At 41.6% G+C, this 72,089-nt stretch overlaps 1 protein-coding gene across 1 annotated transcript; it reads right to left on the bottom strand.

The window, feature by feature from the left end:
• Nucleotides 1–29,691: 29,691 nt before the first annotated feature.
• Nucleotides 29,692–63,299, bottom strand: LOC121286854 (ELAV-like protein 1). Its single transcript, XM_041203995.1, has 6 exons — nucleotides 63,137–63,299; nucleotides 51,760–51,986; nucleotides 35,592–35,695; nucleotides 34,524–34,677; nucleotides 33,489–33,714; nucleotides 29,692–31,141 (listed from the first exon to the last, which is right to left on the bottom strand). The coding sequence occupies exons 2-6, from the start codon at nucleotides 51,968–51,970 to the stop codon at nucleotides 30,814–30,816; spliced, it is 1,023 nt and encodes a 340-aa protein (XP_041059929.1). The 5' UTR covers nucleotides 51,971–51,986; nucleotides 63,137–63,299; the 3' UTR covers nucleotides 29,692–30,813.
• Between the last annotated feature and the right edge of the window lie 8,790 nt (nucleotides 63,300–72,089).

Raw genomic sequence — 72,089 nt, 5'->3', positions numbered from 1 at the left:
TAATGATGACCACGAAACCATTATCGATTTTTGTAAAATCCCACCTAGTTCGCTAATGTCCTTTCGGAGATCTGCCGTCCTTACCTGGTCTGGCTACATGACCCACAGCGGTTTGGCTGACTCTTAAATACCCCTGAAATGGCCTAGCAAGCCACTCAGTTGTATCAACCCACTACAAATTCACAAAAAAGGAATGAAACCGGACGGACCACCCGGCATTGACCTAGGCACCGGAAAAGACAATGGCAATCTCAACCCTGTTGACCCTGCAAAGTCCTCCTTACTAACATATGGAGATGAGTGGTAAAATTGGGAGAGCTGTCTCATAGACTACTCAAACAACAGTCTGGCACTGTCATCCTCACAGAATCGTATTTTACAGACAATGTCCCAGACACCACCATCACCATTCCTGGGTATGTCCTGTCCCACCAGCAGGACAGACCTAGCAGAGATGGTGACACAGTGGTACACAGTTGGGAGGGAATTGCCCTGGAAGTTTTCAACATCGACTCTGGACTCCATGAAGTCTCTTGGCATCAGGTCAAATATGGGCAAGGAAACAAGGATTACCATGTACCACCTTCCTTCAGCTGATGTATCAGTACTCCTCCATGTTGAACAACAGTTTGAGGAAGCACTGAGGGTGGAAAGGGTGCAGAATATACTCTGGGTGGGGGACTTCAATGTGTATCACCAAGAGTAGCTCGGTATCACCACTACTGACTGAGCTGGTTGACTGCTAAATGACATAGCTGCTAGGGTTTGTGACAGGTGGCGAGGGAACCAACAAAAGGGAAAAACATGCTTGAACTTGTCCTCACCAGCCTACCTGCCTCAGATGCATCAGTCCATGACAGTATCAGTAGGAGTGACCACCGCAAGGTTGTTGTGAGGACGAAATCTCGCCTTCACATTGAGGACACATTCCATTGTGTTGTGTGGCACTACCAATGTGCTAAGTTGGATAAATTTTGAACAGATCTAGCAACTCAAGACTAGCCATCCATGAGGCACAGTGGGCCATCAGCAGCAGCAGAATTGTACTCGAACACAACCTGTAACCTCATGGTCCGCATATCCCCCACTCTACCATTGGTTCAACCCTGGTTCAATGAAGAGTGTGGGAGGGCATGCCAGAAGCAGCACCAGGGATACCTAAAAATGAGGTGCCAACCTGGTGAAGCTATAACATAGGACTACTTGCGTGCCAAACAGCATAAGCAGCAAGTGATAGACAGAGCTAAGCGATCCCACAACCAACAGATCAGATCTAAGCTCTGCAGTCCTGCCACTTCCAGTTGTGAATGGTGGTGGACAATTAAACAAATCACTGGAGGGGGAGGCTCCACAAGTATCTCCATCCTCAATGGAGGAGCCCAGCATATCAGTTCAAAAGCTAAGGCTGAAGCATTTGCTACAATCTTAAGCCAGAAGTGACAAATGGATGATCCATCTCGGCCTCCTCCAGAGGTCCCCAGCATCACAGATGCTAGTCTTCAGCTAATTTGATTCACTCCACGGGATATCAAGAAAAGGCTGAAGGCACTGGATAGTGCTACGGCTATGGACCCTGACAATATTCCGGCAATAGTACTGAAGACATGTGCTCCAGAACTTGCCACGACCCTAGCCAAGCTGTTCCAGTACAGCTACAACACTGGCATCTACCCGGCTATGTGGAAAATTGCCCAGGTATGTCCTGTACATAAAAAGTAGGACAAATCCAACCCATTATTAATGAAGCAGCTGAAGATGGTTGGGCCGAGGACACTATCTTAAGTGACACCTGCAGTGATGCCCTGGAACTGAGATGACTGACCTCCAACAACCACAACCATCTTCCTTTGTGCTAGGTATGATTCCAGCCAGTGGAGAGTTTACCCCCTGATTCCCATTGACTTTAGTTTTGCTAGGGCACCTTGATGCCACACTTGGTCAATTACGGTCTTGATGTCAAGGACAGTCACTCTCACCTCACATCGGGAGTTCAAGTCCTTTGCCCATGTTTGAACCAACCCAAATCCAACCCAGCCAATTACTGCATCATCAGTCTATGCTTGATCAGTAAAATAATGGAAGGGGTCATCAACAGTGCTTTCAAGCAGCACTTGCTTAGCAATAACCTGCTCACTGATGCCCAGCTTGGGTTCTGCCAGGGCTACTCAGCTCTTGACCTCATTACAGCTTTGGTTCAAACATGGGCAAAGGAGCTGAACTCCTGAGGTGAGGTGAGAGTGACTGTCCTTGACATCAAGGCCGCAATTGACCGAGTGTGGCATCAAGGTGCCCTAGCAAAACTAAAGTCAATGGGAATCAGGGGGTAAACTCTCCACTGGCTGGAATCATACCTAGCGCAAAGGAAGATGGTTGTGGTTGTTGGAGGTCAGTCATCTCAGTTCCAGGGCATCACTGCAGGTGTCACTTAAGATAGTGTTCTCGGCCCAACCATCTTCAGCTGCTTCATTAATAACCTTCCTTCCTTCATAAGGTCAGAAGTGGAGATGTTCGCTGATGATTGCACAATGTTCAGCACATTCACAACTTCTCAGGTACTGAAGTAGTCCATGTCCAAATGCAACAAGACCTGGACAATACCCAGGCTTGGGCTGACAAGTAACATTCATGCCACACAAATGTCAGGCAATGACCATCTCCAACAAGAGAGGATCCAACCATCACCCCTTGATGTTCAATGGCATTATCATCACTGATCCCCCGACTGTCAACATCCTGGGGGGCTTACCATTGACCAGAAACTGAACTGGACTGGCCATATAAATACTGTGGCTACAAAAGGAGGTCAGAGGCTAGGAATTGTACGATGAGTAACTCACCGTCAGACTCCCCAAAGCCTGTTCACCATCTACAAGACACAAATCAGGAATTAGATGGAATACTTCTCACTTGCCCGGATGAGTACAACTCCCACAACACTGAAGAAGCTTGATACCGTCCAGGACAAAGCAGCCAGCTTGATTGATACCACATTCACAAACGTTCACTCCCTCCACCACCGATGCACAGTAGCAGCAGTGTGTACCATCTACCAGATGCACTGCAGGAAGTCGCCACGGCTCCTTTCAAAGCACCTTCAAAACCCATGACCACTACCATCTAGGGGGACAAAGGCAGCAGATACATGGGAACGCCACCACCTGGAACCTCCCCTCCAAGTCACTCACCATCCTGACTTGGAAATATTTCGCTGTTCCTTCACTGTCACTGAGTCAAAATCCTGAAATCCCTTCCTAACAGCACTGTGGGTGTACCTGCACTACATGGACTGCAGCGGTTAAAGAAGGCAGCTCACCACCACCTTCTCAAGGGCAACTAGGGATGGGAATTAAATACTGGCCTAGACAGAGAAGCCAACATTCCGTGAATGAATAAAAAAAATATATTTTACAACCCCATTTGGGGTGCACTGCACTCTGGCAGATGTGTAACTTACAAGAACAAATTGCAAGTTACTTCCAGCATTCTAGCAGGTTCACTTCTACAACAGGTTGAAACCTCTGGTGCCCTTTGGAAATTATTTCACTCAGCCTGCATATTTCAGCCCTAACTTTCACCAGCAAAGCCAACCACAGCTACTCCTGTTTCCTTAAATCTCAAAGTCTATCGGTCTGTCCCCCTCATTTCAAACAGTAAACCAACTCTTACAAGTATTCTAAATGGTTACTCACATAAAGCACTGCTTCTCTGCTCCTCATAGCAGCAACTGCTTTGTTCCTCCACACTACAGGAATTACGTTATCTCCCTGTATCTTACAAAGCAGCTGTCCTTTTACTGCGAGTTACTCTGAAAAAGTTTGGAAAATGTCACCTGATATTTCAATAGGGTTCTGTTCAAGGTTCTTGCTCATGGTAGTCAGATCACATGGGCCAGTCTCCAGGCAGAGATTTTTAGTATGACCTCACCACCCCCCCGAATCCAAAACATTGTTTCACCTTCAGTTAAAGAAGCCATTTTAAAACAAAACCATCTTGTAAATTTCAATATTCATAACACTAAATATCAATAGTTGACTGCAGAAAGATAATTTGTGAAACCATGAGTAGAATTGGAAGATTATGGAGATGAAGAACATGCCAATGGCAGGGATTTTTTTCCCCCAAAATCCTTGTTCATTTATAATATGGAGGGGTGGGAGTTTGATTGAGTCATCTTACCCAGACAGAGCTCTACTATATCATGTCTCCTTACTTCTATACCAAGGATTCACAAACTTTTTATTTGAGGCTCCCTTCCATGATATAAAAATTCCAATGTAATTGTTCCCCCGTAATAAGTATTTTTCTCTACAAAAAGTTTATAATTAAATGTATATATTTGTTATTTTTGATTTGCTTACCACTTGAACGCTACCTTCCAATCCCTTCTTGAGATTCTCTTTTCTCCACACTCCAATTTACCAGACATCTCATAATTCTCCTTCCAATTTGAAACTTCTTTGTACCTTGGGCAAGCACCTTAAAAAAAATGTATGTATTGTATAAATATGGTAGTGGAGACAATTATAACTCCCTATGGTATAGCAGGCAGGAATTCTTTAGGGAGTGAAATTACATGCATGGGGTGGAACTAAGGAGAAATCAAAAGCATGAAGAAAACATGGACACTCAGAGAATTTTGCCAATGTATTTGATGCACAAAGTTTTAGGTTATGCTCTCTCTCTGGCATTGAGTCTCAGTGTTGTTTTCCAGGCAAAGGCACAGTCCTTGTGCTGCCAATTCCTTCTGGGGTCTCCTTCTGCTCGCTGGTCCAAACACCAACCAGCACTGCTGCCTCAAACATGGGACAATTTGCTTTTTCTCTCACTCTCTCCACATTTCAACTTGTCTGAACAGAGGCCCCACCTCTGATTCACTCTCATTGGATAACATACATTGATTTACAAAACATCAACACCACACACCCACCCCTTCAAACTCTTGCTTATCCTGACTCATATTTGGGTTATTACCTTTTATTTCATAAGTATTCTTATCTGCAAATACTTTGTCCTTTTTTATGGCAGATTCCTCCAAACCTTCTCATGGGCCCCAAGAGGGCCACAACCCCCGATTGAGAGCTACTGCTCTAAACCGCTCCAATAATGTGGCAAGATGTTTGAATGTCATAGAGGTGTACCGCACAGAAAAAGGCCCTTCGGCCCATCAAGTCTGCGCCGGTCAAAAAAGTACCTAACTATTCTAATCCCATTTTCCAGCACTAGGCATCACAAGTGCACATCCAAATACTTCTTAAATGTCATGAGGGTTTCTGCCTCTATCACCCTTTCAGGCAGTGAGTTCCAGATTCATACTCTGGGTGAAAAAATTCTTCCTCACATCCCCTCTAAACCTCTTGCCCTTACCTTAAATCTATGACCCCTCGTTATTGGTCCCTCCACCAAGGGGAAAAGTTCCTTCCTGTCTACCCGATCTATGCCCCTCATAATTTTATACCCCTCAATCATGTCCCTCCTCAATCTCCTCTGCTCCAGGGAAAATAACCTCAGTCTATCCAATCTCTCCTCATAACTAAAAATCTGCAGCCCAGGCAATGTCCTGGTAAATCTCCTCTGCACTCTAGTGCAATCACATCCTTCCTATAATGCGGATTCCAGAACTGCACGCAATACTCCAGCTGTGGCTTAACCAGCGTTTTATACAGTTCCAGCATAACCTCCCTGCTCTTATATTCTATGCCTTGGCTAATAAATGCAAGTATCCCATATGCCTTCTTAACTACATTACCTACCTGTCTCGCTACCTTAAGGGACCGGTGGACATGTACACCAAGGTCCCTCTGATCCTCGATACTTCCCAGGGTCCTACCATTTATCGTGTATTCCCGTGCCTTGTTTGTCCTGCCCAAGTGCATCAGCTCACACTTATCCAGATTAAATTCCATTTGCCACTGATCAGCCCATCTGACCAGCCCATCTATATCCTCCTGTAATCTAAGGCTATCCTCCTCACTAATTACTGTCCCACCAATGTTCATATCTTCCATGAACTGACTGATCAACCCTCCTACATTTGAGTCTAAACCATTTATATATACCAGAAACAGCAAGGGACCCAACACCAATCCCTGTGGAACACCACCGGACACAGGCATCCAGTCACAAAAACACCCCTGGTCCTTCACTTTCTGTTTCCTGTCACTCAGCCAATTCTGGATTCAATTTGCCAAATTGCCTTGGATCCCATGGGTCTTACCTTTGTTATCAGTCTCCCATGCGGGACCTTATCAAAAGCCTTGCTGAAATCCAAGTAGACTACATCAAATGCATTGCCCTCATCTACACACCTGGTCACCTCTTTGAAAAATTAAATTAAATTGGTCAAACATGACCTCCCCTTAACAAAACCATGCTGACTGTCCTTGATTAATCCCTGTATTTCCAAGTGTAGATTAATTCTCTCCCTCAGAGTTGCTTCCAAAAGTTTCCCCACCACTGAGGTTAGACAGGCCTGTAGTTCCTTGATTTATCCTTTCCTCCCTTCTTGAATAACGCTACCACATTGGATGTCCTCCGGTCCTCTGGCACCTCTCCTGTGGCCAGAGAGGTATTGAAAATTATTGCCAGCACTCAGCCTTGCGGATGCACCTCAATGCCTCCAGCTCTAAAACTTGGAGCTCAAGTAGCTGCAGCTGGCAGCACTTCCTGCACATGTGGTCGGTCAGTGCTCAAGGAGCATCCAGGACTTCCCACATGTTGCAGGCGGTACATAACACGGGACTGAGCTGCCCTACCATACTTCTAGTTGAAAAAACCCTTACTTTAAGTTAAATACAGAAAAAAAACTTTAAATTATTTGTGTACTTTAAATAAAAACTAGAACTCTTACCTTTCCTTAGCCTAATCTATTTTAAACTGGAGAAAAACATTTGCCCACTACTCACCAATCAGCTCTCGTCTTTGTGCTGACATCACTTTTTGAAGTTTCCCCACACTCGCACAGGTTCTGATCTCTCCTCCACTCTCTCGTGCTGTCTTGTGATGTCATTTTTGTTATTTTCAACAAGAACTTACTGCAGGGCGCTCTTCCCAGGAATGTAAATCAATAGTTGTGACTTGCATCTAACTGGGGGCTGATCTGGAGTCACAACACCCCAGGGAAATACTCTAATGGCTGAGTATGCTGCATGCCCAGCTAGTGATGTGATCCATGTGAAATAGTTTGGGGTCTTCAGTTTCAGACCTTCATGGGATAAGGGAGCTTCTCCACATCTGTAACGTAACTGGAGGGATCTACAGATGAGGAGATCCAACACTGTATACATGGAACAACATGAAAAGCATCTAAAAAAGCACTTGATCACATATTTTAAGGGTAGGTAGGACTTCATTCCTTCTAATCAGCAATTTATTTCACATGTTATTCTATTGAATAGATCACCTCTTAGTTCAGTGAGTACTGACACATTTGGTGTACTCAAAGAAGGAAATTGATTCCTGGTTGCTGCAGTAGGTTGGGAGAGTGCTCATTCACCTCTGGAAACTGGGTTTGAATCTAATTTGAGCTGATGCAATAAATAGGAGCTCTCTTGTGACAAGAGGTCCTCAAAGTCATGAGTTTGGACCAGTTTCTTGAAGCAGCTTCACAAGTTTCTTAATTTGTATAGATTCTCAGGTAATGGTAGATTTCAGAATATACATTCATTGGTTGGTTCCAGGCTCCCTTCGGCTATGGAAAAGAGTGGAGTGGACTGTACCCACAAAAATGGAACAAACACATCCTAGGTGATTCCAATTCAAAGTGCTGCCTTTGTTTTGCCGTAACCTTTGACAAGAGACCTGGAACCAAAGGACAGGATACTGAGGTTGAAGAGAGTAGGAGATGAATAAGATAAACAGTGGCTGGGTAACACCATGATTAGAGGGGAAGTAGAAACTCAAATTTTGAGTTACCTGAGAAGAACGAATTAGTTGGAGGTGGTGTGATCAATCTTGATTACAATGTATTGAGAATAAAGGGGGCAGGAGTCTATAAAAGGACCTACAATTTGGTTAGCTGAAGTTCAAATATACCTGGGCTCCAAATCAGACAAATGGCACAGTGGATTATGCGAGCCTCAGCGCAAGGATGAAAAAAATAACAACTTATTCCCATGAAATGGCCTAAAGCATTTAACTATAGAATTCACTGTCAGTTAAAATAATCTGAGGCATTTTGGAGAGTAAATAGGGCAAAACTGTTTCCATTGGCAGGATGGTTATAACCAGAGTACAAAGATTTAACATAATTGGCAGCGAATCACAGTCGTTTTGTATGGCAAGTTATGATCAAGAAAACACTGTGTGATTGGGTGGTGGAAGCAGATTCAATAGTACCTTTCAAAGGAGAATTGGATATACTCTTGAATAGGAAAAATTAAGAGCCATTGGAAAAGAGCAATGTGGCATAGGCATAATGGGCTGAATAACCACTTTCTGTGCTGGATGATTCTAGTTGATGAAAACTCATCATCCTAGAATTGGATAATTTGGCTATTGGGTGAGTTTTTCACATAAATAGTTAAAAATGTATCATGAAAAATTTTCAGCTGAGAATTCCTTCTCTGCCATTTTTTGACCTAAAGTATTGCCCAAAATATGTGCTTTCATGAAATGCTGTATATTTCACAACATAAATAAATTTACCTAATGAATTGCCCTTGCATTTTGTCATGCCTTTATCAAAGACTTTGTCGGACGCTCTCAACATCTCCCAATAATCTGGGCCTGGCCTTTTGCTCAAATTGTGAGCTAATGAGCTAAATTTGTTTTCTTCTGAAATGTTCTTAAACAAAGAGGCTGTGTGTGCATCTGTGAGGAAAGAAATACACATTGTATTGATGATGCATTTTTATAGCTTTTATTTATCTATAAATATCAGAACTTATACTAAGTTGGAGGAGAGAAAGAGTGCCTTCTCTTCATGTTAATGTAGTTAAAATCAAAACAACTTGAATTTTGAGAATAATCATTTATTTTTGCTGACACGAATTTATTATGTGAGACAGGTATATAAAGTATATCTTCCTTATTTTAATTTGATCTAAAGAGTTAAATTCTGAAAGAAAACAAAGCTTGAGAGAAGCAGAATAGAAGAGAGAGGACAAAGAAACCACCTTGAGAGTGAGGAGACCCGAGATGAGTGGCCAGCTCAAAAGGACAAGAGTGAGGGTATCGTGGTAGACAGGAAGGAGAGATGGTAGTGGGAAGGTGAATAAATGTGCAATGTAATGGAAGTGACAGGGTGAGAAGAGTATGTATGATGTGGAAGTGAGCTGCTGAGGGAAACATTTTTTCAACAATTCCACCCTATCATGCCAGACAATCATTACATACCACCCAGAAGGAACCAAGAAAAATGCAAGCAGAGGAAAAGAGAGAATTAGGAAGAGAGAAGCATAGCAAGGGAAAAGCATGAGAAGAGCCAAAGAAAGAGGCAGAACAGAAGGGGAGAAAAAAGCAATGCAAAAATTACAGACACAGCTAAGAGATAATTCATATTCTCTAATTTATCATGTACAATGATGTCAGCGATCACATGATGAAGCAATAATTTCACAAAACAATGCTGCAAATTCCAAGAGTGAAACTCTAGTACTATATTAATACAGCAGTTGTAGAGATTGAAGTACTGCATTAACCTCACCATGAATAAGCTTTGAGGTTTGTTTGATTGGTTAGTGGACAGTGCAATGGTACAGTGTAGGTGCAAAATCAAGAAACCAACTGCTATCACGTGCAAATCATCCAGTGGCTCCAAACATCACAAGAAAGAAACGTAGTTTGAACAATGGCTGAGGTTAGAAGCCACATCCAAAGCTGGATGCTGATACTGGTGATCCAAATTTGTCTTGCTTAGTTGGGACACTTGTAAGCTATTAGGGAAGTGGATGGCAGGAAATGTATTGCAGATTGTAACATAAATTCACAATGTAAATGTGTTTTATTATGTCGTCACCATGTTTCCTCTGGTCTCAATTGCAGCTCAGCAACTCCCTGTTTCTTCAATAAGCTACTTCGGTTTTCAGCAGATATCCACTAAAGGAGCCAGCACACATAAGTTTGCCTGGCCAGCAAATTGCCCGTGGGCTTGGTTGGAGTCAGCTGGACAGTCACTGGGAGTTCATGAGCAGTGAGGTCCCATCCAATGAAGTGTTGTGGTACAGTTTCAGCAGCCACCTGGCGGTCTCAGCAGACTGGAACAGTGGGAAGGTATACTTTTGTACAGTTCAGCAAGGAACAGTTTTGAAAACAACCGCAACACTCACATAATCCGATTAAGATTAAAGTTTCACAAGTTTGTACTGTCTGATTTGTGACAATAATGAGACACTGCACAACTGGAGCTTACAGCAGGAAATGTTCATTTAAAGATCTAAAGTAGAGTTCTTCAAACTTATTTATTCTGTGTTTTTCATTATTTCTATGGCCTTCTTTAATGCCTTGGAATATTTAGTGGCTCCAAAATGGCAGGGGTTAAAAAAAATTAAGCTTTTCAGCAGACTGCTTCTTATTTTTCAGGCAAGTCTTCAGTTATGGAATAGTGACATTTGGGTGCCATCTTTGGTCTCTTGTGCCCCTCATTTAGGAAGGGCGGGGATGCCGAACTCACCCAGCGCTCTTGCTCCAGATGGCTAATGGAAAGGCAGGATGAGGACAAGATCAGGCTCTGTAGGGATGGGCAAAGAGCCTGCTAATATTCACGCTCTGTCTCACACATAAATAGATAGCACTTGGCTAAAGTATTGCAACTGGCACATGTGTAAGTCAGCAGGCTTGAGGAGAGGACAGGAGGAAAAGGAAGACATTGTTTAAAAAAACACAACCATATTTAAAAACAAAAGTGGATATTAAATACACTGCATGAAAAGGTGGTGGGAGCAGATTCAACTGGAACTCTAAAAAGGAAAGTGAATACTTGAAAAGAAGAATCTCAGGGGGGTGTGGCTAATTGCTTTGCCTTTCAAAGAGCCAAAACAGATGGATTGAATGGCCTCCTATGTATGTTTCTATTATCTGCAAAAGAGTATCAAAATGCAAGTTGTAAAGAGAATATCATTCTTTCCAATATTACTGTGGAGGCTGTGTGTGTGTTGAGTGTGCGTGACTAATTTAATTAAACTGAAGACAGACTTCAAGGTCTAAATCATCAAAGGGATAAGGTGTAAAAGCTGGTATTTTGAAAAGGAGAGAGACGAGCTGAGGTCCCAGTAGATACAGTATGAATAGGAATTTGCATTATGAGATAAGTGAGAAGTGATTTGTTATCTATCTATTGAATTTCAAAGAGGCATAACAGGAAGTTTTACAACTGACAAAGATTGTAATTAAATAAGGCAAAGTTTTGTTTTTCCTGAAAGTACTGACCACATGAAAAATTTTTATATTCTGGGAAAAAGAGAGTTAAAATAATGGGTTTAAAGATCGAAAGGAAGAAAATATCTTTAAGGAAAGATTGAAAGCTGTGTTGTAGGTGGCCATGTGAGATCTTGAGGAGTGGACGGTGTGAAGACTGGCCTGTAATAAGCACCTCAGAGAGGTGCTTGTATGTTCCAGAAAGCAATGTTTTGTTACAAGCCTTGGATTTCCATTCTCAAGTGAGGGGGAAGCTTGTGAAATACCTCTTGTAGCAACAGTGGGTGCCTCATGGTAATATTACTGGATGTTTTATAAATTAAGAATCTATTTGGAGTCTAATTAACTAGAAGTCTTTTGGGAAATGTTGCAAAGCAAAACTTAACTGTGTAACTGTAATCTTGTGTGTTTTAAGTTTTCTTTTGTTTTATTAATAAAGGTTTTAGTTTAATATTCAAAATCTCCAAATATGGTAGTGGAGTCTTTACTTCTGACTTCAATGCACATACCTTCTCGTAATAAAATACAAATTTGCAAATCGTTTTGATAGCTCGGTCAAATTTCCCTTTGGGATTTGGTCAGCTCGGCAATTACGACCTGCCATATCATTAACAATGTGTTCAAATGGAATGTGCAACTATGAGAAAGTTTGAAACCCAGAATTTCTTATCTCTGCTCTGGTGTCAGGTGAGACACCAAGTGAATTGCCAAAGGATAGGAAAACCAAATGGGCTGAGTTAACACAGGATACTATCCTACATTGCCTGGTGCGTGGTCTTGCAACAGGCCCATCTGCACAGCCTATCCGTGGAGTTAGGAAGAGGGTGGACCTGAGAAAGGTAGCACTACTGACTCAGTTGATAAATGCAACATATAGATCAGAAGATGCGAAGTTTACCGATTGATCCATGTTGAGTTAACTTATCACGGCCAAATTTATAAGTGGCTGCAACGTCCACAGAATAGGGGGAGAAATCACTGGGGATTTTGCTCTAATGGCAATCTACTGACCCCTACTGAAAAATGTGTTTACAGATCTTAGGTGAAGCAGCTTTGATGGTGTGCACAGTAGGTTTGTTCAGCCTACCATGCCTAAGCCAGCTTCTTGAAAAAAGCTATCCAAATAGTCCCCTCATTCCCCTGATCTTTCCCCTTAGCCCTGCAACTGTTTTCCTTTGAATTATTTATCCCTTTCTCTTTTGAATCTGCTTCCACCAACCTTTCAGGTAGCCCATTAGCTGCTTAAATGAAATCTCCCCACAGTTCTTATGCAAATTGTGTTATGTGTTCTCTAGTTACCAACAACCTCCTTCCTACCACCCCCACCAGTAAAAACAAACAGTTTCTCCCTATTAAATCCCCCCATTAACAATCTCATTGGGATGGGATGAAAAGTCTCAGTGCCCATTTTGTAAGCTCACATTTGAGCAGTGTGCAGTCAGACAAGGCACCAGAGGGCTGCTTTTAACACTGACACCACACCCACCTTTCATGGTTTAGACAGGTCAAGAATGGCTACTTGGACAAGTTGCTTGATAACATCCTTGGCTAGTAATCAACATGAGTGAATGTGGTCAGAAGTTCAAGAGGGGCAAAAATTATGTAACAACTTTGGTCTAAATACCAAAGGTGCTTCATGGACTGCTGGGGTTATGGATGAACGATCTATATGATGCAACTGGATTTCCAATGTACACTTATCGTTAACCAAATTCAAAGGATTTGGGGATGGACGTGAGACTGTTGTAATACCAAGATTGCTAATGCCAAAGCTTTTAGTTTGTAATGCTATATCCTCCCAACCTGAATTAATTAAATGACATTTTTACTATTTCGAACTACATGTGACAGCTATCATGAATGCTACAATCATCCTTAGTAGATTTGAGAACAGGAAGAAAAAAAAATGAACCAGGATTCCTCCTCCTGCTGACCTTCGTTGGCCGATTGCATGTAAAAGGGATATCAAAGGAGCACTTTAGTTCAGCTGTGATTTCTACAACCGTAGAATATCCTGGTGCTATTCACTATCTAGCTCAAAATAATAGACAGAATGATGCTCTTGTTCTCTCCTCTAGTGTCTGAGGCCTGTTAAAAAATTGCAGGATGGAGAAAAAGCTATATTTCAATTTCAAGTTAGGGAGACATCTGTGAATGGGGTCCTAGTGATCAACTAGTTGCAAATTTCTTAACACAGCAGGAAAGCCCAAGTTATCGGAACTGGATCTAGCAATGTAAACATTGTAATTTTAACCAAAAAAGGTATGAAAACATTACAACCATGATAGGTAATGCCGTAGCAGCATAGGGCAATCTTTTTCGAAAGACTGGATCCTGTCCAGTTGAAAACAGAATTACCTGGAAAAACTCAGCAGGTCTGGCAGCATCGGCGGAGAAGAAAAAAAGTTGACATTTTGAGTCCTCATGACCCTTCAACAGAACTGAGTGAAATTAGGAAAGGGGTGAAATATAAACTGGTTTAAGGTTGTTGAAGGGAGGGGGGGGGGGGGGGGTTGTAGGGACAAGCAAGCAGTGATAGGAGCAGATAAACAAAATATGTCACAGACAAAAGAACAAAGAGGTGTTGAAGGTGGTGATATTATCTAAACGAATGTGCTAATTAAGAATGGATGGCAGGACCCACAAGGTACAGCTCTAGTGGGGGTGGGGTGGAATAAGACTAACCGGGCATAAAAGGTATAGATTTAAAATAATGGAAATAGGTGGGAAAAGAAAAATCTATATAAATTATTGGAAAAAACAAAAGGGAGGGGGAAGAAACAGAAAGGGGGTGGGGATGGAGGAGGGAGTTCAAGATCTAAAGCTGTTGAATTCAATATTCGGTCCAGAAGGCTGTAAAGTGCCTAGTCGGAAGAGAAGGTGCTGTTCCTCCAGTTTGCGTTGGGCTTCACTGGAACAATGCAACGAGCAAAGGACAGACATATTGGCAAGAGAGCAGGGTGGAGTGTTAAAATGGCAAGTGACAGGGAGGTTTGGGTCTTTCTTGCGGACAGATCGCAGGTGTTCTGCAAAGTGGTCACCCAGTTTGCATTTGGTCTCTCCAATGTAGAGGAGACTGCATTGGGAGCAACAAATCAGTAGACTAAGTTGGGGGAAATGGACTAAGTTGGGGGAAATGCAAGTGAAAGGCTGCTTCACTTGAAAGGAGCGTTTGAGCCCTTGGATGGTGAGGAGAGAGGAAAGGGCAGGTGTTGTATCTTTTGCATTTGCATGGGGAGGTGCTGTAGGTGGGGGTTGAGGAGTAGGGGGTGATGGAAGTGTGGACCAAGGTGTCCTGGAGGGAACGATCCCTACGGAATGCCACCGGTGGGGGGGCAGGGGGTGGTGTGAAGGGAAGATGTGTTTGATGCTGTTATCATGCTGGAGGTGGCGGAGGATGATCCTTTGAATACGGAGGCTGGTGGGATGGTAAGTAAGGACATGGGGGACCCTATCATGTTTCTGGGAGGGAGGAGAACTCGAGGGCAGATGCGCGGGAGATGGGCCTGACACGGTTGAGGGCCCTGTCAACGACAGGAAAACCTTGGTTAAGGAAGGAGGAGGACATGTCAGAGGAACTGTTTTTGAAGGTAGCATCATCAGAACAGATGCGACGGAGGCGAAGGAACTGAGAGAACGGGATGTAGTCCTTACAGGAACGGGCTGTGAGGAGCTGTAGTCGAGGTAGCTGTGGGAGTCAGTAGGTTTGTAATGGATATTGGTGGACAGTCTATCACCAGAAATTGAGACAGAGAGGTCAAGGAAGGGAAGGGAAGTGTCAGAGATGGACCATGTGAAAATGATGGAAATTGGAAACAAAATTAATAAATTTTTCCAGGTCCTGACAATAGCATGAAGCAGCGCCGAAGTAACCATCAAAGTACTGGAGAAAGAGTTGTGGGAGGGGGCTGGAGTAGGACTGGAACAAAGAATGTTCCACATACCCCATAAAGAGACAGGCATAGCTGGGGCCCATGCAGGTACCCATAGCCACACCTTTTATTTGGAGGAAATGAGGAGTTAAAGGAGAAATTGTTCAGTGTGAGAACAAGTGTAGCCAGACTGAGGATAGTGGTGGATGGGGATTGTTTGGGCCTCTGTTCGAGGAAGAAGCTAAGGGCCCTTGGACCATCCTTGGGGGGGGGGGGGGGGGGGGGGTGGTGGTGGTGGTGGAGGTGTAGAGGGATTGGACGTCCAAGGTGAAGAGGAAGTGGTTGGGGCCAGGAAACTGTAAATTGTTGATGTGACATAAGGTGTCAGAGGAATCATGGATGTAGTTGGGAAGGGACTGGACAAGGGGAGAGAGAAGGGAGTCAAGATAACGAGAAATGAGTTCCATGGGGCAGGAACAGGCTGACACGATTTGTCTGCCGGGACAGTCCTGTTTGTGGATTTTGGGTAGGAGGTAGAAGTGGGCCGTCCGAGGTTGGGCGACTATCAGGTTGGAAGCTGTGGGAGGAAGATCTCCAGAGGAGGTGAGGTCAGCGACAGTCCTGGAAACAATGGCTTGATGTTTAGTGGTGGGATCATGGTCCAGGGAGAGGTAGGAGGAAGCGTCTGCGAGTTGACACTCAGCCTCCGCGAGGTAGAGGTCAGTGTGCCACACAACAACAGCACCACCCTTGTCAGCGGGTTTGATGACAATGTTGGGGTTGGACCTGAGAATGGAGTGCAGTAAGTTCAGAGAGAGACAGATTAGAATGGGCGAGAGGAGCAGAGAAAATGAGACGACTAATATCACACCAACAGTTCTCAATGAAAAGGTCAAGAGAAGGTAAGAATCCAGAGGGTCCAGGTGGATGGAGGATACTGGAGGTGGGTAAAAGGATCCATTGAACGGGGAGAGGACTCCTGCCCAAAGAAATGAGCCCGGAGATGAAGACAGCGGAAGAAGAGTTCAGCATTGTGCCGGGCTGGGATTGGAAGATGGGGTGGGGACGGAGGGACAGGCAGGGGTGGAGGGTCCTAGATGGGTGTTGGTGTCGATGAGTACTGTCCAGTTGGGTAGATACTTGAGATGGATAGGATGTTAAGCATAGGAAAAATGCAAAAATCAAACCTTAAGCAGAGTTAGGAAGTGTTTGTTTTAATGAATTTTGGCAAATATCGATTCCCTACAGTCTTTCAAAAAGGAGTTGGGTTTCTGGAAAAGGTGGCAGCATTTTATGAACCTATGCTGAAGGAGGGTCCCTGCCCAGCTGTTGGCAGTGCACATTACAAGACTGAGTGGAACCTAATCTGTCAGCAGCATAAACCTCAACACTTTTAAAGCAGCATTAACAGCATCCTGAATCATGTTACCAGAACTAACAAGTGACTAAAAACTTTGCTAAAAAGACAGGTTTTGAGAGGATTTTTTATTAAGTAGTTAGGTGAACAGACAGGTTTGGACAAAAATCTCCAGTAAATACAGCAAGCTTAAAGCAGCTGAAATTTGTGCCACCAATTACGGGACAATAGGAAAAGGAAATGCATAAAAATAGGCCAAAGTCAGAGGACAGAAGCATGAGGGAGGAGCAGGCACATCTGGAGATCATGGAGACAGGAATGGAGTTTGGCCAGAAAAGGATTTAAAGACAAGGTCAAAAATTTTAAATTTAACGTTTTGGAAATAAGGGCTCAGTGTAGTAATTGTAAGACTTCTGACAAGTTGACCAGAAGTTAGGATCCAGCATGGTTAAGGAATGTAATTTGTCTGCTCTGCCCAAAGCTCAACTATCATGCTTCTAAATGTCACATTCTCTTGACAACTTTATATTCCAGACTGGGATATGAATGCAATATGACCAATGTTTTGTTCCCACACTTTTCAATGCGTATTTTGTGTACCAGTTAAAAATTAGTCTAGTGTTGAGAGGCCTTTTGCAGATATGAGTTACAATATCTACTGTAGAACTTCTTTGGTTAAAGCTTAATCTATTAGTTTCCCCAAAGGTGCAACTGCGTGCAACACTTTTAAGTCTCCAACATGATCCTGACAGTGAAATGACGCAGCCAGGTCATGAACGGGTACCACAGTGCATGAAAGGAAAGCAGGTGACCAGGAAGCCATCCTATCCTAATTAGGCTAGGCCCCATCTGGAGTAAAATTTCAGTGTTCCATGAAATGGATTTTCAAAGTGCTTAGCACAATTGTCAAACCTGGGTGCAGAACAAAGACACTCAAAACGGAAAACACTGGCTAAGTAAAGGTCATTAAAAAAAGAGCCTAAACATTATTTCAAAGAGTATTTATTCCAGTCTACATACTTCAGGCCTGCTGTTTTTTTTCCACTGGACTGTACAGCAATTTTGTGAAAACTGGACATAAAAACAGTAACTTCTTATAAAAATCTGTACAGCAAAGTTCCTAAATACCCTAATACAAATTACTCCTATACAGATGACATACAATACAGAGCGATGATTTTTTAAAATAAAATCATTTTTCTATTATGTTTCATTTCATATTTTTGTTAAAATATAAAAACACATGACGTGTTATTCCTCTTTTGGGCACATTTTTGGTACAGGTCATCCAGATAGATGTGATTTGTCCACCATGTCTGGTCTGGCTTCTTGATATTATGCCATTACTGGAAAGTGTAAATGCCAAGAAGCGGAACAATGTTGAACTTGGTTTAAAACAAAAGCTAATTTTAAAAACTCTATTATTCATTAGGAGCCAGAGTTGCCAGATCCAATCATTCCTGTCATAGTTAAGAATAAACGAGCCAAGTTTCAGATTATTGAGATCAGAGCCTGCAGTCAGCCCATTGGCAAAGGCTCATATGTAACCCAGCAGCACAGATGAAAAGGACAAAACAAAAGAACTGTATTTACCAGCAATTTTGAACTGTATTTACCTACTTCAACTTACAGGGGAATGCACTTCTCCAAATTATGACCCATAGAATGTAACATTAAATATCACACTAGCCACCTTGTTTCCTTCAATAATAACATTCACACTCGGCTTCCAGGCCATTTAAGATACGAATCTACAGGGCCACACAGTTTCATTTAAAAGTTCTCATGTATCCATTAATGAAGCAGCAGCTGCGATAACCACCCTTTATGAACTTTCAGGGCCTCGATATCAAACTGGTCTAGCCATAAAAGTATAAGTATGCACCCAAAGAGCACAAAGCCAAAATGTCAAATGTCTGATCTTTCCACACATCCAGGCTTACTGGTTCTATGCTTCCAGTGTTTTCTGTTTTAGTTTCAAATACAATCCAGTTCCCTAAACTTCATGGGCCAGTTTCCAGATGTGGCCCACAAGCCACACTTTTAATACCCCGAATTGGATCCAAATTAATATAGAAAACTTAAGATTTTGGTTGGGCTGTTTTGGTTTTATTTAAGTGCTATATCTTATCTTTTCTAATCCAATTATTCAGGAGTACCATCTTGGGAAACTGTTCAAATAACAGCCTATAGGTCAAATGCAACCCCAAGCCCCATCAAATTGAGCCAACTCAGCCTTAGTTTCTGTTGATTGGCTGGCATCCTGGAGTAGCCCTGGAGATTTGTAAAGGGCTTTTTAAACACTGTTGTCACAATATTAGATAAATATTAATCTGAACACCAAGATCTATTACTCTCAGCAACTTCAGATTTACAAAGGTTAACAGAAAGATGGGTTTAAACATTATATTTGGCCTCCCTAAGATTTGCTGTAACTCAAAAATTAAATGATGAACATCACAGACTATTTTTATTTAAGGCAAAAAAAAAACTTATTACAGCCTGACTTTTATCATGTCATCCTTACTCAAAGATTAGGAACAGGATTTTTAACTGTTCTTTTAGCTGCAAGTTTGCGAGTTGGGGGGGGGGGGGGGGCTGGTGGTGGATGCAGTTGGGGGGCTGGTAGCGGCCAATAAAACATTTGTTCCCACAAATTCAACTAATTTGATTGCCTAAACACTGGCACAAAATAATGACTGAAGACAACAAAGAGTACTCACTGATTTTTGACCCAGTACAAAATACATTTGCATTAGTCAGGGGTTAGCCTTCTGCCTGCTTTGACACCTGATTTCAAAATTCTAGGCTTCAAAGTTCCATTTGTGGTGCAAATGGCTGACAAGTGGCTCCAGCAGCTGTCTAAACGAATACACTATAACTTGCAGTATTATTCCAGTGTCACTCATTGAGGTGCTATTTTCCCACTGACTGAAATAAAGATACTGTTTCAGCATGCTTGCCTCTGGGTCAGAAGTTAGTGAGCTAAGCAGTTAACTCTAGGGCAAGATTTCAGTGCTGTAGTGGCAAAAGTGTTGCATTGTCTGAAATGTCATCTTTTGGATATGTTTCACCAATGTTTCTCCATGTCTGATGAGTTATGGATGTAAAAATCCCATGGCAGTACTTGAAGAGGAGAGAGCTCTCCATTGTCCTGGCCAACATTTATCTTTCAACCATCATCACCAAAAATAGATGATTTTATCATTTGTTCATTTGTGCATCCTTGCTTTGCACAAGCTGGCTGTGTGTCCATCTATAACATGAGTATATTTCAGAAAGATTCATTGCTTATAAAGCGCTGATATAGCGCCAGATAAATACAAATACATTTGTTTACCCGTTTTGAGGCAGATTGCCACGAGCAGAGAATTCTGTACCATTTGGAGACTCCTGCATATTAAACAGTAGTAGATATCACATCACCAGCTCTTGGTACCAATTCAGTTTTTTGTAATTTCAATTTGTATTTTTTTTTAAATAAATAAATCACAAAAAAACTACCACTCTGATTAATTCAGTTAAATATTGTGTGCTGCAATACAAAACTAAATTGGTACTAAGAACTAGACATTGCAGTATATCTCTCTGAACTACTGTAAGATAGGTACACAGAAAATTAATATACAAGTGTAACATAATATAAATCTGCTTGAATAATGGTAATTGTCACCTCCTAATTATTACCCAATGTTTGATCTTGATCTTTTCAAAATCCACAATGGCCAAACTGTAATCATTGTACACAGCAGGCACCATGCAATACCTAATTATTTAGATAAGTAATTGAACGAAGTGGAAAGGGGCAAAAATGGCATCCAGATATAGAGGATTAATTTCCTAAAATTGATAAGCAAAGACACAACCAATTATACAACCTGAATAAGATGTAATTGTAATCTTTGGTTGCTTATTGGTCAGTACCGAAAGGCCCTCTAGTGGTGGAAGTGATGCACAATGTTAGAAGACACAAGATATCTTCATTGAATTAGTCAATTTGCAAGATTAATTTAACCAAGTAGTCCATGCAGCTCTCCTGATGGTAAATACAAATTGCAGTGCTTTGTAAAAACAAAGTTTTGTTCTTGGAGAATCTCACTTTTATCAGCTGCTAGAGAGAAGGCACAGAGCAGTAGGAACCAGGTGAACACCTCATATGTAACTCAACACTGGCACTTTTGAACCAGGCACAAGGACATTGAAGGTTGTTCCTTCAACAAACTCAAACACGATATCAGTGTCAATGTAGATTGCTGGATGGAGATCCTCCTCAAATTCAGTAAGGACTCTCGTCATCATCTGGCTGAGAAGTCTATTCCAGGAACACACTTTCCAATAGCTGTAAAATGATCAGGAGCTAAATACTTATTGTACATTAATGACCCATGAAGCAAAATAATCTGTACCTGATGTCTTAGAGCCACACTAAACTGGTACCTCCTCTTCTGAGTTGCCTCTCACTCCCAATCACCAAAAACTTTAGCAGCACTGATATAATCAATGAAGGTTCACACTTAGTGCACAGGGGACAGTAGCAAAATTACAATTCTCATTTCAAAGACTTCTTGTCCTATGCAACAGGAAATAGAACTAAAGGTCAACATTTAGTTGAGTAAGGTTAATTACTCCTAATGTATAGTCATAAATCTGAGGTGACTGAAGTCCGGTATTGTCCATTGCTCTTCAAACTGTGGCATGAGTGTTCTGATCAGTACAAAATGGTCAAGGCACTGATCATCGCCAGTGAGGTTTCATACCATATTCAAGGCAGAACTAAATAAATTTCCTACAAATACTAATAGAGCTCAAACAAAATACAAATCCATACATTGAAATCACTAGGAAGAATGGAATTTTAAAAATGCTGCGTTAAGTTCCACAGGAAACTATGGACGAGTTATTTTGAAGCAATAGTTTACGGGAAAGAGAACATTGCACTGTTGTTCTAGGTGAGTTCAAATTCTCCAGCACAAATCTGTAAAGGGGTAAGTACATATTCTGCAATGAAGTGGATCCATACACTGTAGCCTCAAATGGTCTTGAGAAGTTAGAAATGCTGGCGGCATTTCTCTGAAATGGAAAGACACACCTGACAAGAGTTAGACAGGGTTACTGTAAACCATGTAAATCATGTCACTGTAGTGACATGAACTATCAATGAAACAATGGCTGAAAGCGCTGCATTGCTTAAAGCATCTGCTACTGCAGTTGGACCTGTGCTTGGTCACCTCAATTTAAATTTATAATTTGTATTATGCATAATTGAATAGCTTGCTCTCAATGGGACTGAAAGCAATCTTAAATGTTCAATTTCAAGAAGAAAACATTTTGCAGATACAGAATAGCAGCGCCCTTCAAAGCAACTGAAGTTTAGCAGTTCTCCTGGTGATTGGGGTTCAGTGAAATCATACAATATGAACTTAATTCCCAGAATAATTTTTTCAGATTTCACTGCACTTAAACTAGACATACTAACAAGAATATTTAGACACAAGCATGTGTTATGACGGACCACAAGCACAAGGCCCATAACTGAACCAATAAAATCTGATTTGAACCACCGGCAACATCATGACGTCAGTGCAAATATGGTCAACTGATGAGGCCATTCTTCGACACTTCACTCCACCAATCTGGTACTGGAGTGAAGCTCACAATGATAGAGAAGAAAAATCAAGAACATTTAGAAATGCTTTCTATTTTAAACCCTTGAGTTTAATGCTTTTAGACAACTCAAGGCAGTCATGTGATACATAATTTAGTTCCATCTTTAAAACCTGAAAGAAAAAAAACCATGAATACTATTTTCCTTCAGACTGTGTGGAAAAGCAAATCAAGAGTTCAGTCAGACTCATCTTTTAAAACAGAATCAAACATAATTTAATATTGGTGAGAAAATAAATTAAGTACAAAAATGTTTAATAACTTAAAACAGCCTTCTGGCTTTGTAGCAAACTAAAATAAAGCAACAGTATTTAAACATTTACATCCACCAACTCACAGTACACATCAAGCCCAGGCACATCTACCTTGCCGGGAACTATACCTTGTACTGCATTAATGAAAAATAACTCCTATTAGCTGCCATGCATTACTTAACTCTTCAAAAAAAAAGTAACATACAACTTTAAAATACATTACACCCGCCCCTTCCTTTTGGCTAGCTCTCAGAACTGATGACAATTTCCCTGGGTACTCCGGACAAATATCCAATCTCTGTTTTATACAACTTTTCCAATCCCATGGAATATTCCCAGTGCTTCTTGCAATCTCACTTGAATGACTTCATTTTTCAGTACTTGTGGTGCTTAATATTCAAGTTATTAGCATTATTAAATAAAAGGTAGTTTAACTTGCAGTGGCTGTCATATGATCTCATCATGTATATTTAGAGTACTAAATTATGGAATGTCCTAACATGCTTGTATTGTCAAGCTCCAGAGCTTTTGTTCAAACTGTACTAAGGAACAGGAAATTCAGCATGAATACTTGTTCCAGCATAAAAAACTTTAGAAGATTTGAAGTAATCCTTTCAGATTTTAGTCTCATTTACTTTACAGCCTTTTCAGTTTATAACTTGGCTCAAGTACAAAAAAACCATCTCAACAGTGCAAATTTATCCCCATGTCCATTGGGTATAAAACACTTGGAGCCAATTTAAAAACTGTCTCAGGTGTACATGCATCTGAATCAGGCTATAAACAGCAAGATTCAAATCCCTATTTGTTTCCTTGCCCTGTTGCACATGCCAGTGTATTCGTGAGAATTTGTGGTATGGTACCACACAACACGTACTGTTTAAGGCAAAGCATAAAATTAGTGTAATTAATTTAGACTAGACCAATACATTCAGAATTCAAGGCGAAACTATAAAATGGACTAGATGTTTTCTTTTGCAACTTCAATGTAATTGTTCAGTTAATTCCATCATAAGCATAAAAGAGAGAATTTGAGCACTCAATGTGCTGCTTCTACAAGAAAATTAAATAGTTGTCTGTAAGCATAGCTACAATTTAGAAATAAAAATATTAGTGCAACTCAAAAACTAATAGTTGGACCATAATATGCATTTTACAGAAGTTTGGCAGTTGACTAAAATTCAAATTTGAATAAAAATTCAATTGAAAAATCCACTACCTCTCAAATTCTAATATACTCTCTCATCCAATTAGTTACACTATACTGCATCTCCATCATTCTTCAATGTCAATAATTTCATAAAACACAGTAGCAAAGTAAAACAAAAAGCAGCCCTGAAATTAACACATTCCCCAGATGAGATAGCTGCTACAATTGTCAAGAATTTAAAGCGGCTGGGATAATGCAATTACAAGTCAGCTTTACCTAACTGTAACATCACATGGTTGGCCATTTGTATATAATTGTGCACAGCAAAAGGGGGAACACAGACAGTCAAAGTTGTTACAGGGCTACTCTTATAAAGTGCTATTCATTTCCTCTATATAAAAAAGTATGTTTGAAATTTAAGTGGTCCTTCACACTAAATGTCAAAATTAAATTACAAACTACTACTACTACTACACTGAATTTAAAGCATTTCAAACTTGTTGGAGATACAAGGATTGGATAAGCATCAATTTTTGTAGCATTTATCACCTTGCATCTTCAGCAGATTATGGAGTTAGAACTGTCACTTAGTCTGAATTTTGACTTCAATAAGTTGTGCGCAGACAAATTACACACACAGGAATAAAAAGGCCTTGAACAAAAAGGCTGCAGCATGTCTGTTGACTTGAGGTGTTGGGGTTCCATTAAGTGCATGAAGCCTACTGAATTTTACCAATATATTAACCTATGGCTCCCATTAACAGCTATACAAGCATGACCCAGGGAACAGAACCTAGTTGAGGCAACATCAAATCTAAAAGTATTCTGTAGATGACACTACGGCTAAATATATTTCACACTTTTAATCACAGTAATATTCAATATATAAAATTAAAATAAATGAGGCAACCAAAATAAATGAAAGGCCCAGCACTGCTGCTAATCTAACAAGTTGGTTAGGAAACTCCATACATCACCTAATATCGTGTCTCTGATTTGGCATGTTGGTTCTTGAGATGGTGCTAATAATTATCACTTGGTCCATTTTCATTCTTGATGTTATTTAGGTTGGCATGTGAAGCCTTTACTGCTCTCTCTTGGGGTGTGGGAGGGAAGATGGGAGTAGGAGGGTGGGGGAGTGGCTATAAAGAACTACTATTACTGTTTCCACTTCAGCTACTGAAGGCTTTTAATATCCACTGGTCCTGTCTCCATTCCACCTGCTTAGTTTGGGATGGAGGGATCTAACATTCACTAGTATTACTCTTTTCAAAGAAGTAGCTGTTAAAATTTACAGGTCTGGGACTTGATGTCCTCTCCTGTGTTCTCTCCCTTTGTTAAACATTTGTCACATTAAAAAGCAAATAATGCAGACCTAGTTATTTCATCCAGGGATCAAGAAAAGTTTCTCAATGTACATGAGCCAGATGCTCTCTTCCCAAGCCTTCAAATGAATACTTTCAATTACCATTTTTCATAATCTTAGTTAGCCCTTTGATAGCAACTCACAGGATAAATAAAGTCCATCCAATGTTGATTGGTGCAAAGCAGTGACCAAATGTGTTTTAACGGACACCTAGGTATCAAAGTGAAAATCCAACACCACCTGTTCCTCAGGAACAGTGGAAACAAATCTCAATGCTTTTCCTTGTTTGTTTCCAACCAAAATGTCAAACTTCACAGAATAAGTATATTTACTAGTTAAGATGAAGGATGATAAAAAATAAAGTGTATTGTAAACTCAACTTACTTTTAATATAAATTCACATTCTTTAGCACTTCAAGTAAATAAGTTCCCAAATGGGTGGCTAAATTCTTCAGGATGATAAAGATAGTTCATACTAATATATAACAATAGCATTGAGCAATACGTAACTTCTCCAATATAAGTACTGGGTCATAAGCAACCCCTTTTTGTCAGTTTCTTGCTCCTTTATTTCTGAAGAAAATGAAGCATTGCTGGTGCGGCGCCATATGTCCTCCAATAACTTGCCTATGTAGCCATTACTTATGTGAGCCTCATCAGTGGGAGGGGGGGGGGAAGAAAGGGAAATGCAGAAAAGGGATCATCATACCCAAATGCAATCCTGTCTTCATCCAGCAAGGGCTTTTGTATTGGGATCAGGAGTGGGATCAGTGACTAATTTTCCCTAACCCAAGAGCACAAGGCCAATTGCTACACACCCACAAATGGCTTGGCTGAGACCAGCTAACTTAGCACAGGCCATAATTCAAGTCAGTGGCCTTCCTCATTTCTAATCCTAGCTACTCATTGCAAAAATTCAGAGTTGCTGACAAGTTCCCAAATGCGAAGAACTTAATAACTATTTCCCCCAAATTGCTGAAAGTAACAAGCATAACCTAGTTTAGGTCTCGAATTGGGCGAGGAAACTAGAAAACTATCCCACATTGGACAAACTGCAGATGTAATTAAACCTGAAGGACTGTTTACTGGAATTGAGACATCTGGGAGACAATACACAAACTGATGCCACCCAAGGATAATTTGTTACTTTGCCTGCACCTTTCCCGGTTAAAATGCAGACAACTGGAAACAGATTTATTTCCCTGCCTGCAGTGAACTAAAAAAATTGCATGTTACCTCAATGTCCAAGCGGAGTTTTAATTTTGAGATTTGCATGGTTTTCAATGTGCCCTTTTCTAAAATAAATTCAAAATATATCACAAAACTGCACAAATAGTTTTCAAATATATTTTTGTAAGACATGAATAATATTAACATTACCTACACATTCTTTTTTTGGGGGTAGCAGGAGGCAGGTTCCACTAAGAGTTGAAAATCTGTGGAAGCGTGTGCCTTTCTGGTGATCTGCCTAATAGTGAAAAGGGAAATCTGGAAGGACTGAACTCCAGAATGATGCATATGATCAGCAATATATATCCAATCTGCAGCATGCTTTTACCAGAATTCCTCATCTTTGGTGCAGTTCTTTTGCACCAGATTACAAACTAGAAGTAACCATACAAAATCCAGCTATTTGAAGCTATGTTTTCAAAGATTCTGTCAAGGCAGCTTGGTCACCACTAGTCAAACCTGTTAATTTACAAGTGGTAACATTTAATTGTCGCTAACCCAACTTTACTGGTACAGTTTAATTGATTAACATTTGAAAGACCCAAGCCTGGGTGTTTGAACATAAATTACTGATGCCTAATTATAAATTGTTGGGAAAAAGAACCTTTCTTTATAGAGGGGCTCAGCAGTCATTTGCAGCAGTGTACAAGCACAAAATAGAGGAATATTGACTATGAATTGGGCCTCTTCAAGATGTATCTTACAGCTCTACTTTAGGAATCAATAATAGCACAAAACAGTTTGGTGAGAACCAATGAATAGAAAAAGAAATTATTTAAATGTAATTTTCAAAAACTGGGCAAGCTATTTCAGACATTACCCCTGTCCTTCTGATGTCACTAAGAGCAAGAAACCATCAACCCTCATGTTACAGGTTTTACAGCTGAAAATTAAATTATGTTCACACTGGAAGCATGCTTATTTCTTTGGTGGTGGGCAGCAGCAGAGATTGGAAGGTGGGAAGAAGAGAAGGCAAAGAAATACATGGTAGGGGATTTTATTTTTGCAGTATTAAGTAGGAAGAAAGCGTATCCTGAAATCTTAATTTAAGTAGATGTAGAAATGGGAGATGGGGGAGGGGAAAGAATATGGTATTAATTGCAACCACCTTGTTGATAAACTAACCTCAAGTGCACAACTGTCCAGTCATCTTAGGAATGTTCAGAATTCATGCAATTACAGGTGAAGTTTTTTTAAATAACTAAAAAGATTCTAAGCTGGAGAGAATCCCTTTACAGCTACACTTACACTCCGAATACAGGATAACAAAGTGCTTTACAGCAGGAGCCAAGTTTGGAATAACCAATTAGGACATCAATAAATTAGAAATGCTAATACACAGATATCCGTGCAATCCAGGAATCAATGTGATTTGCAAACAAAATTATAATCATGACTCATACCTTTTTATGAAATACAACTGATCTGTTGTAAACCACTATCAGGAGATGCAACCCTGGTTCATCAATTTTCTGAAAAATAATGCTTTCCCAACACCCCACCAAATTGTGGGCACAAAACAGTGCAGCCTGAGGATGACAAGTAGCAGCTCTGTCTAATATCTGCAGTGAGAGCTCCATTTCAGTTTGCATTTTTGAAAAAGTGCAGCTGAATTGTTTTTTTATACACATTACACTGTGTAAGCCTACGCAGTATTAGACAGAATCCAATTCATATTAACTAGATGCTGTGCTGTAAATAAGCAGAGTGCAAGTAAAAATTATGGATGAAGACAGGCGCAAGTTAAGTCCACTTAGTTTAACCGTCAGGCTGTGCAGTGTTCTAAAGTGTGCCGAATGGGAGAACAAAAGAGCAATGGTTATGGCATGTGTCCAACCAGTATTTGCACAATACCTTTAGTTGGAAAAATACACCAAGAGTTCTCAGGTTACAAAATAAATTGATAGTTGACCATTCACTTGTTAGTGAGTAGAATTATTGGCTTGTCATGACAGACAAATTGGCCTAGAAATTAACCAAAAAAATTCAGGTATCAAAAGCTTTATCATTTCAATCACACGAAATACCAAGAGCAACTTTTGTCACATATCATATTTGTGGCAAAGAAATATACTGTCGTGTGTTACAAAGTCCTAACAAAAATCATTCTTCAAACATACCAAACCTGATTTTACCAGAAAATGTAAGCTCTCAAACAAATGCACAAGCCGTCAGCCAGATTCTCTTTTCACAACAGAGTTTCCTCACATGCAAGTTCTGAATATGGTTGCATAACTGAAGGCATTTAATTAGCTGAATAATAAATCAGTTTATAATAGTGAATAATTAGCTCTGAACCAAATTAAAAAAAACTGATTGTGATGAAAATCTACACACACACACACACACAGATAATCCAATTGTTTTGATATTCTCCTGTAGCAGGCTATTCCTAATTATTTCAGATACAAATTACATCTCAAATATTATTTCTTGCATAGAAAACTTCCATTTTCCACCAGAATGTAACTGATATTCAAACAATAGCATTAAAGTAAATTCTGAAACATCACTATAATCGGATTTGTTCTCCGAGTAAGACTGAACTGCATCTAGCACTGGAAACTACAATGTGCCAGGCAAAGTTAGGAGAAAAAGGGCCTTAGAATGAGAAAGGTGAAACCTAGATTTAGTCTGCACTAATCTGATGGCCATTCTGCTTTCAGCTCCCAGAAACTGCAATAACTTTCCGACAATTTTTCAAAGTTCAAAATGTATTTGTATATGAAAAATTAAGTATGTTTTCCTCCAGCTTCTTCCCTTAGGAGTTTTGAAGTACTAGGGAACTGGGGAATGAGAAAAGGAGGTCAACTGAAAGTCCACTTTGCTTAACTATTCATATTTTGAGATACTCTAATAACATTCACAAATTATATTCTGGTGTTTAAACATAGTGCATTTGGCACAAAAAAAATAGGTCCAAAGAAATGGTATATTTGCTGTCAGCTCCCTTTGCCATACATTTAAGTCTAAATTTGACTGTGCGTTTAACATGGGTTTAAGTAGTTTAGCTTCTCCTACCACTATTCGTAATCAGGTGCTAAACAGAAACAATACTTCACTTTCTTCATTGTAACCTGCACTAATTCAAACAGGACCAGTGGATTTGTGTCTGCATTTAATTCTGACAAAGATTTAAAAGCCGCTACAGCTGTCTACTGAAGGTTCAAGTCTGGTTAATTTATTTAAAAGCTCACCAGTGGCATACAAAACTTTCCACTCAAAATCCCTTGCTAGCACTCCTGTAAAAAGTTTGTTTATAAAAATAGATGCTCTGTGAAGCCCACTTCAGCATAAGGTGTAAAACTCTTTGGCAGGGTACCTAAAGATCAGGTGCCTGTTTGCACACTGGCCCCTCAATCCCTACCCTTAATTCTAAAACAAAATTTTGAAGCGCTAAACAGCAAATGAACTTTAAAACAAAAAATAACAAAAACAAAACAAAATTGGAGCAAAACAAAACAAATTTAATGATCATAAATGCAAAAGTAAAATCAATAGTCAAACAAAACAAAGGAAACAAAATGAAAAGAAATTATATAACAGAACATTAACTAAGTTCAAAGGCAGTTTGTAAAAACTTTTAGATTAGTCTTCTTTAAATCTATTTTAACAAAGCTTTGTGTTGACAGCTAACCTGCATGAAAAAAACATTAAGTACTTTCTATTCTGACGCATTATCCCAACTTAGCATGTCAATTATGCAAAAAACAAAAACGTTTTTTAAAAAAGAAATGGAGTTCACTAGATGGGGTGCAACAAACCTACAAATGTTCAAAGTTTTGAACTTCCAGGATAATATTACAAGCAAAATTAATCCTGTATTACATGAACCTTCCCAAACAAAATGTTCCTTTCACCCAGAAATTTGGCAAATTTGCTTGTCACCTGCTCCATTTTTGTACTGTACACTGTAAATCTCATTAATATGATTAGCTCATGGTTGTACTTGTCAGGAATTAAAATTTAATTGGTTTGCACCTACCTCCATATTTCATGAGACAAGGAGGACATTGAAGGTGCCATTTACACTTATCTTCAGAAAACTGTAAATTACAGCCATGGCTCAGAAGTCTGGATGAACTTAATACTAAACATATTAATATCACAGGCACAAATCAACATTTTAATTCAAAAAGATTTACTAATGCGTGAAGCCTATGCTAGCAAGTAGTGCATTTATGAAACTGCTTTCCCAAATGCAAGCAGGAATCAACTAGGAGCTGCTAGCTACACAACTGATTATATTAAAATGGAATGAATATTGCAATTTAATGTGATATTATTTCAAATCCATGAACTATACAGTTCAGTATTTTACCCTCCTTTTTTGGGTGGGTAGGAAGAAAGGAGGGGAATATGGAAGGAAATGTATCAAACTTTTGAACATTTCATGTTAGTTGCATCCCAGAGTACTAATATAAAAAAATCCTTTTCACTTATTCTTCTAGAATGGTAGACAAAACACTTCTGTCACAACAGTAAGAGTTGCTTTACACTAGTGGACTTATTCACCTTTCAGCAGTGTATTTCTAATCAAATGCTTACAAATGAGCACAAGCTTTAAATTACACCTTGTGTGACTTGCTGGTTTTGAAGGAGACCTGGAGGATTTTGTCTCCGAGGCGATAGCCATTCAGGCTAGCAATGGCCATGGCAGCCTCTTCATAGTTTGTCATGGTTACAAAGCCAAACCCTTTGCATTTGTTGGTGTTGAAATCACGTATAACTTTGACATTGGTCACAGCTCCGAATGGGCCAAACATCTGCCACAGGATCCCCTCATCTGCGTCTTGGCCCAGGTTGTAGATGAAGATGCACCAGCCAGATGGATTGTGACCACCAACGTTCACACCTGACAAACTACTCATATTGTCAACACTCATCGGCGAAAACCTAACAAACAAACAAAGAAAATTAACTTTAAGTTGGTGGCAAAGGCTTCAAAAGTGATGAAAGCAAATGAAAATTAGTAAAAATTCTCATAACCTTCCAAAAAATAAAAAGACAATAAAAATTTCATGACAGGGGATTGGGAAGACTGTTGGCATTAAGCCACTGGTTTAATCTTAGCGGAACTGATCCATCTAGACAAACGTAGGAATTAACACTTCATCCAGAGTAAAAACCCTCCACTTAAAACTGCTATAAAACATTTTATGGTATTGCAAACACCTATACTGCAGTCCAACACAGCTCTATTGTGCATTTTTACACAAGTACAGTCAAAGGGTTACCAAGTTCTCTTCTGTCAGATTCATTCCACACACAAACAAGCATAGCTTCCTTACCACTGCAGCTTTTTAGATCCATTGGAACAAAAGAGCAGCTTTATCAACATAGGGTTGGCTCATTGGCTTCACTTTCCTGCAATCTGAACTACAGAATCACCAAACATGAAAGTATTCAAACTGCTACCTTATTCCAGTCAAAAACTGAAGCTACACAATATTGGTATAAGTGTCTTACTACTAAATCCTGCAATTTTCTTAGACTTCTTTGCAAAGGTAGCATCTGAACAAACCCAAAGTTACTGGCCAGATTTGTAGCACATGGAAATAGCTGATGCTAGACATTTTTGACAAGACAAATAAGAAAGCATTTTCAAATGTCAAATGCAAATCAAAAATTACATCAATTTTGAATATGCAATGCATCTAAATTATATGGTGACGTGGTCCTGTATCACGGGAGACCTGAACTATCAGACAGTGGGTGCCAGCATTTACAATAGGCAGACACACATCTCTCACCAGTTATCTTCTGCCATCCAGTTTTATTTAACGAATGCAGCCCCCCAAAGACAAGCGATAGCCTCCTCATTTGCTGAGCTTATGGTGATTAGTCCGCTACTTAGTCTGTAGCAGGGACACTCCTCGATAATGTGCAGTATTGTTTGCGTCTCTCCACTAGTGTACTGCGGCCCAGCGGTGAAGGCTGGCCGCAAAGGTGCCTTGGCCTGTTCTGAACTTGTTTAGCAAGGACCACTCTTGCTGTGGTAGTTCAAAGCCTGCCATTCAACAGATGACATTTGTCACAAGCAACTTGTTAGTCCATCCAGTCTGACATGCAGTACCGTAAATTTTTGAGGCATGTCTTCACTTAATGGGTAAAGCAACAATGGGGGCAATAGGCATGTTAATCTGTTGCATCCCCGCCGTGTCTGCTTAATATTTTTATTTCCTCACTGGAAGATTAACTGTTTACATCAGTTGCTTTATCCCTTCAAGCAAGTCCTTTGCATTCACTTGCCCTTAATCACATGTAACTAGAAGTGGGAGGAAGGGTTGCTGTTGGGGCTTGGCCAATCTACTTAGCATTACCCAAAATAGCTGTTAGGAAGTCATGGAGCCCAAGGATTGTCATCTAATAATTCCTCATCACCATAATTAAGTTACTTTCAGTCTGTCATTCCCTCAAAGATACAGCGCCAAGTCTTCCCCAAGTCCCAGACTTATTAGCAATGATGCTGTCACCGCATCTCTTCCCCACTGTAGCAGAGACAAGCAAAACAAACAGGGAAAAATTAGAAAAATAATGGGGAAAAAAACGGAGAAAAAAAATGGAGCTGAAGATACAGAGATGGTATGGGTTCAAAACTCCAAAGAGCATAATATATATTGGGGATTGCCATGGTGTTGAATGATGATTCCACCTATATCAGAATGGACAAAACGGATTTAATCATTTGTATATCATTTGATAGTTGCAAAGAATGGATCTGGCCCACTACTACAAATATTTGAATACCCATTCCCTCATAAGATTTATGATAGTGAGTGACCCTCGATGAATAAGTCTTTCTGGACAAGCCCATCAACTTTCCAGCATTCACTTTCAAAGCAAACAATGAGCTAATGACAAATCCATTTATAATATGAAAAGAAATTCAATTTAAGTTAATCAGGGTCCAAATTGGTGCTTATTGAGCAGCAGATTAATTAATGAATGGCCAAACACATCTGCTACCCCAGTTGCAAAGTTCTGTACTATATCTGAAAGAATCCACAATAAATTCTAACAGGGAAACAGTGGCAAAACAATGCGTCAGCATCAAGAGTCCAAGACGATTGAAGTCATTTTTTTTGGTACTGAATGAATCAGTACATGAAGTAATCTTGAAGCAAAAGGTGGTTGAAATCCATAAAAAGGTCAAGTAGTCTTTCATGTTACTTCTTGCTTCCTCCCCTTCGACACAAAAAAGCAATTCAGAATTAGCACCAGTGAGAGTGACAGAACACACCTGAATCTCTGTGCCTGATGGTGCAATGGTCCTGGAAAGCGCCTTGCTGGTGAATGGTAGAGCTGTGCCAGCAGTGATGCATTTGTTTTCTGGTTAGGATTGGCTGCAAGTTTTACCGTAATTGGTTCAACAGCACCAGGTGGTTTGTGCCCATTCAGATTGTTAATAGCTTCATCTGCTTCAGATTTCCTGTCAAACCGAATAAAAGCCACTCCCCTGGACATACCTGAAAACAAATGAGATTTACTAAAACGATTTGCTACCAAGAGGGGAACAATTGAAGAAAGTAGACTAGTGTGCGAGCAATCCATTTAAGATTAATTTATAAAATGTGGCTTGTTGATTTGCTCTGGTATATATTAAGTTAATTATTTTAATGCTTAAAAAAAAACCAAAAAATGTGTATTAAAATTGACTGCAAATGTAATTACTGGAAAAAGTGCCATTCAAGTACTAGTGCATAAAAGTTGTCAATATATGTCCTACAAAGGCAAGGTTCATGGATATAATATTGCCACTTCAGTTTAATGCAACATATACAAACAGTCTCAATTGTGATTTCATACATGAATGGAATATAGAATTTAACCAGTTTAGTGAACCTTGGGGGAAACAACTGTGAAACCATAACCCAGCAGGTAGACAAAGCTACCTTCAGAAATGTTGTCAAAGAATTTGAAAAATGAAAGCCAGAACATTTGTAGGTGACTGGGCTGCTGGCACTATTGAATAATGTTTGAATGGTTTTAAGCAAAAAGGAAACTGACCTTCACTCAGGAGAAACCATGGTATCAGCAGAACCGCTTCTGGACCAGAGGGATAAGGGGAATGAAATATGGGGAAAAGAGGCAAGTTCCCAGAGATGTTTCAACAAGATTAAGTAAATAAATGTGCACACTAGAGTGGGTTAGTTAGGTCCACTTTAATGCAGTCAGCCAAAAGCTCAGAGACAATATTCCAAAGTTACAAATATCATCTTTATGCATATTTACAAATATTCCTTTTATTGTTGATAAAAACGTAAAAGTTACCCACCTGTAACTTGGTCAACGAGGACACGAGATGTGATGATGCGGCCATAACGTCCAAAAAGCTGTTCTAAATCCTTTTGAGTCATTGTCTTTGGCAGCCCACTCACATACAGGTTTGCATCCTTAATGCTGTCGGAACTCGGCCGGGCATATGAAACCTTTCAAATAATATGTTCAATGCTGGCATTAGCAGTATACTAAATATAGCATTGGATATGTAAAGCCCTATAACTATTTTAATTGTGAAGAACAGATTTCAACCTGACGATAGGCTGTATCTGAATAACACATTTTGAGGAGCTTATTTAAGAGCATGGCAAGAAGGAACACTGAAGTACATTAGCTTCAAATTTTCCTAAACATTTCTGGTGCCAATACTTTACCTGATCCTAGTAACAAACTGACTGCTGGAGACTTTGCAGGTATGCTCACAGATTTAACTGTCAATGTTAACACATTTACTGCAGCGTTTCTTTTTGAAGAACAACGTCTATGGATAACTTCAGTGACATTTAATTTATTTTGAGGATACACAGTACTTTTCTCCTTAAATGCTCAGGTCTCATTTGCTGAGTCTGCAGAGACAGTACCTTTTAAGGAGCTGCACAGAATTCAAACTGAAGATAGCATCCAGCTTTTCAAGGAAAGACCTCATCTCCAATCAAAAACTCATCTGCATGACTGCAGGGAAACATGTCGCTGGACCTTAAAGCTTCAACACCCACTAAAAATTTCAATTTATAAATGACAATATCACCATGAGATTTGAACATTATCAGCGTGAAAGTTTGTACAGCACATTTATAGCCTAATATTTAAGCACCATAACAGATCAGTTAATGAACATTGCCCAGCATGGAATTAAGCCAAATAAGGTACCATTTTTGGCCAAGTTATTGATCTCAGTGAGATCAGCAGCAGCTTGCCATTACTACCTTCACCTTTGGTTTAAGGAAGAGGGCAAAATACCCATGAATAGCACAAGTCAATAACTTTAAGGCGGGTAGCGAGAAAAGATTGAATGTCTACATACTGTGAAACACGTACAAAGTTAAGGTAGCAGGACTCTTACCTTTATAGTTTTTGACTGCAGTCTCAGACCATTAAGTGTGTTAATAGCTCTCTCAGCATCTTTGGCGGCCACATAATTTACAAACCCATATCCGAGGCTGTGTCCTATTTAAAAGTAAGTGTTTGGTCAGCAACATCCCAGTTAAATTCCATGGAAGGAAAAGCTCTCATTTTATCATATGCTATCTCCATTTAAACTGTAATCTGCATAGGCACCCAAAGTTCTGTTGGCTGTATTAAGCAAAAGCAACTCCTTATACAAACAAGTCAGAGTTACCGATAGTTACAGGTTTTCTAAAACCCTCCAATCCCACTCCATGTTATATTGCCAGAGTGTACGCTGCACATAAGATCCCCAGCTAACCCTTAGTTTAACTTAGCCCAAAAGCTAAGTCATGAACCAAAATCATTAACAGAAAGAAGGTCTTTCATGTAATGCCAGAACTTCTATAAAAAGCCAGTATTGCCATAAATCAGCAATTGAATGACAACACACCACCTGCTCCATCAAGATTTCCTATGCAAATTTTTATCTTACCAACATATACTGCACTGCTATCAAAACCAGCAATAAATATTTAACCCTTGCAGCAAATTCATTATGATTGAATAAGGCAAATCTGATTAGTAGTCGCCCAGCCTCATACCAAAAAAAACTGCAGAATAAATCCAGCGAAGGATAAAAGCAGCTATAGACAGTCTACCCATTGTACATTTATTAGAAAGGAAGTGACAGTGGCATAAAAATACACCATATTTTCCTGAAATTTACAATAATTTATGTAATAATTAACATTCCCACATGATCTTTACAAAAGTAGAACTTTTACAGGAAGCAGCTTTAATAAAAGTTGCATTTCAGGCAAGATGTGCTATCCAAATGAGGTACTATGCATATACATGTACAGGCTTGACTTGCTGAATATTTCAGCACTTTTGGTTTTTATTTCAGATTTTCAGCATCTGCAGCATTTTGTTTTTTTGATGGACATGCAGTGGCTGAGCATTATTACTGAACTTCTTTTCCATTCGTTTCCACTGTAAGATTTTAACTTGGCTATTAAAGATTCCATTTTACACGTCCTTATAGCCAGCTCATAGCAACATTGGAGGGATGCTGCATGAATACTGCAACAGACCCATTCCTGGCCAAAAAGTGACATGATGCAAAAAAGGAAAGGATGGAGGTTCATTATTTCTGGAAGGCAGTCTGAATCACAATAACTGAAAGTGACTACTGAAAAGAGAGAAGATTTACAACAACTCAAAAGGTAACAGAAAGGGCTATTTGTCAGTTTGTTTTGGGAGCAAATGCAAACAGAAAACAACTGTCCATGAAGTACAAAAAATTAGTGGCCACACTTTACACACTGCTCGAAATTTATGTTGGAACAGCACCACCTTCAATCACAGAATACAGAGAAATTGAGGAAACCACAAAGGAACGAGTGCAACAGATGAGGTGTTCTGAACTTGGTCAAAAAGCACTCAAATTTGCTATATCTGCTTCACCCTCCACCACATTAGGGAACTAAGCAGTAAGTAATTTGTCATTTCCAAGCGTCACAAGTTTTGACATAAGGCTCTAAATGAATAGAAGTGCTCAGTATAATTATTACCATTTCTGAAGGATTCTATAAAAGGACTGTTAATCTACCTAAATTAGCAAATAATACTGTGGCGGATGAATTCCTGGTGTGTGTACAAGATTTATTTTAGACCAGTAGTTCAGGAACCAACTAGGGAACAGGCTATCCTCGATTTGGTATTGTGCAATATGAAGGGGTTAATTAATAATCCTGTTGTGCGGAGTCTTTTAGTGAATAATGATCATAACATAACAGAATTCCTCATTAGGATATAAAGTGAAGTAGCATGCATGAGGAGTGGGAGCAGTTTAGAATTCAGCAAAGGAGGACCAAGAGATTGATTAAAAGGGGAAAAATAGAGTATGAGAGTAAACTTGCAAGGAACATAAAAGCAGGCTGTAAAAGCTTCCATAAGTAAGTAAAAAGAAGATTAGCAAAGACAAATGTTGGTCCCTTACAGTCCGAAACAAGCGAATTTATAATAGAGGAAAGGAAATGGCAGAGCAATTAAACAACTACTTTAGTTCTGTCTTCACGGGGGAAGACACAAATAACTCCCCAGAAATGCCAGGGAACCAAGGGTCTAGTGAAAAGGAGGAAATGAAGGAAATTAGTACTACAAAAAAAAGTGATGGAGAAATTAATAGGACTGAAAGCCAATAAATCCCCAGGGCCTGATAATCTACATTCCAGGGTACTAAAGGAGGTGGCCTTAGAATTAGTGGATGTGTTGGTTGCCATCTTCCAAAATTCTGTAGATTCTGGAACAGTTGCGATAGATTGGAGGGTGACAAATGTAACCCCACTATTTAAAAAAGAAGGAAGGGAGATAACAGGGGATTACAGACTGGTTAGCCTAACATCAGTAGTAGGGAAAATGCTGGAATCTATTATAAAGGATTATAGCAGGACACTTAGAAAATATCAACAGGATTAGACAAAGTCATTACGTATTTATGAAAGGGAATCATGTTTGACAAACCTACTGGAGTATTTTTTTGAGGACGTGACTAGCAGAATAGATAAGGGAGAACCAGTGGAAGTGGTGTATTTGGATTTTCAGGAAGCTTTTGATAAAAGTCCCACATAAGAGTGTGTAAGATTAAAGCACATGGGATTAGGGGTATTATATAGGCATGGATTGAGAATTGGTTAGCAGACAGGAAACAGAGAGTAGGGTTAAAAGGATCTTTTTCAGAGTGGCAAGCGGTGACTAGTGGAGTACTGCAGGGATCATTGCTTGGGCACCAGATATTCACAACATTTATCAATAATTTGGATGAGGGAACCAAATGTAATATTTCTAAAGATAAAAACAAAAAGCTGCGGATGCTGGAAATCCAAAACAAAAACAGAATTACCTGGAAAAACTGAGCAGGTCTGGCAGCATTGACGGAAAAGAAAAAAGTTGACGTTTCGAGTCCTCATGACCCTTCAACAGAAGTGAGTGAATATTAGGAGAGGGGTGAAATATAAGCTGGTTTAAGGTGGGGGGTTGGGGGGAGAGAAGTGGCGGGGGGGGGGGGGTGTGGTTGTAGGGACAAGCAAGCAGTGAAAGGAGCAGATAATCAAAAGATGTCACAGACAAAAGAACAAAGAGGGACTGAAGGTGGTGATATTATCTAAACGAATGTGCTAATTAAGAATTGATGGCAGGACACTCAAGGTACAGCACTAGTGGGGGTGGGGTGGAAAGTCTAGCAGGGCATAAAAGATATAGATTTAAAAATAATGGAAATAGGTGGGAAAAGAAAAATCTATATAAATTATTGGAAAAAACAAAAGGAAGGGGGAAGAAACGGAAGGGGAGTGAGGATGGAGGAGAGAGTTCAAGATCTAAAGTTGTTGAATTCAATATTCAGTCCAGAAGGCTGTAAAGTGCCTAGTTGGAAGGTGAGGTGTTGTTCCTCCAGTTTGCATGGGGTTCACTGGAACAATGCAGCAAGCCAAGGACAGACATGTGGGCAAGAAAGCAGGGTGGAGTGTTAAAATGGCAAGCGACAGGGAGGTTTGGGTCTTTCTTGCGGACAGACTGCAGGTGTTCTGCAAAGTGTTCGCCCAGTTTACATTTGGTCTCTCCAATGTAGAGGAGACCGCAATGGGAGCAACGAATGCACAGACTAAGTTAGGGGAAATGCAAGTGAAATGCTGCTTCACTTGTAAGGAGTGTTTGGGCCCTTGGACAGTGAGGAGAGATGAAGTGAAGGGGTGATAAGTGAGGACAAGGGGGGCCGTATCATGCTTCTGGGAGGGAGGAGAAGGCGTGAGGGCGGATGCAAGGGAGATGGGCCGGATACGGTTGAGGGCCCTGTCAATGACCGTGGGTGGAAAACCTCAGTTAAGGAAGGAGGAGCACATATCAGAGGAACTGTTTTTGAAGGTAGCATCATCAGAACAGATGAGACGGAGGCGAAGGAACTGAGAGAATGGGATGGAGTCCTTACAGGAAGTGGGGTGTGAGGAGATGTAGTCGAGGTAGCTGTGGAAGTCGGTAGGCTTGTAATGGATATTGGTGGACAGTCTATCACCAGAGATTGAGACAGAGAGGCCAAGGAAGGGAAGGGAAGTGTCAGAGGAGGACCATGTGAAAATGATGGAGGGGTGGAGATTGGAAGCAAAATTAATAAAATTTTTCCAGGTCCCGACGATAGCATGAAGCTGCACCGAAGTAATCATCGATGTACCGGAGAAAGAGTTGTGGGAGGGGGCTGGAGTAGGACCGGAACAAGGAATGTTCCACATACCCCATAAAGAGACAGGCATAGCTGGGGCCCATGCGGGTACCCATAGCCACACCTTTTATTTGGAGGAAGTGAGAGGGGTTAAAGCAGAAAATGTTCAGTGTGAGAACAATTCAGCCAGACGGAGGAGAATAGTGGTGGATGGGGATTGTTCGGGCCTCTGTTCGAGGAAGAAGCTAAGGGCCCTCAGACCATCCTGGTGGGGGATGGAGGTGTAGAGGGATTGGACGTCCATGGTGAAGAGGAAGTGGTTTGGGCCAGGGAACTGGAAACTGTTGATGTAACATAAGGTATCAGAGGAATCACGGATGTAGGTGGGAAGGGACTGGACAAGGGGAGAGAGAAGGGAGTTGAGATAACGAGAAATGAGTTCTGTGGGGCAGGAACAGGCTGATACGATCGGGCTGCTGGGACAATCCTGTTTGTGGATTTTGGGTAGGAGGTAGAAGCGGGCCGTCCGAGGTTGGGCGACTGTCAGGTTGGAAGCTGTGGGAGGAAGATCTCCAGAGGAGATGAGGTCAGTGACAGTCCTGGAAACAATGACTTGATGTTTAGTGGTGTGGTCTTGGTCCAGGGAGAGGTTGACGCTCAGCCTCCGCGAGGTAGAGGTCAGTGCGCCAGACAACAACAGCACCCTTGTCAGCGGGTTTGATGACAATGTTGGGATTGGACCTGAGAGAACAGAGTGCAGTAAGTTCAGAGAGAGACAGATTAGAATGGGTGAGAGGAGCAGAGAAATTGAGACGACTAATGTCACGCCAACGGTTCTCAATAAAAGATCAAGAGAAAGTAAGAATCCAGAGGGAGGGGTCCAGGTGGAGGGAGAATATTGGAGGTGGGTAAAAGGATCCGTTGAACGGGGAGAGGACTCCTGCCCACAGAAGTGAGCACGGAGACGAAGACAGAGGAAGAAGAGTTCAGCATCGTGCCGAGCCCAAAATTTATTGAGATGAGGGCGTAAGGGTATGAAACTATGTCCTTTGCTGAGCATTAAATGTTCAGCATCGGAGAGGGGAAGGTCAGGGGGTATAGTGAATACACGGCCGGGGCTGGGATTGGAAGATGGGGTGGGGACAGGCAGGGGTGGAGGGTCCTAGATGGGTGTTGGTGTCGATGAGTTGTTGGAGCTTGCGTTCCTTAGCACTTGAGAGAAAGAGAAAAAGTTCTTGTTGAGGTGTCGGAAGAGACGATGAATAAAATGAAACTCGGGGAATGCGCAGCTTTGAAAAAGGGTGCGGCGGAGCTGCTGGAGGGAGAGGTAAAGTGTGTTTATATGGCGGCGCATGGCACTGAGTGTGGATCTCAGAATGCGATGGGAACAGTAGTCCGAGAAACGTTTTATGTCCCAGAGATACCTGTAATCCTGGGTGGGTTCGAAACAAGAGGGATGGAATTTCAGTTGAACTCCTTGTGGGGTAAGTCAGAGACGGAGACCGTCACTGAGAAAGGAGATATGGCTGTGAAAGCGGGTTTTAGTAAACACCTTGTCAAACACCAGGAGCGAAATGGAAGCAACGAAGGTGAACAAGGCAAAAGAGAGATACGGAAATCTTGTTGGAGAGAGGAGCAGTACTTCTTCAAGGAAGGAATTTCTTGACGAGGAGTGGCAGTCAATTAAACACAGAGATAAAAACAAAAAACTGCAGATGCTGGAAATCCAAAACAAAAACAGAATTACCTGGAAAAACTCAGCAGGTCTGGCAGCTTCGGCGGAGAAGAAAAGAGTTGACGTTTCAAGTCCTCATGACCCTTCAACAGAACTGGATGAATATTAGGAGAGGGGTGAAATATAAGCTGGTTTAAGGTAGGGGGGTGGGGGGGAAGAGAAGTTGGGGGAAGGGGGGGTGTGGTTGTAGGGACAAGCAAGCAGTGAAAGGAGCAGATAATCAAAAAATGTCATAGACAGAAGAACAAAGAGGTGTTGAAGGTGGTGATATTATCTAAACGAATGTGCTAATTAAGAATTGATGGCAGGACACCCAAGGTACAGCTCTAGTGGGGGTGGAGAGGAAAGACTAGCAGGGCATAAAGGATATAGATTTAAAAATAATGGAAATAAGTGGGAAATGAAAAATCTATATAAATTATTGGAAAAAACAAAAGGAAGGGGGAAGAAACAGAAGGGGGGTGGGGATGGACGAGGGAGTTCAAGATCTAAAGTTGTTGAATTCAATATTCAGTCCAGAAGGCTGTAAAGTGCCTAGTTGGAAGATGAGGTGCCGTTCCTCCAGTTTGCATTGGGCTTCACTGGAACAATGCAGCAAGCCAAGGACAGACATGTGGGCAAGAGAGCAGGGTGGAGTGTTAAAATGGCAAGCGACAGGGAGGTTTGGGTCTTTCTTGCGGACAGACCGCAGGTGTTCTGCAAAGCGGTCGCCCAGTTTACGTTTGGTCTCTCCAATGGAGAGGAGACTGCATTGGGAGCAACGAATGCAGTAGACTAAGTTGGGGGAAATGCAAGTGAAATGCTGCTTCACTTGAAAGGAATGTTTGGGCCTGTGGACGGTGAGGAGAGAGGAAGCGAAGGGGCAGGCGTTGCGTCTTTTGCATGGGCATGGGGAGGTGCTATAGGTGGGGGTTGAGGAATAGGGGGTGATGGAGGTGTGGACCAGGGTGTCCCGGAGGGAACAATCCCTACGGAATGCCGCCGGGGGCGGGGGATGGTTGAAGGGAAGATGTGTTTGGTGGTGGCATCATGGTGGAGTTGGCAGAAATGGCGGAGGATGATTGCTTGAATGCAGAGGCTGGTGGGGTGATAAGTGAGGACAAGGGGGACCCTATCATGTTTCTGGGAGGGGGGAGAAGGCGTGAGGGCAATGCGCGGGAGCATACTCGACCTCTCCCTCCAACAGCTCCGCCGCACCCTTTCTAAAGCTGCGCGTGCCCTCAGTTTCATTTTATCCTTCGTCTCATCCGACGCCTCAACAAGAAACTTTTTCTCTTTCTCTCAAGTGCTAAGGAATGCAAGCTCCAACAACTCATCGACACCAACACCCATCTAGGGACCCCCCCAGCCCTGCCTATCCCTCTGTCCCCATCCCATCTTCCAATCCCAGCCCCGGCCGTGTATTTGCTATACCCCCTGACCTTCCCCTCTCCGACGCTGAACGTTCAGTACTCAGCAAAGGACTTAGTTTCATACCCTTACGCCCTCGTCTCAATAAATTTTGGGCTCGGCACGATGCTGAACTCTTCTTCCGCTGTCTTCGTCTCATCTGACGCCTCAACAAGAAACTTTTTCTCTTTCTCTCAAGTGCTAAGGAACGCAAGCTCCAACAACTCATCGACACCAACACCCATCTAGGACCCTCCACCCCTGCCTGTCCCCACCCCATCTTCCAATCCCAGCCCCGGCCGTGTATTCATTATACCCCCTGACCTTCCCCTCTCTGATGCTGAACGTTCAGTGCTCAGCAAAGGACTTAGTTTCGTACCCTCACGCCGTCATATCTCAATGAATTTTGCACTCGGCACGATGCTGAACTCTTCTTCCGCTGTCTTCGTCTCCGTGCTCACTTCTTTGGGCAGGAGTCCTCTCCCCGTTCAATGGATCCTTTTACCCACCTCCAATATTCTCCCTCCACCTGGACACCTCCCTCTGGATTCTTACCTTCTCTTGATCTTTTCATTGAGAACTGTCGGCGTGACATTAGTCGTCTCAATTTCTCTGCTTCTCTCACCCATTCTAATCTGTCTCTCTCTGAACTTACTGCACGCTGTTCTCTCAGGTCCAACCCCAACATTGTCATCAACCCGCTGACAAGGGTGGTGCTGTTGCTGTCTGGCGCACTGACCTCTACCTCGCGGAGGCTCAGCGTCAACTCGCAGACACTTCCTCCTACCTCTCCCTGGACCATGAACTCACCACTGAACATCAAGCTATTGTTTCCAGGACTGTCACTGACCTCATCTCCTCTGGAGATCTTCCTCCCACAGCTTCCAACCTGATAGTCGCCCAACCTCGGATGGCCCGCTTCTACCTCCTACCCAAAATCCACAAACAGGATTGTCCCGGTAGACCGATCGTGTCAGCCTGTTCCTGCCCCATGGAACTAATTTCTCGTTATCTCAACTCCTTTCTCTCTCCCCTTGTCCAGTCCCTTCCCACCTACATCCGTGATTCCTCTGACACCTTATGTCACATCAACAATTTCCAGTTCCCTGGCCCAAACCACTTCCTCTTCACCATGGACGTCTAATTCCTCTACACCTCCATCCCCCACCAGGATGGTCTGAGGGCCCTTAGCTTCTTCCTCGAACAGAGGCCCGAACAATCCCCATCCACCACTATTCTTCTCCGCCTGGCTGAATTGTTCTCACACTGAACAATTTCTCCTTTAACTCCTCTCACTTCCTCCAAATAAAAGGTGGGGCTATGGGTACTCGCATGGGCCCCAGCTATGCCTGTCCCTTTAGTGGGTATGTGGAACATTCCTTGTTCCAGTCCTACTTCGGCCCCCTCCCACAACTCTTTCTCCGGTACAGCGATTATTACTTCGGTGCTGCTTCATGCTCTCGTTGGCACCTGGAAAAATTTTATTAATTTTGCTTCCAATTTCCACCCCTCCATCATTTTCACATGGTCCATCTCTGACACTTCCCTTCCCTTCCTTGACCTCTCTGTCTCAAGTTCTGGTGATAGACTGTCCACCAATATCCATTACAAGCCTACCGACTCCCACAGCTACCTCGACTACAGCTCCTCACAGCCTGCTTCCTGTAAGGACTCCATCCCATTCTCTCAATTCCTTCGCCTCCATCGCATCTATTCTGATGATGCTACCTTCAAAAACAGTTCATCTGACATGTCCTCCTCTTTCCTTAACCGAGGTTTTCCACCCACGGTCATTGACAGGGCCCTCAACCGTGTCTGGCCCATCTCCCGCGCATCTGCCCTCAGGCCTTCTCCTCCCTCCCAGAAACATGATGGGGTCCCCCTTGTCCTCACTTATCACCCCACCAGCCTCCACATTCAAAGGATCATCCTCCGCCATCTCCAGCATGATGCCACCACCAAACACATCTTCCCTTCATCCCCTCCGACGGCATTCCGTAGGGATCGTTCCCTCCGGGACACCATGGTCCATTCCTCCATCAACCCCTGCTCCTCAACCCCCACCTATGGCACCTCCCCATGCCTACGCAAAAGATGCAACACCTGCCCCTTCACTTCCTCTCTCTGTCCAAGGGCCCAAACACTCCTTTCAAGTGAAGCAGCATTTCACTTGCATTTCCTCTAACTTAGTCTACTGCATTCGTTGCTCCCAATGTGCTCTCCTCTACATTGGAAAGACCAAACATAAACTGGTCGACCACTTTGCAGAACACCTGCGGTCTGTCCGCAAGAATGACCCAAACCTCCCTGTCGCTTGCCATTTTAACACTCCACCCTGCTCTCTTGCCCACATGTATGTCCTTGGCTTGCTGCATTGTTCCAGTGAAGCTCAACGCAAACTGGAGGAACAGCACCTCATCTTCCGACTAGGCACTTTACAGCCTTCTGGACTGAATACTGAATTCAACAACTTTAGATCTTGAACTCCCTCCTCCATCCCCACTCCCCTTCCGTTTCTTCCCCCTTCCTTTTGTTTTTTCCAATAATTTACAAAGATTTTTCCTTTCCCACCTATTTCCATTATTTTTCAATCTATATCTTTTACGCCCTCCAAGTCTTTCCACTCCACCCCCACTAGAGCTGTACCTTGAGTGCCCTTCCATCTATTCTTAATTAGCACATTCGTTTAGATAATATCACCACCTTCAACACCTCTGTGTTCTTTTGTCTGTGACATCTTTTGATTATCTGCTCCTATCGCTGAGAAAAATAGAATTACCTGGAAAAACTCAGCAGGTCTGGCAGCATCGGCGGAGAAGAAAAGAGTTGACATTTCGAGTCCTCATGACCCTTCAACAGAACTAGGTGAATCCAAGGAGAGGGGTGAAATATAAGCTGCTTTAAGGTGTGTGTTGCCGGGGGGGGGGGGGAGAAGTGGAGGGGGGTGGTGTGTGTTTGTAGGGACAAGCAAGCAGTGATAGGAGCAGATCATGAAAAGATGTCACAGACAAAAGAACACAGAGGTGTTGAATGTATTATCAGAGGTTTTCTCGTTTAGATAATATCACCAACTTCAACATCTCTGTGTTCTTTTGTCTGTGACATCTTTTGATGATCTGCTCCTATCACTGCTTGCTTGTCCCTATAAACACACCACCCCCCTCCACCTCTCTCCCCCCACCCAACCCAACCCCACCCAACCCAACTAGCCCCCCCACCACACACACACCTTAAAGCAGCTTATATTTCACCCCTCTCCTTGGATTCATCTAGTTCTGTTGAAGGGTCATGAGGACTCGAAACATCAACTATTTTCTTCTCTGCCGATGCTGCCAGACCTGCTGAGTTTTTCCAGGTAATCCTGTTTTTGTTTTGATCTACAAAGGGACCTGGGTGTTTTTGTACATCAATTACTGAAAGCCGGCATGCAGGTGCAGCAAGTAGTTAAGAAGGCAAATGGTATGTTGGCCTTCATTACAAGAGGAACAAGGACGTCTTACTGCAACTGTACAGGGCCTTGGTGAGATCACACCTGGAGTAGTGTGTGCAGTTTTGGTCTCCTTACCGAAGAAAGGATACGCTTGCCATAGAGGGAGTGCAGTGAAGGTTCACCAGACTGATTCCTGGGGTGTCAGGATTGTTGTATGAGGAAAGATTAGGTTGACTAGGCCTGTATTCACTGGAGTTTAGAATAATGAAAGGAGATCTCATTGAAATGTATAAAATTCTGCCAGGGCTGGACAGACTGAATGCAGGGATGGTGTTTCCTTTGGCTAGGGAGTCTAGAACAAGGGGTCACATGCTCAGGATATGGGGTAGGCCAATCAGGACTGAGATGAGGAGAAACTTCTTCACTCAAGAGGGTGGTGAATCTGTGGAATTCTCTGCCACAGTAAGTTGGGGAGGTCAAGTCACTGAATATATTTAAGAAGGAAATAGATAGATTTCTAGACTCTAAAGGTGTCAAAGGGTATGGGGAGAGCGTGGGAGTATGGCGTTGAGAAAGAGGATCAGCCATGGTTTAAAGGGCTGAATGACCTACTCCTGCTCCTATTTTCTATGTTTACCTTGGTGTCCTGAAAGACTCAATGGATTAGTGCACTGTCTGCTCTGGTATTGAGCATAACACCTCTCTTTCTGCACCCATCCCCTGCTCCCTGCAAACCCAACTCCAAGCCAGCTTTGGGCAGGTCCATCTGGCAGTTGGTGCCAAAGTTTACCTTCATTGTTTTCCTGTAAAGCTCTCCCCCACCCCACCACTGCCAAATCATCGATATAAACATCAGGGATGATGAGAACTGATTTCACCATGCTCCCCGTTCTTCCTTCGCCCAATAGTTGACTAGTTTACCAATTATCTGCCTTGGTTCAGTAGCGAAGAATGGTCAACTGGGCTATCTTGTATGTTTTTGCCATTGTTGTCTAAATGTTCCATGCATACAAATTAGTTTGGAACAGCTAAAAATTCAGATTTTTAAGATGTCTTCAAACTTGCACACAAATCCACTGTTCCATTTAAGTAACAATGTTATAAGCAGCAAATAATTATGCATAGATATCTGCAACTAAACTAAAAACATCAGTCTAAAAAAGCAAAAGCAGCACAGCAACTCAACTACATTAATTACTTCTCATTTTAAATATAAGCATACAAGTCTTAATAAAATTAAAGATTTAAAATATAAATTAACAATGTACATGGATTAAAAGCCTGAAGATATTCAAAGGCTATTTTCGTTTTGGAAGGGAGACATTACAAATTTGGGATTAGAAACATTTACATGGATATCTTTCGAATTTCTTGCAAATGAAAATGTGATGATGATACTGGACAGCTGCTATCAATGACTTAGTGGGTAAATAAGCAGTGTGGGATCTCTCAGTACATCAAATAATCTAAGATCCATGAGAGAATGTCAGTCATTGTGAGGGATGTGGGGTGATGAGTGCAAGTTGGGGAGAGGGGGAAAGAAATATTCCAATGGTCTCTGCAATCCTCTTCATTGCACCCATGTAATCCAGGGTCATTAGAGTGGTCAATTCCCTCCTCCCCATCCAGTGACTGCATTGACTGACTGAACAAACCAGAAGAATATCTTCTCAATAAATGTAAAATGTTTAAAGATGTGCAGGCACAGGGTAGCTTGGTAAGATAAAATGTTGGAGAATAACATATGTCACAGGTGATTGGAGATCAATTCACCTTTGAAGGTAAATGCCTGCATACTTTGGTATCCACTTTGCTGCCTTACGAATCATGCTGGGAAGAAGTTGTTGCATCCGCTAAAAAGGAAGACGAGGTCAATGCCATGCACCTCTAAGGAAGATGAGATCAATGCCATAACTGGCAAAGGCTTTTGGTTCCTTCTTATCAGCAAAGGTGAGGGATCCAAATGGATCTAGGAGTGAGAGAGAAAAATCTCCTTCACTGAAGCCACCCTTCTAAAAAAAAAGTGAATTACAGAGAACAGCTAGAAAATTGCTAATCATATCCGAAAATTCTGACCCCTTTCTTCTCTCCATAGGCTACTCTTCCTAATGAACAGTTTCACAAGCAGTGCTAACTTCTCCGGCGCCTAAGTACAATGAGTTCATTTTTCAAAACTAGCCAGTCATCAGAGGTCTTTGGGAATGAATGGAGGGCAGGGGAGAATAGAGAAAGGGAGAGAGGTGGGAGGAGAAAGGAGCAAAAATGAGAGTGATCTCACTTGCGGTTTTAGCTTTAGCATGCAGGGTTGGAATGAAAAATAAATTGCCACAATGTAAAATATCTTTCCCTTCCTTGATGTCATAAGATCAGGTCCGTACAAAACAAGAGATAAAAACAAAAAAACTGCGGATGCTGGAAATCCAAAACAAAAACAGAATTACCTGGAAAAACTCAGCAGGTCTGGCAGCATCGGCAGTTCTGTTGAAGGGTCAAGAGGACTCGAAACGTCAACTCTTTTCTTCTCCGCCGATGCTGCCAGACCTGCTGAGTTTTTCCAGGTAATTCTGTTTTTGTTCCATACAAAACAACATGTATGTAAACTGAAGAACCAAAACTGCCCTCAATGAATCGTAATTGTACTGCATGAAGATGGATATAAATAGTGTAGCTGTAACAGAAACTCAACGAAATTCAACATCCAACATAAAAATAATTAACTTCCCTTAATGATTAACAAACTAAACCAGAAAGATAATTTAAACTTTATAGCAGGAATGATTTTTTTTTACATTTCATGCTTATACTCCCTTTTAAATCCAGCCCCACAAACAGCAGTGGTGCAGATCCAGCGCCAAAGATTTGCACTTTCAAAATTATGTCTGTTATCTAGAGGACAGAATGGTAACGTACACTTTCACCTATGTAAGATGCTATCAGAACAAAGGATAGCTTAATGTGCTTTCCTTGCTGTCGGTGTAAGCATCTAGTGTTAACTACTACCCCATACTCCATTCTTTTGAAAGTTGGTTATTCTTTCTTCCAAAGTTGTTAGATGGAATAGTCTTGCCATTCTTCGAGTCCTTTAATGGTAAATGCTAGAATATCTGCCTAATTTTAGCAAAATAACAAGGGAGGCAGCATCCATTCCAGATGTTTCTGATACAAAATGTTTATTAAAGAGTAACGCTGTGGAGACAGGAAACGTGCTTACAATGCTGGAATGTCCTGTTCAAATCTAAACCGGGTCAATGCCATGAACTTGCATTAATCTATACTTACACTGATGATATAGTGGTGTTCCTTCAATCAACAACACACAAATACTGAATAAGACAAACTCCAAACCTCAACAGCACCTGGGGCCTTACTCTGAGTAGAGCAGAAAATAAGGAAATTGAAAACAACAGGGCTAAACATTTGCATTTGTTCTCCTATTTTCTTCTATTGACTTTTAAAAATTAATTCATGGGATGTAGGTGTTGCTGGCTAGGCCCGCATTTATTGCCTATCCCTAACTGCCCATGAGAAGGTGGTGGTTAGCTGCCTTCTTGAACTGCTGCAGTCCATGTGATGTAGGAACATCCACAGTACTATTAGAGAGAAGAGTTCCAAGATTTTGACTCAGCAACAATGAAGGAGACGGTGTCATAGTGGTAATATCATTAGACTAGTAATCCAGGGGTCCAGGCTAATGCTCTGGGGGATGGGCTCAAATCCCATGACGGCTGGTGGATTTGAATTCAATTAATAAATCTGGAGTTATAAAACTAGTCATCAGTGATGGTGACCATGACAACTCTCATTGTTGTAAAAGACCATCTGGTCCAACAAATGTCCTGCCATCCTTACCTGCTTTAGCTTACATGTGACTCCAAGCCCACACCAATGTGGTTGACTCTTAACTGCCACCTGAAATGGCCTAGCAAGCTATTAGGTTCAATAGCAATTAGGGATGGGCAAAAAATACTGGCCTTGCCAATGACACCCACATCCCACGAAAGAATAAAGAGGGGAAAAAAATTTGGACCCTAGATACACAGGTTCATTAAACTGAAGAAGTTGCAAGCTTCTAGTCCAACTTCCACCAATAGGGTTAGTTTTCAATATGCTGATTAGTAGCTACCAATATAGGTCCAGAACTGTTAACTAAATGGAACCACAATGCTTTATATATGAAAGACTACATTAACCAATCACCAAGCCTGGAAAATCGACAAGTCTTAACCAGAGTATATGAAAGCAACAAGAGTTAATTAGTCCACAAACTGAAAGTTCTAAATTGTACTCCAATTATTGAAAGAATGAATTGAACATTGTCAGAAACAAAGTCGAACATTTGAAAGCCAAACTGTGTGAGAGATCCCTAACTCAGTGATAACGAGGCTAATTAAATCATCCATACCATAATCTTCACTAAGATCTGCTTATACCAATGAACAAAATCCTTGTTGCTCTGTACAGCTCAGTTCCAAACTGAGATAGTAAAAGTAAATTTTCCGAAATTTTTAAGATTCCATAATCACTCTTTCAGTTTCACCTGTACATCTAAAAATACATTGCAGGATAGATACCATGTAAAATGGCATCAAAATTATTCAACTACTGATTTGCAAAAATTCATACGGTGCGCAGGTCTATCTCATTTTAAAATGAAGAACTAAGCAAAAACACGGTTTTCTGCAATAGTCACTTTGGCAAGCATGACCTTCACACCCTATCACCTGAAGGTACTTATTTCTCAGTCTTACTTTTCTAGCCTGTACTTAATACTCTGTCATACCAGAACAACTGAGCTCCAAGATATTGGTACCCAATGTTCAATGTAGAATGAAAGTGGGCTTCACTGTGGCAGATCCATTTTGTTTGGGCAACTGTGTAAATGAGGCAAACAAAAATAACACAGGTTCATCATTTTCTCATTATGATAAAAGTTTCGTTGTTTTAAAGATCTCCACCTTCATTTCCCAAATAGCAACACTCTTCTGGATATAAGGAATAGCTGTTCATACAACAAACAGAACTATACAACATTAAACTGAATTGCAATGTGCAACTCACTACCATCTCAAAATACAACAATATGCTCAAAGTAATTGAGCCAGTGACAGTTCCCTCCCAAAAGGTCTTTGGATAGGTCAATGACAGAAGATCAATTTATGTTCCTTCCAACTTAAAATGAGAAATGATTCATATTTGGCTTTGCTTGATTCAACATTTCTGAAACTGGCTCCATGTTCATTGTAATTCAGAAGAAAAGTATTAGTTGAACTGGCTCCCAAAGATTTGCATACAAATCTTATTATCTAAAAACAAAAAAGCAGCAATGGCTGCAGCTTTACCTTAAAGGTCCTTACCTGCGACTTTGTCGCGAATGAGCTTGGCAGACTCCACCTCACCTATACTGCCAAAAAGGCTTCGCAGCTCATCTTGCGTCATGTTTTGAGGCAAGTAGTTGACAATTAAGTTGGTTCTTATATTGTCATCCCCATGATCCTTGCATTCCTCAGCCATGAGATCAAGCTCTGCTTGGTAACCGTTACTGTAACAAGATTGGTCGTTTGACATTTCAAAAAGAGCTCACCTGTGAAAAGAATAAGCATACAAATACATCACTGTCTGAGAAAGATGCAATTATAAGCCAAAATCCTAGAACCAACAATACCAGTGAACAGGGGGAGCTGCAAACAGTGCAAAGGTGTGCATCAAGTCCTAGATCAAGTATGTGTTGAATTTTATTTTGACGTCAGAACTTTCTTTTTCTGTCAGTTGGAATAGTAAGAAGAATGCAATCTGCATACTATGTACATTTGAACTGTGAAAAAATAATCAGCACCACAGCTATAGATTTTGACCTTCCAAACCTATCTGAGTGGCTAGAGAACTCATTGTGACTAGAGAACTGTACAGTGAAGAACTGTTTATCATTGCTGGTATTGGAGACTATCAAATAAGCATATCATTAATGTGACATCATTTAGCTAACCACCACATTCACAAAAAACAAATTACATTTTATTTTACTTTTGTCCATTTAATACAGAAAGCAAGGGAAATTGGTCAATAGCGCCAGATCAAGTCATACATCATATTTGTAATTCTACTGTTGAAAGCATTACAGAAATCTATCCTTAGTAAGAGGTATTTCACAGTAAAGTAATTCAGTTCCTTTAAGTTTTAAACTACTAAACCCTTCTGAAAACAATGTAGTAATGCAAGGTAGGATAAGTAACATTGTTAAAAATGTCTACCCCCAAGCATATTGCTTGGAGATTTTAAAAAGTTCAGAAAGGTGCAACAAGGAAAAGAATTCTTTATTTTCATCAGAAGCACTCAATATAAATAGCACAAGAACACAAGAAGTAGGAGTAGGCCACATGGGCCATCGAGTCTGCTCAGCCATTCCAAACGATCATGGCTGATCTTGGGCTTCTATCCACTGCCCTGCCCATTACCCATATCCCTCGATTCCGACAACAAAATCTGTCTATCCCAGCCTTAAATGCATTCAACGAAGGAGCACCACAATCCTCTGGGGTAAAGAATTCCAAAGACACTCAACCCCTCGAGTAAAGTAATTTCCCCTCATCTTGGTCCTAAATGGTTGGCACCTTATACTGAGACCGTGCCCCTGCGTTTTAGATACCCTGACCATGGAAATAATCACACAGCGTCTACCTTATCAAGCCCCTTCAGAATCTTGTACGTTTCAATGAGATCGCCTGTCATTCTTCTAAACTCCAGAGAAAATTGGCCCAATTTGCTCAGCCTCTTATCACAGGACAACCCCTCATTCCAGGGACCAATTTAATGTACGTTTACTATACTGTCTCCAATGCAAGTATATCTTTTCTTAAATGTGGAGACCAAAGCTGCACACAGTACTCCAGATGTGGCCTCACCAAAACCCTGTACAATTTTAGCAAGACTTCTTTATTCCTGTACTCCAATCCCCTTTTAATGGCCAACATGCTATTTGCCTTCCTAATTGCTTGCTGTTTCTGCATGCTAACTTTCTGCGTTTCCTATACGAGCACATCCAAGTCTCTTTGAACATCAATATCCACATTTTAAAAAATATTCTGCTTTTCTATTCTTATGACCAAAGTAAATAACTTCACACTTCCCTTCATTATTATTCCATCTGTCATCTTGTTGCCCACTCACCTAACCTGTCTATCTCTTTGTAGCATTTGTGTCCTCCCCACAGCTTCCCTTTCCATCCTTTGTACCATCAGCAAACTTAGACAAAGAGGCAGTGTGTTAGATATCTAGCTCATGGGTGGTAAATAGCTGAGGCCCTAGCACTGATCTTTACAGCACTCCACTATTCACTGCCTGCCAAGTTGAAAATGCCCTGTTTATGCGCACTCTCTGCTTCCTGTCTGTTAACTAATCCTCTATCTATGCTAATATATTACCCCCAACTTCATGTGCCCTTATCTTGCCACCTACTGTAGTGCTGTATTCAAAAAGCCAGAGTGCTATGGGATATAATTTATATTATATAAGAACGGAAACATGAATTTCCAGGTCAGCCTACTCACAGTACGTAAATTCCAGAGTTCCTGTGTATTCTCTACATCTAAACATACTGCATAACTTGCAAAACATAGATGCAAGGGTGAAAGATTTGGATGACAACCAATTTAAAAAGGGAGTGAAAAATACTGTTATAACAAGGAGGAATAAACCAGACCTGATATATAATCTTGGTTTATTCTGTTCTGCTGCCTTCCACCGCTGCAATGTCTCTTCAACCCATGAGAACTTTCTCACTTTTCTACGATTAATCTGCTCAAAGCTTGTAAAAGGCAGGCTACGGCAGGTAACATATCAGTTTTATAGCCTGTCCATCCTCAAACTTTGATTTTTTTTGCCAGCCCAAATGTCACCCAGTTAAAGATGCAGACATGGATCAAAAGTCAGGATCTGCCTAGTGATCCAAGTCTACTAGAGCAACTACACCATCTAACCGCCTCCCCCCGACCAATTTACTTGCACATTCAACTCCCTTTCCTTCTCACCATTTGGTCTTTAATAATTTATTTTGAACACTTATTTTGTTCTGTGCCAATCTGATACAGCTGCACAAAAATTGCTCTAGCACAAAACCGAACAATGAAGTGCAGGGCATTACTTTAAAATTTCAAAAAATGAGCAAGGTCTTTTTTTTAGAGACATGACAATAGAAGTATCCTTTTCAGGAAAATTCAGGACCAACGTTAAAATAATCACACTGCAACTAAATACATCTGAGTAGCCTCTGAAGAGGAACATTAGTAACCCAGACTTATTAAAATCTGAGTGTCATTAAGATCCCAGAAATAACATGAGTAAAAAATATCCTCTAATGCCCCCCTGGCCACTTGTCAGCCACCACCCTCCAAAAAAATCCAACTTGTTCAAATCACATCTGCTTGCCCCCTGTCCCCACTCACTTGCCATTGATGCCTTCCCAAATCTACACTGGCAACCTGCTCCCCAGCAGATTGTATTTAAAATTCTTGTCCTTAATTCTATATCCATCTCTGTAACTGCTACCACCCTTATTCCCTGTTCCACACACTCCAATATCCTGTAGTTAGTTTATTGTGTATTCCTGACCTACTCCTCCCAACTTTCACACCATGGTTGAATGTATAACAAAACAAAAATAAAAATACCTGGAAAAACTCAGCAGGTCTGGCAGCATCTGCGGAGAGGAACACAGTTAACGTTTCGAGTCCATATGACTCTTCAACAGAACTAAGTAAAAATTGAAAAGAGGTGAAATATAAGATGGTTTAAAGGTGGGAGGGGGGAGAATGGTAGAGCTGGATAGAGGGCCAGTGATAGGTGGAGATAGCCAAAAGATGTCATAGACAAAAGGACAAAGGGGTGTTGAAGGTGGTGATGTTATCTAAGGAATGTGCTAATTAAGGGTAGAAAGCCAGACAAGCAAGGTACAGATATAGCCAAGTGGTTATGGTACTGGGCTTGTAACCCCAAGATCAAGAGTTCAAATCTCACAATGGCAAAACTATGAAACAATGTAACCTCATCTGTATAAACAGATGGAAAACGTGTTTGTACTCGAAAGAGGTACAGATAGCCCAAGTGGGGGTTGGGTGAGGTGAAGGGAAGGGATCAAAATAGGCTAAAATGTAGAGATAAAATAATGGATGGAAATACATTTAAAAATAATGGAAATAGGTGGGAAAAGAAAAATCTATATAAATTATTAGAAAAAAAAGGGGGATCAGAAAGGGGGTGGGGATGTAGGAGAGAGTTCATGATCTAAAATTGTTGAACTCAATATTCAGTCCAGAAGGCTGTAAAGTGCCTAGTTGGAAGATGAGATGCTGTTCTTCCAGTCTGCATTGAGCTGCGCTGGAACAATGCAGCAGGCCAAAGACAGACATGTGGGCATGAGAGCAGGGTGGAGTGTTGAAATGGCAAGTAACAGGGAGGTCTGGGTCATGCTTGCGGACAGACCGAAGGTGTCCCCACCTATTTCCATTATTTTTAAATGTATTTCCATCCATTGTTTATCTCTACGTTTTAGCCTATTTCAATCCCTTCCCTTCACCCCACTCCACCCCTACTAGGGCTATCTGTATCTTGCTTGTCCTGCTTTCTACCCTTAATTAGCACATTTCTTAGATAATATCAACACCTTCAACACCTCTTTGTCCTTTTGTCTACGGCATCTTTTGGCTATCTCCACCTATCACTGGCCCTCTATCCAGCTCTACCTGTCCCACCACCACCACCCCACCCCCAAACAAGCTTACATTTAACCTCTTTTCTATTTTTACTTAGTTCTGTTGAAGAGTCATACAGACTTGAAACGTTAACTGTGTTCCTCTCCGCAGATGCTGCCAGACCTGCTGAGTTTTTCCAGGTATTTTTATTTTTGTTTTGGATTTCCAGCATCCGCAGTTTTTTGCTTTTATTATGGTTGAATGTATGTTCCCTTTATCTATTTGTATCTTATCTTGGATGTTTTCTATAAAGGAACTATATAAATGTAAATTAACTGCAGTCTCCGAACCCATTTAAAAACAAACAAACAGCAACTTGATCATTGGTAGTACCAACATTAGCTTCAGCAAAAAACTCAATGTAATTTAAAAGTCACTGAATGTATGCCCAAAAGCAGAAAAATGTTCTACGTTATCACTTCTACATGGATTTACTCAAATCACATTTTTGCAGAAATGCTTCATCTACTGTTTGGTACAATGTTATTTTAAATACAATGGTCCATTTGAACATGCATCATTTTTGCTAGTTGGAATTCTTAACTCTCTGTAATGAATAGAGGCACATGACAGGAATCGTATTAAAAGTATAAAAGAAAGGTTAATCCCAAGCACTGAGACAAATTAAACTGTGACTGAAGGATTGTGAGACTAGGGACAAACTGAAAAGCAAGTTTAGGACTGTCACCCCTGTGGTCAAAAACTCTGCTGTTATTCAAGCAGCATTTAGATGGTCAAGGTTTCAATGGAAGGATGAATTTTGATGGCCTTTCCTCATGGGTTTTGTGATTGTGTAAAACTGGCCAGGCACTTAGTTGCCATTGAATCTAAGTGTCAGGCAATAGAAAAGAGTTAAAAATCTGAATCATTAATTTGTCTTCCGACTACTGATGCTGACTGATTTGAATAGTCCTAGTATATTTTGTTTTTACTTCAGTATTCAAAGTTTTAAAAAAAAATGTAATAGTGCAACAAGATGATGAACAGAACCACTAAAGAGAGAACCTAGACAAACTGAAGACTAATGTTTCTACCCATTTGAAGTCTAATAATTTCCCTAACATCCTTTAGGAAAGGAAATCTGCCATCTTCACCTGGTCTGGCTTACATGTGACTCCAGACCCACAACAATATGGTTGACTCTTAAATGCCCTGTGAGATAGCCGAACAAGCCACTCACTTGTATCAAACTGTTAAAAAAGTCAATAGAGAATGAAACCAGATTGACCACCCAGCATCGACCTAAGCATTGGAAACAACAATGGCAAACTCAGCCCTGTCGACTCTGCAAAGTTCTCCTTACTAACTACAGGGGGCTAATGCCAAAATTGGGAGAGCTGTCTCATGGACTAGTCAAGCAACAGCCTGACACAGTCATAGTCACAGAATCATAGCTTACAGACAATGTCCCAGACACCACCATCACCATTCCGCCAGCAGGACCAGCCCAGCAGAAGTGGCAGCACAGTGGTATAGTCAGGAGGGAGTTGCCCTGGGAATCGTCAACACTGACTCTGGACCCCATGAAGTCTCATGGCATCAAGTCAACATGGGCAAAGAAACCTCCTGCTGACTACAAGGGCTGCTCCCCCTCAGCTGATGAATCAGTACTCCTCCATGTTGAATGCCACGTGGAGGAAGCACTGAGGGTTGCAAGGGCGCAGAATGCACTCTGGGTGGCGGGGGGGCCTGAATGTCCATCACCAAGAGTGGCCCGGTAGCATCACAACAGACCAAGGTGGCCGAGTCCTAAAGGACATAGTTAGACAAGGTCTGCGGCAGATGATGAGAGAACCAACAGGAAGGAAAAACATACTTGACCTCATCCTCAGCAACCTGCCTGCTGCAGATGTATCTGTCCATGACAGTATCCGTAGGAATGACTATCACACAGTCCTTGTGGAGACAAAGTCCTGTCTTCACTTCGAAGCATAACCTCCACCATGTTGTGTGGCACTACCACTATACTAAACTGGATTGATTTCGAACAGATCTAGCAACTCAAGACTGGGCAACCATGAGGCGCTGTGGGCCATCAGCAACAGCAGAATTGTACACAATCACACTCTGCCATACTCCCAACTCTACCATTACCACCAAGCCAGGGAATCAACCCTGGTTCAATGAAGAGTGCAGGAGGGCATTTCATGAGCAGCACCAGGCATACCTAAAAATGAAGGGTCAACCTGGTGAAGATGCAACACAGGACTGCTTGCCTGCCGAAAAGCATAAGCAGCAAGTGATAGACAGAGCTAAGTGATCCCACAACCAACAAACCAGATCTAAGCTCTGCAGTCCTGAATAGTGGTGGACAATTAAACAACTCACTGGAGGAGGAGGCTCACAAATGGTGGGGGAGCCCAGCATATCAGTGCAAAGCCTGTCCACCATCTACTAGGGACAAGTCAGGATTGCGTTGGAATACTCTCCACTTGCCTGGATGAATGCAGCTCCAATAACACTCAAGAAGCTCGACACCAACCAGGACAAAGCAGCCCGCTTGATTGTCACCCCTTCCACAAACATTCACTCCCTCCACTACTGATGAACAGTGGTAGCAGTGTGTACCAGCTAACAAGATGCACTGCAGGAACTCACCAAGGCTCCTTAGGCAGCATCTTCCAACCCACAAGCACTACCATCTTGAAGGACAGCAGATACATGGTACCATCACCAAGTGAAAGTACCCCCCCCAAGCCACTCACCATCCTGAATCAGAAATAAATTGCCGTTCCTTCAGTGTCACTGAAACTCCATCCCTAACAGCACTCTGGGTGTATCTACACCATGAGGACTGCAGCGGTTCAAGAAGGCTGCTCACCACTACCTTTTCAAGGGAAATTAAGGATAAGCAATAAATGCTGGCCTAGCCAGCGATGCCCACATCCCGTGAATGAATTTTAAAAAAGATAAGGCTGAAGCATTTGCAACAATCTTCAGCCAGAAGTGCCTAGTGAATGATCCTCCCCCAGAGGTCCCCAGTATCAGAGATGCCGGCCTTCAGCCAACTCGATTCACTCCACGTAACATCAAGAAACAGCTGAGGGCTGGATACGGCCCTGACAATATTCCGGCAATAGTACTGAAAACTTGTGCTCCAGAACTTGTTACGCTCCTAGCCAAGCTGTTCCAGTACGGCTACAACACTGGCATCTACCCGGCAATGTGGAAAATTGCCCAGGTACGCCCTGTATGCAAAAAGCAGGAGAAATCTAACCAGGCCAATTATCTCCCCATAAGTCTACTTGCGATCATCAGTAAAGTAATGGAAGGGGTTATCAACAGTGCTTTCAAGCAGCACTTGCTAACAACAAACTGCTCACTGAGAATCAGTTTGGGTTTCATCAGGGCCACTTTGCTCCTGACCTCATAACAGCCTTGGTTCAAACATGGACAAAAGAGCTGAACTCCCGAGATGACGTGAGAGTGACTGCCCTTGACACCAAGGTAGCATTTGACCGCATGTGGCAACAGGGAGCCCTAGCAAAACTGGAGTCAGGGGGAAAACTCTCCCCTAGTTGGAGTCATCCCTAGCGCAAAGGGTTGTTGTTGGAGGTCAATCATTTCAGTTCCAGGACATCACTGCAGGAGTTCCTCAAGGTAGTGTCCTCGGCCCAACCATCTTCAGCTGCTTCTTCAATGACCTTCCTTCCATCATAAGGTCAGAAATGGGAATGTTCGCTGATGAATGCACAATGTTCAGAACCATTCGTGACTCCTCAGATACTGAAGCAGTCCATGTCCAAAAGCAGCAAGACCTGTTCAATATCCAGGCTTGGGCTGACAAGTGGCAAGTAACATTCGCGCCACACAAGTGTCAGGCAATGATCATCTCCAATAAAAAAATAATCTAAGCATCACCTCTTGACATTCAATGGCATTACCATTGCTGAATGCCCCGCTATCAACATCCTGGGGGTTACCACTGACCAGAAACTGAACTGGGCTAACCATATAAATACTGTGGCTACAAAAGCAGGTCAGAGAGTAGGAATCCTGTAGTGAGTAGCACCCCACCTGACTCCCCAAAGCCAATCTGCCACCTACAAGACACAAGTCATGAGTGTGATGGAATACTTTCCACTGTGTGGATGAGTGCAGCTCCATCCACACTCAAGAAGCTCGACACCATCCAGAACAAAGCAGCCCACTTGATTGGCACCCCATCCACAAATATTCACTCCCTCCACCACCAACACACAGTGGCAGAGTATACCATCTACAAGATGCAGTGCAGGAACTCACCAAGCCTCCTTAGACAGCATTCCTGGTCAGTGGTAACCTCAAATTCATGACCACTATCGTCTAGAAGGACAAGGGCAGCAGACACAAGGGAACACCACCACCTGCAAGTTCCCCTCCAAGTCACTCACCATCCTGACTTGAAATGGTGATATATTTCCTTCACTGTTGCTGGGTCAAAATCCTGGAATTCCCTTCCTAACAGCACTATGGGTGTACCTACACCGCATGGATTGCCACAGCTCAAGGCAGCAGCTCACCACCACTTTCTCAAGGGCAACTAGGGACAGACAATAAATGCTGGCCCTGCCAGCAAAACCCACATCCCATGACCGAATTTTTAAAAAAAAGACACTGATCTGTCACCATCATCAACATTGCAAAAGCAAAACGCAGCCTTTGTCCTCTCAGACTGCTACAACTTTACCTGTTAAACCACAAAGAAATTCCCTCAGCACAAGTGGAAAGGTTCCTGCAGCTCAAGCATTTTAAAAAGAAGCATGGTCAGTGAAGTGCACTGTTGAATGTAACACGAGCTGGTTACTGCATGTTCAACAATCTAGCATTCTCAACATCTAGAACTCTCATTTCAAACAGCTCAAAATGTTCCTGAGGAAGTACTTTCTGGCTTCACAAGGCCAGTAATTGCAGGCAAAGGTGATTTTACTATCTAAAAGTAGCATGGGGACCAAGCTTAATTGAACTCGTTCACTATTCACCATCTCAAACGTTTCAACTGTCTCTATACCTGGATTCAAAAGAGGGAAAAAAATATTTCCTTCTGGTGCAATCTTTCGGAATTTATCTGGAGTTTAACAATTAAATTCATTCATAACCAATGAAATAAGTTATCTGCTTGGGACAATGCACAAATATATACATTTAAGTTATTGAATTGTACACCAGAAATTAAAGATCCATGTTTCAAACCAGACTGCTGCTAACCAGGTTAACATTGTAAGTGGAAAAAGAATGAGGATCCTGAAAAGTTGACCATTTAATTGATGTGCACCAAATCACCAAAATTCACACAGTGGAAATGGCAGAATCTTTTCACTGGTCCAGGTTAATGTGGCATATTATACTCATCGACAAACAACTGGAATTCTGAGGTTTGACCCAGGTACAAGCCTTGGTTATCAGCAGTTTAAAACAAATGCATGGACATCCAAAAGGCTCATCAAGTTAACTGGATTAAAACTGCAGTCAACATATGAAGTAGATAGAGAAGTCAAAATTGCAGCAAATTTACAGACAACTAAGCACCCAAAATATTTAACTATCAAAACACAGTACATCTTAATTATCTTAAAGTACATAATTTAGGCTGACACTTCAGTACCGAAGGGCTGCTGCATAGTTGAAGGCACCATGCACACAAAAAAACAAATATTAAGCAATTCTTTGGGTCACTCAAGTAGCTTGGCCAACATTTTACACTCAACCACCATTATCAATGCCCTTAAGTTTGTCATTCATTCCATTGCTCTTTATGGGATCTTGCTGCATTTAAAATGGTTGCCATGTTGAAAACATTGTACTGTAAAGTAATTGATCTGCATGGGAAGCCCCTGCAGAAGTTGGTAAGAAACATGTTAAGGCACGAATACCAAATTAAGTTTTACCAAAATTCAATGATTACAAACTAAACATCATTCTAGACCATGCAGAGCTGGATAAAGTGTAGCATTAAGCTGTTGAAATTTCATCACTTCGAAATGGCTTTTAAATCACAAAATGCAAATTCATATTTTGTACAAAAGTGCTACCTGGAAAAATAAACAAGTGCGGCTGAACAGTACATTTAGTTAACAGTAAATTTTGTCATTTAGAATTGTGAGCTGGATAGCTGCAGGTAAAGGGGAAAACCTTAAAAACAAGAAACAGGCGATGCTTGCTTTAGTTACCTTCACTTGGTAAACATTATGTGCCTACATATTCATTCAAGTATGCACATCTGCAATCAGTTGCACCTTTACCCGCGATGGAAGTTTGGAAAATGACCAACTGCTGGAAGGCAAGATATTTGGAGGGGGGAAATCAATCGTTGGGGTATATTTAGCTTATTTAATGGCCGTGTGGGAATTAAGACGAAAACAAATTATTTTTAAAAAAGACATTACAAATATTTGTAGTTCTTTAGACTGTTTTCCTAAATCCAGACGAAAGACTTATTTTCGTTTTTAATAGGTGTTTAAAGGGATTTATGCAATGAAATGACTGGAGTGCTGGGTACAAAAGCTGCTGGCCCGGGTGCAAGGTGCATTGTTCTGCCGAATGCAATGGCCCGGTTCCTGCATCCACCTTTGTCGCCACTGCAGCTGGAGCCAGCGGGGCATTAACATCCCGCTCTTCGGAGGTCTCCAGCTTTTTCCCATCTTACAACCGTCACATTTATTTTGAAGGGCCTACCCCACCGGCATATATCCTCGATCTCGATTTAGGATTAGCTGAACAGCCTCCCCCTTTCCCTCCCGCTCAAAAGCCCCTGGGCTTCTATCGGTCCCCTCTTCCCGCTCAAAGCACAACAACCACCCCCCGTCCCGCCCCGCCCTTCACTCTGCCACCACATCTTTGGGCCTTTCCAACCGGCATCCCTCTCTGTCTCGGGGGTGACCAATTACTCCAAGTCCGAGGCCTAGCTTGCAGGAGCGCAGGCCCCAAATGCCGCATGGCCTGGGCCCGTTTCCCGGCTTATGCCGAGTATTTATTTATTTTCTTTCTCTCTCGACAAATTCACACTCACTCTGTCTGAGCCCCGCACTCAGTACGGGGTGAGTACCGGTCGGCACTGGGGTCTCTCCGGGACTCGAGCTGAAGATGGGGAAAGCCCAGGCCGAGCAGAGAGGCGAAAAAAAAATCCGTTAAAATCAAACAAAGTCAACCCCGCGCGCCGCCAGCCAACAAAGGACCGCCCTCTCCTACCCCATTGGATAATCTGACTGTCTATCACACCGGTACCTCGTCTTCCCTGTCGCTCCATCGGGCACTACTAATGTCAATCGCAGGTTCCTCCGTGACCGACCGTTTCCATTGGTCCAAAGAGCAGCCGGGTGCGGCGAACCTGGCTCCGCCGTCCGCTCCTGTACTAGCAGACGGGGAAGGTGGGAGTCCTGAAGAACAGCATCTTTTGTCAATCAAGTTGTTCGGACCTGGTTTTGCGGTTCTTTTGAAGTTGGTAGCATAAGGTTGCGATTCGATGAGCTAAGTGTAAGAGAACCGTATGAAAATATTACCAAACTTACCTCAAGTTTCTTCGTTATGTTGCAGAAAAGCTCGTTATTATATATATCGACGTTGAAAGTAGATGGGTTTTCAATTGTTATCTCTCCCCTGGAATGCCTAGCCCATCCTCTTACATTGTAGTTATTGTTTAAAGATGATAAAAATAAGTCAGTTTGCAGTTACTGTTGTTTCTGAGTGGTAATACTCAGTAGCCGGTGGGACTGTAAGCTATTGATTTCTTTATTGACACAATTTCAAAATTGACAAATCAAAAATTAACCGAATTGCTTTTTTAGTTTGGGCAAATATCAGTGCTGCCCTCCTCTCGGAGGGGAACTGGTGCCGGACCTGCTGAGTATCTCCAGCATTTTCTGTTTTTATTTCAGATTTCCAGCATCTGCAGTGCTTTAATTTTGGGCTAGTTATAAATGTCATTATTGTATATGGCTTCTGAGTGTTCTCTAAGAGTTGGTTTTAGTTTATATAACATTTTTTAATCAGTATATTAAAATCTTGCATCGTACATATAGGAATTTATAATTAAATTATGTATAGCGGGAATTGTCTATTTAAACTTGTCATGCCGTAAGCAGCACCATCACTGGCAGGAGGGTGTACTTACAGCGAGATATTGCCATCATTAAGGCAGACACAATTTATAATGGAAAAAGGTGGAAAAACAATTTATAACTCTTTTTGGAGTTAAAATCATTAAACTAAATTAACAAAATAAGGGATAAATCAAGCACAGCCCCTAAGTCAGGTCAGCTGTAAAAACCAAGGACAAAGTTGAAAGGAAACTTACAAACATTAAACCAAAATGTGATTAAACGGGTCAATAAAACACCCTAGTCCCCGTGGTGCCCACCGAGCACAGAAGGCCTTGAGAGTGCCGGCAGACACCACGTGCTCCCTCTCCAGGGACACCTGGCCGTGAACGTAGCCGCGGAAGAAGGACAAACAATCGGGCGGGACTCCCCTCTCGATTGCCTGCTGCCTGGACCTGTTAATGGCCAACTTGACCAGGCCCAGGAGCAGATTCACGAGGAGGTCCTCCTCCTTCCCGACCCCCTTCCGCACCGGGTGTCCGTGGATCAGGAGCGTGGGACTGAATTGCAAACAAAACAGTAACAAAAGGTTTTTTAAATAACTAAAAAGGGAGTGCAGCCTACCACACCCTATATAAGCATGGTCCACGGACTCCACAAGACCACAAAAAGGGCAGGTGTCCTGGGAGTCCGTGAACCTATTCATTCTCCGATTATAGGGCTCTGCTGCGTGCAACACCCTCCAACCCAGGTCCCCAATAGAAAGTGGGAGGACACCTCCGTAGAGGGCCTCCCATCGGTGGCCTTCGCCGCCGGACGGCAACAAGGCACGCCAAGGCGTGTCTGGGTGGTGGACAAGGACGAGAAAATGGAAGGTGTGCAGCAGCAGTCCATACAGAAAGCTCCTCCATGCTGTGCCAAATGGCACGGAGGGCATGTCCCCGAGGCAAGTTCAACGTTCTGTTGAAGAGTCATATGGACTCGAAACGTTAATTGTGTTCCTCTCCGCAGATGCTGCCGGACCTGCTGAGCTTTTCCAGGTATTTTTATTTTTGTTTTGGATTTCCAGCATCCGCAGTTTTTTGCTTTTATCTAAGTACTTTTGATGTGTAGTTACTTTTGTAATGTATGTCAAATGCTCAGCGAGTAAACTGAAGATGAGCAGCCAATTGAAGGTCTCCTTTGCAAAAATAAGTCTTATCCTCTTGTACTTCTTGCTCTAGACATTTTTATCCTTCATATTTTAAAACACTAATTCGTGAATGTCAGCTTCCAACCTGCGAGAGCGTCTTCATTAGCTAGCTTTCATGAATGTTCTCATGAAAATCCTTTTCATTAGTTATTTTGGTTAATGGAATTATCTACTATCTCTGTAGGTTCTCTGTCCTCTCTTTTGACAAGTGGTAGAGCATCACATCAGATCTCATTTAAGAGGATTTAATTGACAAATAAATAACTATTATAATAAAACATTCTTCTATCTAAAATTTATACACAACTTTTTTTCTTGTATTTCTAACTACTGCAAGAACTGTGCTGGTCTGAATTATATCTCTTGGAAGTTCCAGACTCATCAAGATTTGAACAGCTCCAATGCCTTAAATACTGCTGAAAAGGCCAAGGATATCCAATTGTGAGTTCATGCATGGAGTTAATCAGCATTGCAAAAGCTTTTTCTTCCCTGACAAATCAAACCATCTTCTTTATTATGTTGATAATAGCATAGTCAAATTGCTATCATTAGGAATTAATGTGCAGTAATCATTGGCAAACTGAAGGACTGTCTTTACCTGACATGACCTATATACAAAAACTGCAGCATATAGATATTACAAATTACATTTTTCAGCCTTCACCATCTATTGAATTTGCTTAGTTCCTTCACAAGACCACAAGAAATTACAAATGAGAAAAACCATTCAGCCCTTTTCAGTTACCCAGAGAGCTGCTTCCATTTTCAGTCCTATTTCATCATTCAATTTCTTTCTTAAAGGGACCAGGATGTTCACTTCAACTGCTCTCAGAAATCTATTACAAAATATCAATTTGTGTGAAGCAAATTCCTGACATCAGGCCTAAATTTATCTTTCTTTAGTTTGAATCTATGTTCCCCTTGTTCTCTTGCAATTTTACTTAAAGCAGCATTTTAGTTTTATCTTTCCTATTTTTTCAATTTTCTTGTGTATGGCTATAAGATGACCTCTTGGATGCCTCCTTCCAAGGCTGAAAAACCCAATCTCTTCAGTCTTCACTTCATCTGAATGTTATGTGTGTCTCAGCGCCCAGAACTGGAAGCAGCACTTGAGGTGCCAAGTGACCAGAATCTCTGTCTTCTGACTTGTACTATATTGTTTTGACTACATCGTACAACATTACATTGGTTTAAGCTTGAGGTCTGAAGAAGAGTCATATTGGACTTGAAATGCTAACTCTGTTTCTCTCCCCACAAATGCTGCCAGACCTGCTGAGTTTTTCTCTAGCACTTTGTTTATATTACATTGGCTTTGTTAATTGCTGCTCTTCATCAGTCAGACATATTTAGCAAATGGTCTACTAAAAACTGACCTTGCTTGTGATCCTGCATAACTGTAGACTCAAAGACGCGTGGGCCACTGATTTTGTTGCCTATTGAAAGAAGCTGTGTTCATTTGTGTAAATGTGAGGAGCTTGTCCTATGCATTTGCTGTTGCGATGCTGACAACAGACTGCCTACTCACCGGCAAATGTAAAAATGTGAGACAGCATACAAGAGATGCCAGTGTTAAAGATTCTGAGGGGGCTTGGCAGGGTAGATGCTAAGAGGATGTTTCTCCTCGTGGGGAAATCTAGAACTGGGGGCACAGTTTCAAAATGAGGGGTCTCCCATTTAAAATGGAGATGAGGAACATCTTCTCTCAGAGGGTCATTAGTGTTTGGAATTCTCTCCCCCAGCGAGCTGTGGAGGCTGGGTCATTGGAGTTAGATTTTTGATTGACAAGGTAGTCAAAGGTTCTGGAGGTCAGGCATGAAAGTGGAGTTAAGGCCACATCAGGTCAGCCATGATTTTATTGACTGGTGCAGCTCGAGGGGCTGAATGGCCTACTCCTCCTATTTCTTATGTTCTTATGGCACTCTGTTGCCAAGACAATAAACAACAGAAATAACTTGCATTAATGTTGAAATCTTTAGCATAGAATATAATGTCCAAGGCATTTTACAAAGAAATGGATGCTAAGCCCTAATGGTGGAGTTAAATGGAAATGTGCTTTGGGATATCCTGCAGTCGTGAAAGGTGCATCCTTTTTTCTCGTTTTAACTTTTGAGGGTTTGCTACCTTGTATTGCACTTTGCCATCAGAGGAAATGGTTTTCCTCTATCTACCCTATTAAATCTATTAATAATCTTAAACACCTCAATTAGATTACTCCTTAATCTTCTATATTCAAGAATATATTCTATATTCTATATTCATGCCTAATCTAAGCCATCAATCCTCATAATTGAACTCTTTTAGCCCTGATGTCATTCTGGTGAATCTGCGCTGCTTCCCCTCTAAGGCCAATACACTATGTAGAGGTGTAGTGCCCCAAACTATCATAGAATAAAATGGTTACAGCACTGAAGAAGGCCATTTGGTCCATTGTATCTGTGCTGGCTCTTTGAGACAGCAATTCAGCTAGTACCACTCCTCCATCTTCTCCCTGTAACCCTGCACAATCATCTTTTCAGATAACAATCCAACTCCCTTTTGAAAGCCTCAATTGAATCTGTCTCCACCCTACTCTCATGCAGTGCATTCCAGTTCTTAAGCATTTGCTCTGTGAAAAGGTTTTCCCTCATACCACCATTGCTTCTTTTACCAATTATTTTAAATCTATGCCCTCTGGTTCTTGATGCTTCCACCAATGGGAACAGTTTCTCCCTATTTACTCTATCCAGATCCTTCATGGGTAGATACTGACTGGGAGGATGTTTCCACTTGTGAAAGAGACTAAAACTAGGGGACACAGTTTAAGAATGAGAGGTCTACCATTTCAGTCAGAGTTGAGGAGAAATATTTTCTCTCTAAGTGTCATTAGTTTGTGGCATTCTCTTCCCCAGAAAGCAGTGGAGGCTGGGTGATTGAATTTCTTTGAGGCTGAGTTGGACAGATTTTTGATAGACAAGGGAGTCAAAGGTTATGGGGGGCAGACACTCCTCCTGTATGTATGCTCTAGCAGCAGCCCCATCCCCTATTCTCTCAGCTCTGGCAGCAGCCCCCTTCCCTGTTCTCTCAGCTCTGGCAGCAGCCCCGTCCCCTGTTCTCTCAGCTCTGGCAGCAGCCCCCTTCTCTGTTCCCTCAGCTCTGGCAGCGATTTCCCACTCTCACAACATTGCCTTCGCCCCCACCCCCAGTCCCCACTCCCCACCCCTCACTGGTATGGGCCCCATGGCAGGTTGTCCCTTAATTTTCTCCATGAGAGTTGGTCACCCTGCTTTGCTCCTGCACTGCTTTTAAAATTTTATATTGTCACAGAATCACAAAAACTTTACAGTGCAGAAGGAGGCCATTGAGTCTGCACTTGTCTCCACCTTCTTCTTACCAAAATGAATCTCTTCACACTTCTCTGCATTGAATTTCATCTACCACTTGCCCATCCATTCCACCTACTTGTCTTTGTCCTTTTGATGTCTTTCTTACAGTTCACAATACTTCCAACTTTTGTATCGTCTGCAAATTTTGAAACTGTGCCCTATACACCAAAGTCTGCATCATGAATATATAATATATGAAAAAGCAGGGGTCTTAAACATCAATCGCTGGGGAACCTCACTATATGCCTTCCTCCAGCCCATAAAAACAATCGCTCATCAATACTGTTTCCTGTTACTCAACAAATTTCATATCCGTGCTGCTATTATTGCTCTTATTTCATGAGCTCTGACTTGGCTGACAAGCCTGTTATGTGGTACTTCATCAAATTTTGAAAGTCCATGTACACAACATCACAGGTTCATGAACCCTTTTATCAAAAAACTCAATCAAGTTATTTCAACATGATTTGCCTTAATAAATCCATGCTGGCTTTCTTTAATTAACCTACATTTATCCAAGTGACAATTAACTTTTTCCCGAATTATTGCTTCTGGAAGCTTCCCCACCACCGAGGTTCAACTGACTGGCCTGTAGTTACTGGACTTATCTTTATATCTTGTTTTGAACAAGGGTGTAACATTTGCAATCCTCCAGTCCTCTGGAACCACCCCAGTGATCTGGGCACAGGAGTTCTACTACAGTTGACTTTATTTGATCCACTGTTCTGCAGTTGAATTGGATGCATGAGGATTTATTTTCTTGATTGGTGGTGAGGTGCACATGGAATCTACTTTTTTGGTTGGGCTGCTTTGAGATGTTGATCTTCTTTCTCTTGGACTTTTGTTTCTTGCGGTGTCTTGGTGCTAGGTGGATGTTCATCACCGTTTGAACAAGTCAATGATCTGTCTAGCAGGCATCAGTTAACCACATGGATCGAGTGATATCGACATCACTTAGATCTTTGACTTGAACAATGACATAATCCAGGAAGTGCCACCGAGGTGTTTTTATCCATGTGGTTTTGTATTTATCCTGCAGGCAGAAGAGGGTATTTGTTATAATAAGGCCATGTGCAGCACATTGTCAGCAAGAGGACACCATTTACATTGGCTTTTCCCACCCTGTTTTACCTGCTGTTTCTGTTCCAGACATCTGAATCACGGCCAACCCAGGCATTAAAGTCCCCAAAAGGATGATTTTTTTTTCTTTTGGGATGGCAGTAAGGATCTCATCAAGATCAGAACAGAACATTTCCTTAACCTTTCATTTCATTCCTTTCCCTCATTTCTTTCATTGGAGTCAAGTGTTGGAGCATAAGCACTGGTGGTCGTGGCATATTGATTATGGCTGAGCTGTAGGTGACATGTTGTGAATCTTTAATTGATACAATTAGGGATTTTTGTCAGGGCATCCAAGATCCTATTCTGGAGGCAAAACCAACTCTTGTGGACATGAGTGTCGTTGTCAGACTTTTCCTTCCAGTGGTGCTTGTCCTTCATCTGCCCCTCCTGAGGAAGGCGTGTCGCACTGAGGGTGACAATGTCAGTTTGGAGGTTTGATAGAACTTGGAGTTCTCTTTCTGGATGGTCACTCTGAGATTATCCATGAGCATTCTAACATTCTAAATTGCGGAATTTAAAGTGTTCTTTCTTTGGCCACAAAATGGTGATCCCAGATGGTGTGGTTCCCCAACCAAAAGTAGGACAGCTTGTTTTTAGGACACCTTTTCTAGCTCCCCTCTTCATGTGGAGTGAGCAGAGTGTATTCTGTGACTGATCAGTCACAGATTCTGCTGCTCAAAGACACTTCTGACCCAACAGAGGTTTCCAATGACACAGTCTTGTCCCTGTGTCCAATTTTCCATCGCCACAGAACTTGGCAAATGGACCCTGGTAGAATCCAATGCATAGCTTTGTTTAACATGGGGATCTTGGGGTGCCATCATTGGTTCACATGATCCTGATAGGTTGGTGGTCAGTTTTAGGTGATGTCAACCCCGGTGATTGGGACCACCTAACCATTGCAGCCTTCTTCCACCTTCACAGCCGGTGAGATGCACTGTCTTCTTTCACCTGTTCTACTCTTGAGGGCTTTTGGGACTGCACTTTGTCTGGCACCTCCCCCCAATCTTGCCACCATGATAGTCTTGTCAGGAGCAGAGGAGCTCCCAATGGCATCGCTCAAGGGATTAGGGATCATCGGAGTGCCCAAACTTTTCCACCACGTCAAGGTAGTGATCCACTGAGGGTAAGATTTAGTATACCCAATGAACCTAGTTTTTTGTGGGGAGCAGAAAATTGCAAAGAGCCATTGATAGATTAGGTGAGTAGGCAAAATTGTGATCGATGGTATTTAATTGGGAAAGTGAGATTGTCTATATCAGACCTAAGAAAGATGGATCACTTTTTTTCTAAATGGTCAGAAGGTATGATTGGATGAACAGAAAGATTTATGGGTCTGACTAAATTATTAAAAACTAGTGGACAAGTAGAAAAAATTATTTAAAAGAAATGTCCACTATTTCAACAGGGGTGGAAGTTACGTTACAGCTGAACAGAGCTCTAGTTGGTACTGCTGAACAGAGCTGTGGTTAGATTCCATCTGGAGAACTTCATTCGGTTCTGGGCACGCCACCTCAGAAAGGATATATTAACCTTGTTCAGCACAGAATCACCAGCATACCACAACTGAAACAGTTAAATTAAGGACAGCTTGCACAGTATGTCCTTAAGTATGGAAGATTAAAGAGTGAACTAAGTGTTTAGAATAATTATTGGAGTTGCTAAGATAAAAAAAGAGAAACAATGTCTTCTAATTGGGAAATGCAGTACAAGGGTCTATAACCATCAAATTATAGCTAGACCGTTAGGGATGACATCAGAAATCACTTCTTCACACAGGTTGTTGTTGTGACAAATGTAGGGCAAAATCACTGACAAGTTTCAAATGAGTTTGATAAATTTTTATTCGTCCAGGGTTTGGAACCGAAATGCGGAGATGGTATTAAGTTGTAGATCAGCCATGATCTAATTGAAGTATCTACCCCTGTTTAGTTCTACACCAGGTGGTACATTTACTCACTTGGCCATTATGGGAATAATGATCCACAATCTCAACTTTATGTTGGATCAAATTGAGATTTATGATCACAGTAAATGGTGACAGGTGATAAAAATAGAGTGTGGTTTAGAAAGAGATCCATGAAAATTGAAATGGAGTCCTGTGTCTGGTAACCATCCAACAATGCACAAAGAACATAAATTCTACATGATTCTTATTTCATCACTGTTAAAATGTGTGGTTATGGAATATTTAACGATCTCTGAGTTTATGTAGGTGTGCAATGGGTCTGGTGAGGTGGGAAAGTCACC

Source organism: Carcharodon carcharias, chromosome 14 (genome assembly GCF_017639515.1).
Source record: "Carcharodon carcharias isolate sCarCar2 chromosome 14, sCarCar2.pri, whole genome shotgun sequence".
Taxonomy (NCBI): Eukaryota; Metazoa; Chordata; class Chondrichthyes; order Lamniformes; family Lamnidae; genus Carcharodon; species Carcharodon carcharias.
The sequence above is the reverse complement of the archived record's forward strand: the minus strand, read 5'-3'. Positions and strand labels throughout refer to the sequence as shown.

Excerpts from the sequence above, each read along its gene's own strand:
- LOC121286854 (XM_041203995.1), bottom strand. The coding sequence starts at position 51,970 with ATGTCAAACGACCAATCTTGTTACAGTAACGGTTACCAAGCAGAGCTT. Across the intron at positions 34,678-35,591 it reads TGCAGTCAAAAACTATAAAG|GTTTCATATGCCCGGCCGAG; the intron begins GTAAGAGTCCTG and ends ATTATTTGAAAG. Across the intron at positions 31,142-33,488 it reads CATCAGGCACAGAGATTCAG|GTTTTCGCCGATGAGTGTTG; the intron begins GTGTGTTCTGTC and ends TTTGTTTGTTAG.